Source organism: Diadema setosum, chromosome 21 (assembly GCF_964275005.1).
Source record: "Diadema setosum chromosome 21, eeDiaSeto1, whole genome shotgun sequence".
Classification (NCBI taxonomy): domain Eukaryota; kingdom Metazoa; phylum Echinodermata; class Echinoidea; order Diadematoida; family Diadematidae; genus Diadema; species Diadema setosum.
Genome location: NC_092705.1, coordinates 9108500 through 9180588, shown reverse-complemented (window position 1 = coordinate 9180588; position 72089 = coordinate 9108500). Strand labels below are relative to the sequence as shown.

At 38.4% G+C, this 72089-nt stretch overlaps 5 protein-coding genes across 5 annotated transcripts in view; 4 read left to right on the top strand and 1 right to left on the bottom strand.

Annotated features, from left to right (window-relative positions):
* Positions 1-14267, top strand: part of LOC140244902 (uncharacterized) — a 107719-nt gene extending 93452 nt beyond the window's left edge. The window contains exons 38-45 of the mRNA XM_072324510.1: positions 772-935; positions 2717-2901; positions 6253-6411; positions 7721-7885; positions 8921-8977; positions 9670-9883; positions 10557-10711; positions 11500-14267. Of these exons, the coding sequence (XP_072180611.1) occupies positions 772-935; positions 2717-2901; positions 6253-6411; positions 7721-7885; positions 8921-8977; positions 9670-9883; positions 10557-10711; positions 11500-11600 (1200 nt within the window). The 3' untranslated portion in view covers positions 11601-14267. The remainder of the gene's footprint in view (positions 1-771; positions 936-2716; positions 2902-6252; positions 6412-7720; positions 7886-8920; positions 8978-9669; positions 9884-10556; positions 10712-11499) is intronic.
* Positions 14268-17011: 2744 nt separating this feature from the next.
* On the top strand, positions 17012-19663 carry LOC140244251 (uncharacterized). The gene is made up of 2 exons (XM_072323887.1): positions 17012-17116; positions 18357-19663. The coding sequence occupies exon 2, from the start codon at positions 18363-18365 to the stop codon at positions 19371-19373; it is 1011 nt and encodes a 336-aa protein (XP_072179988.1). The 5' UTR covers positions 17012-17116; positions 18357-18362; the 3' UTR covers positions 19374-19663.
* Positions 19664-23127: 3464 nt separating this feature from the next.
* On the bottom strand, positions 23128-35439 carry LOC140244203 (uncharacterized protein CXorf58-like). Its single transcript, XM_072323834.1, has 10 exons — positions 34876-35439; positions 33429-33566; positions 32772-32871; positions 32160-32254; positions 31628-31739; positions 30953-31084; positions 29926-30001; positions 28604-28757; positions 27307-27454; positions 23128-25376 (listed from the first exon to the last, which is right to left on the bottom strand). The coding sequence occupies exons 2-10, from the start codon at positions 33563-33565 to the stop codon at positions 25134-25136; spliced, it is 1197 nt and encodes a 398-aa protein (XP_072179935.1). The 5' UTR covers position 33566; positions 34876-35439; the 3' UTR covers positions 23128-25133.
* On the top strand, positions 35317-41120 carry LOC140244901 (intraflagellar transport protein 80 homolog). Its single transcript, XM_072324509.1, has 3 exons — positions 35317-35407; positions 39896-40114; positions 40924-41120. The coding sequence occupies exons 1-3, from the start codon at positions 35317-35319 to the stop codon at positions 41118-41120; spliced, it is 507 nt and encodes a 168-aa protein (XP_072180610.1).
* A 539-nt stretch (positions 41121-41659) lies between these two features.
* LOC140244247 (intraflagellar transport protein 80 homolog) lies at positions 41660-59019 on the top strand. Its single transcript, XM_072323881.1, has 14 exons — positions 41660-41767; positions 42268-42495; positions 43778-43902; positions 44110-44283; positions 44835-44909; positions 46783-46831; positions 47911-48087; positions 49349-49484; positions 51282-51423; positions 52085-52256; positions 53337-53426; positions 54035-54207; positions 54833-54956; positions 55800-59019. Exons 1-14 carry the CDS (start codon positions 41675-41677, stop codon positions 55878-55880), a joined length of 1839 nt encoding a protein of 612 aa, XP_072179982.1. The 5' UTR covers positions 41660-41674; the 3' UTR covers positions 55881-59019.
* Positions 59020-72089: the final 13070 nt, after the last annotated feature.

Here is a 72089-nt window from a genome sequence, read left to right as displayed (position 1 = left end):
TTAGTAGTGATATCATTCCCCTTGGTGTCTGAAAAAAAGGCAAGGCAAATACTCATTCATTATGTGTGAAATGTGAAAATATGTTGAACTTTCTTTGTAATTTCTTTATATCATTTTCTGTGCATGATGCCACACAGTTTTGCAGTCTTCTCATCCAGCAATGGCTGTACCAGAACTATAACAATGCATAACTTTTCGAAATTTTTGGATTTTCCGCAAACCAAAATTTGCCGATGTGTTCTACTAATGATGCTGCATTCGGGCCCTCAAATTCACATATATATTTGGATTTCATACCCCTTTAATGTGTGGATCATATGTGATCCGACACCACAAAAGCCTGATAAAGTCATTAAACATTCATTTCCTGGGTTTAAATACATTTCCAGTTCTCCAATTCCCAGCTCTCCAATGCTTCCTTGCTTATCAGAAAAAAAAAAAATCACCAAAGTGGTAAAGAATTTCTGATACTAGATAAATCCAGTTTTACCAACTTAAACGGGCAGAAGTTACTTCTAAGGATAATAGAATATGACACTTAAGAAAAATATCAAATTTGATATTCATGCATGCACATGATCAGAGAGCACTAGTGCCTAAAGCTATTGTGTGCTTACTCCTTGTTCAGCATCATCCAATTCAAGGTTTTTGAAATATTTGCATATCTATTTACGAGATCTGCGAATGAGCTATTTGACTGTGTCGTCGCACGTGTCAGAGATGGTCGCTGTGCTCATCGTCCTGTGAATCTTCTTATTGTCATCCAAACAGAAACTGTGCCTGAACGATTCTACGAATAGGTGTGACTTGTCGGGCACCATGGTGGACTGTCCCCAAAACCCCGATGATGATGGCCCGCCAAGGCGCAGAAAAAGAAGGAGCAGTGATTCTGCCACATCTGTGGTCTCGATCTCTGTTGTCATGACGACAAGGAGGTAGGGTTCCTTATGTTTGTTTGCTTGTGTGTGTGTGTGTGTGTGTGTGTGTGTGTGTGATTGTGTCTATGTCTGTGTGTCTGTATTTTGAGTTTTGCCCTTTTTAAAATTTCTCTACACCCATGGTAATGAAGGCAAAATCTTTTTTTTTTTCTTTTTTCTTTTTTTTTTCTTCTTTTTTTTTTTTTGGGGGGGGGGGGATAATTTCAGCAGGTTGACTGTAGGCCTATATCTTGTCTTGTCTGGATTGGTATTCATTGTGGTTGTACTGCCGTACAATAGTTCATAGAAAGGGGAAGTACAAGACAAATGAACTAGTCTGATTAGGGAGGTGGAAATTCATCTTCTCTACTCAGAGTTGAAGATAACGTGTCATAAATGTCTCAAAGTATTTGACATTATTTCACTGATCTGTGTGCAAGGGTGTTTATTGTCGATTCAATATCCTGATTTCGTACATACTTGGCAGTCTTGTATAAAGTACTGTAAAACGAGGAATTTTCGCGTGCACTTTAATTTCGCGAATTTCGCGAGCGCCAAGATTCGCGAAATTAAAATGCACGCGAAAGTTCTTGTTTACACTATATGCATTGAACGCCAGTGGCACTTCGCGAAAATTTCATGCCACGAAAAAGGCTGTCAGCTCCAATTCGCGAAAATTTCATTCCGCGAATATATCATGTTTTACAGTAGTCAGATGTCAGGATGCAAGGATGAGTTAAGGTGTAATGGCACTGTTTTGGCAATGGCTGGATTGATTTTCATTCATTCATTCATATTTTCTTTTTTTTTTTTCAATCCTGTGAATTAGAGCTAAGATGTTATATTTTAAGACCCTGAAGTAGCAGTTGGACAGTTTAATCACATTGGGTGTTACCAATGCGAAAAATCTGATTGTAATTTTTTGGGGGGACATACTGTACTGTGAAAGTAATACTACATTACACTCATGTTACAGAGATGATTATTTCAGAATTTGATGCTACGCTATGACTAGGTGATTTACCAACATACTTCTGGTCATAAGTTTTCTGGATTTGTTCTGGTACACTCACTAGCAATCTCTTGACATTGTGTCTCTCATTGTTAAAAGGAAACCAAAGCCCAAAATACAAATGTGGATTGAGTGAAAGCAGCAATATCTGTAGAACACATCAGTGAAATTTGGAGAAAAATCGGAAATCCATTTAAAAGTTATCATCTCTGGATAAGAAGACTCTAAATTTGAAAACGTCACTGTGGACAACAATGAATGCAATATAAAGAAAATGCAATATTTATTCAATTCTGTAGCATAATGAAAGAGAGCCTGCCTTAACTCTTTCAGAAAGCAGGGAGAATGTCATCACCCTTTAATATCATATTATGTTAGTAACAAGTCAATGGAATGTGCACTTTTTATGAAAAATGAACTTTTGTTGAATGCTCCTTATATTTTCTATATATTTTTGCTCATAATGACATCATGAAGTGCAGTAGTCTTCCATCCAGTGGTGATGACACACCAATTGTTTAGAAACTTGTAACTTTTGGGCAAATTGTCCAATTTTCCTCAAACTTTCCCTGATGTGTTTTGCCAATATTGCTGCATTCATTCAATTCAAACATATATCAAGGTGAAGTAGTCCTTCAACGGTGAATGTGCCTTCATCAAAAATTCATCATTTCTGAAGTGACTGACAAGGATTCCTGGTCAGTGAACTAGGGCCTCTTCTTATGATGATATGCATGACAATAAAATTTGTCAAGCTTATGGGATTTTTTTTCCCCATTCATTGTAGGACGGACTCAACACCCCCGGCGTTCTTCAGCAGCTTTAACTCGAGCGTTGCCAATTTGTGGAGTGAGGAAAATGTGTCGCTCTCCCTCCCCGACCTGACGGCAATTCTCGATCCCAGCAGCTCCGGTCTGAGCAGCTTCGAACCCATGTGCAATCCTCAAATGATATCTGTCGACTTGATGTGTTGTAAGTCGCAGAAAAAACCCCCCATGCTTGCTGTTTGGCCAAAATGCGTAGTGATTACAGTGAAGTGCGATATTGCAAGTCACAAAAATTAATACAGTTGAACCTCTATTATCCGGCCTCCCTTTATCCGGATCTCTCTATTATCCGGACGCAGTCTCGCCGTGATTTTTTTTAATAATTACGGGAAGAAAGGGGGATTCCCAACTCCTTGAGAACTCCTACCCAAACACACATGAATTACATATTACTTCCAATATGATTATCATACATTGCATCAAATTTCCTTCCAAATTGCTTACCTTCAGACATTTCAACATCCCGAAACATCCCCAAATGTAACAATGAAAATGTTGCAGTATACACATTACTACATGTGGTACTACAATGGGCTACATCAGTACATGTGTATGTATATGTACATGTATAAAGCATTGAGTCTCCCGTATCCGGCCAAATCCCTTATCCGGATGAGCCCCGGTCCCGACTTGTACGGATACGAGAGGTTCAACTGTATCACTATATTAATGTGAGATTATTGATATTGATGTTGATGTTGCTGATGAAAACCTTAATCATCATTGTTTAGACAATGAAACATTTATGAACAATCACCATACTCTATTCTACTTCTTATTCATTCCCATATCAGTATTAAATATGACATGTACAAAGGTGATTGTTATCAGATCAGTATTGAGCATTTGTGACCCGCGGCAACGGTTTCAGGCAAAAGTCGCAAGACTGAACAAATTCCCTCCTAGGTGGGGTACAAAGATTTTGACCATTATTTTTGTCGATTTGGGTTTTTTGCAGAAATCAAATCTTTGATATGTTTTCTATATCTACACTAAATTTCATAGCATAAGACTACGGTTTTCCATCGAAAATGGAATTTTAAACACCCTATGTTGGATGGCACTCATCAGTTTCGAGCTTCTTTTGAACGCCGCGCCAATATGTCCAGTGTTGCTGCGGCGCAGGGCCTTGCATGGGATTGGCTGGTGCATCGCACACTAGTTTGGCTTTCGGAGACACCAGTTGCAGCGTTTCGGGGATGCTTTGTCCGCACGTGCATGATTACATGCTCCATTGTTCTTGCTAAAATAGATACGCTCGCTCTGTAGTGCGTGCTCTTCGTTTGGCTTTCTATCCGAGCTATTCTACCGTAATGTTCGACAACGGAAGTAAAACAAAAAGGGAACAGCAGCGCTAACTTCCAAGGTGTAAAAAGATACATGGGGAACATGGTTTAATCACATCAGAGTCGCAAATCACAACACAAATCTTTCAACATGCTATCGGAAACTCACCTGTCACTTGCAGTATGACATGATCGTGTGAAAAGAACACTGACATTATTCTCAAACTTGTCTACATTAATATAAATATCATGAAAGCAGGTTGACTCGAAGGACGGTAGATGACAGGAAAGGAGCGGTCACATATGACCAATATTAAGATACTACAAGTTAAGATTTCAAGAATGTTTGTTTGTTTGTTTAAATATAATGAACACCACCAAACAAAGCAACACATGCTCGGCTTGTAGAAATAAAAAAAAAGAGGGAACTTGACCCTTGCCAGCTCTAACAATTTTCTGCCTTCGAAAGGGTCCCCAATGATAAAGACAAATCAACCACAATGAAAACGCGATTTGTAAATGTGCGGATTCACCACCCGCTCCTGTTACATGCACACGGGCATAGCGTGTGTAGATGCCATTGAGTAAAGCATACACCTTATAGACACATACCCGTACACCATCATATCAAGCTTGCAATTGTTGTATGCGCCATCTTGAAAGACGTACTGGTAAACAAATCTGAGCGAAACGCACTGGTTTTCGGCTCCTTACGCTGAGTTCCGAGGAAGGTGCCCGGGAAATTTGATTCTCTCAGTGAGCCAATCAGAAGGCACTGTGGTTGCTAGAGGCGGAGCTTAATATCGATTGGCACCATTGTACGGATGGATGATTCTCACCTCGCATCGCCGCTCGGACATTGTCTTTGAGAAACAGGCGAATCTTCAAAGCCCGTTTTCTCGCAATTTTGACAGGCTATCAACTTAAAAAGTGCATGCATTATATTTCGCTTTCTTTGCCCATTTATGGTGCCGAAGAATACAAGTGTTTTATATCAATGCAAAGCTTAGGAAATGGGCAATCTGATTCAGTGAAAAAAGAATTTTCAAAATTCCCGGCTTTTGCCTGAAACCGTTGTCGCCGGTCACATTTGTCGATTAAGATTGTACCATTGAACAGACTGTATGATTGAGGATACATTCTAGGGATTGCTTGAAAATTTTTAACTTGCATGTCAGCTGGTGGGAGATCATTATCTTTGCAAAGCATAAACTGAGATATTCATACTGTCTTTGCCATGAGCCAATAAATGCTGAAAATTGTGCTCCATCTATTGGGGATTCTGCCATGGTATATGATTATATAATTTTCATTGCATGATTTTACCTTTTTTTTTTGGTCATTTTGCATGCATTCAAAAAGATATTGAATATTTGGATACTAATTACTCATTAATTAAGACAGCCCCTGCCCCTTTAATCTTAAGTGTATGTATTAGTACTTTAAATTCCCAGACAAATGATACAGCTAGTCTCACATAGAGTTGGTCCTATATTGATTATAAACACATCTGTTTGTTAGTGGATGTGTTGCAATCACAGAAAGTTCATATCTGCCTTAGATGTACATGTGTACACGTACACATAGTGTAAGAAGTGATATCAGTCCCAGACCGAGGCCTGAGAACTAAGACTAGACACCCATTGCCTCCTCTCTCAATTCAGGCTGTAAAACACTGCAGAGCAAAAAAAAACAAAACAAAACAAAACAAAAACAAAACATAGCAAAGCAAAAACACCACCACCATTACCAACAACAACCACAACAAACAGCAAAAAACAACAAACAGCCAGCAAAAAACAACAAACAGCCAGCAAAAAACAACAAACAGCCAGAAAAAGCAAAAACAAAACAAATAACATTTTGGACTCGCACTCAATAAAAAGAAAAAAAAAAGTATATTAACCCATTGATGACGGTTTGATTTTGCTACAACACGCATTTCCCATTGACCCTTGCCCGAGTATACTCCGGACTCATCCTCAACATGTTAAAAAGATAAGTGTCTTTAGACACAAAAATCATGTTGTTGTTTATTTCAAACAAGAAAATTGCACTTGCTAATCATATTAAATAAAATTATGATAGTTATATAAAAATTCAATTCAAAAAGCATATTTTCTTGCACATTTGGTATAACAAAAACATACCAAATGTCATGAAAAATGTACAAATCGGCAACTCTGCCAAATTCCTCCCACGTCACGCAGTGAGCTGCCCTCCGGGGACGTACCAGACTGACCCGCTTAACTGCAGGCCGTGCAGCAAGGGGACTTACCAGGATCTGCCTGGTCAGACCAAGTGTAAACTCTGCGGGACTGGCAACTCAACCAGAGCATCAGGCGCCTTCTCGGCTGACCAATGCCAAGGTAATTCTCCATCAGCAATAAGCAAGACAACAGCAGTGGATACACTCCTGAAAAAGACTCTTCCAAGTTTTCAAGTCTTGCTTGAAAACATGATATTGCATAACCTGGCCTGTTCATGCTCTCTTTTGAAAGAAAAAAAAATTATTCATATTTTGGGACTACAAACTGGTATGCATTAAGTGAAAAGAAAGTTTACCATTTCCTGGTAGTTTTTACATAAGTTATGCTCAAAATGTTGTTCATTATTTATTTTTGATGAATTATTCAGTTGACGTGCATATTGAATATGAATGCACTCTCACACCTGTATTTGAACTGTAGATGTTGCCATATGCAAAGACTCTGGCTCTCCGTCTTATGGTGGGAGAGCTCCTACAAGTCTTACTCCAAAGCCATTTTCTCAAAATCTCCTCCCATCCTGCCTGAGTTTTGAATTTCTCAAGCTTTGCTTCGATGTAAATTGTATGAAAAATCTATGATTGTTTTTCTTTCTAATTGCGAGAAGCTACATAATTATAGAGGTATGACTTTTCACAAAAAAAGTGACAGAAACTTAGAATTTAACCTGTAGATCCAGCAGGGAACACCACTTAATAGGCAATCACCACGTTAAATGCAAGCGAGCTACATGTGACAGGAATGAAATCTTGAGAAACGCTTTCATTGTACCATGGCATTTGGCGATTTATCGATTGGTTTTGGCAGGTTTGTATGTTTGAGCAGAATATGGGAACTTGGCACGTCGTCGGCTGAGCCAGGCGTGCGAACGTGCACGTGGCACATGGCTATTTGTATATACTGAATTCATAACTTATGATCTATGTGTTACTTTACATTGTCATGCATGGATGTTGTAAACACAACACTGTATGATTTGTGTGAAAACTTAATAGATCGAAAATGCTTGGGCTGTTGGTGAATTAATGAAGAAAACAATAATGAATCACACATTTCATCACTACAAAACAGATACCGGTTGCAGCAAATGTTAGAAAAAAAAAATCTAAAAAGAATTCAGAGAGATTGTTTTGCCACTGGACTTAACTCTTTTCAGTGGGCCCTCTGTTTTTTTCCACACAGTGCATATTGACAATTATTTCACTTTTGATACCTTAGCACCCATTGCAATGCATCGTTACTGTAAGTTGACAGTTATTGTTGTTTTCTTTTTACAAATTTACATGCATTATTTCTGTCACTGAAGAAAGTGAGATTTACCTTTATGTATCATATTACTGTGGAAAATGAAATAAATTTGGACTTGAACTCTTAAACTGTTCTCTCCCTATCTTTGTATGACTGCATGAAGACATGTGCCAGCCAGGTACATATTCCTACCTTGGGCTCCAACCAGGCTGCTTAGCTTGTTCTGTTGGAACATACCAAGATCGGTCCGGGCAGAGAGGCTGTTCGCCATGTCGAGTGAACACTACGACAGCACGTGCAGGGTCAACGTCGTCATCGGACTGCATGGGTAAGTTGTATTTTTGAGGGTTTTTTTTGTGTGTGTGTCTGTGTTGAAGGCAAAGGTTTGGCTTTATGTGCAGTAACAACAGCAACAGCAAAAATGAGTGATTCAAAAGTCATGATCTTAAATGTGTACCAATACCCTGAATATAATATTTGCTATATTTGTGGAATATACTTAAACATGCCCTCTGCAAAATATATGAATTTCTTTGTTACTCCAATTCTTATTTATCAGAGTTTAGATGTTGATTTGGCAGATTATACAAAAACAAAAATGACTTGAAATAGATTTGACAATCACCTAATTCTTTCAATTGAAGATTGTCCTATTGATCTTTTTTTTTTTCTTCTAAATACGTCTCAAATGATAGTGATGTGCAATACGTGCGCGCAATCAGCTAACGACTCGACATGGAATCTCGATGTTATTCGTAAAAATGTACGCGTATAGCTAAAACGGGCACACATCAGTATTGGTGCTCGCGGAGCAGAACTTAAACACATGGGGTGCAAGTGCCAAATTGTTAAAGAGATATGATCTGATTTCAAAATGTGTATACTTACAGGGGCTATAACAGCTGAAGCATGGCTGATGTTTGTGTATTCTAGCTGTACACAAATTTGATTTCCAGGATACTGTTACACTTTAAATGGCATGTGTAAGTTGTTCGTGTTTAAAGGAAGGAAACATGGTAAAATGTTTTAATAGTTGTTGATCAGTCCATCATGAGTCTCCAGACCAATTGTCAAAATCATCTAAGCTTAGAAGTTATGAATGGATGCAGCCAAAGTTGTCAAAAATTAAACTTTGCATCTTTCGATAAACATTTCCTGAAATCAGTATGATGGCAATCAGCAATTATTTGTATACTGCGCCTCACTTCTGCACATTTAAAAGTAAATTATAGATAAAGAAGAGGAAAACAAAGAAATTAAAGGAAGGGAAGGAAATGTATGCAATACAAATTTATTATTAAAGGAATAATAAGGGGAAATCAGTCAAATTTTGATGTTCTACATATTTTTTTTTTTCAATCAGACCCAGCTGACATAGTGTCCACATTGTCCACATTGGCCACTGGAACCACAGCTCAAGGTAAGTTATTATTTTTTTTTTGTCAATAATTGTCATTATCTGGTAAATGTTCCAGCCTCTAGCTAACACCTCACTTAAGCAAGCGTTACTCCTCCAGAAATATGCTATTACAAACTACGTCTCTTCTTTTTCTTGCTTTTTCCTCCCCCCCCCCCCCCCCACACACACACTCTCTCTCTATCTATCTATCTATCAATCTATCTATCTATCTATATCTCTTTCATAACTAAAGGCTTTACTTCTGGTAGTTGGTGAAAAAATACGTAGAATAATAGATATATATAATTATTTAAGATATGTCATATACTCATGTCTGCACCCATTTGATGCAAATTGTGGGAAATAGAAGAGCATAGAAGAGACTTAAGCTAGCCCTCCATTAACTGAACAAGGTTTGATTCTAATGATAGATTTCCGTATGTCATGAATATATGTTATATCATGCTTTGATATATGATACTTTGATTGAAACTGATACATCGACCGTTATGTACTTAGTTATTTTTTTTTTTTTATATATATCCAAGCTGGGCATGAAGTATTATCATATTTTGTTATATTCTATGTATTTTCCATCCAGAAATACAAAAATGAGATTGAAATTGAAATTGAAATTGAATAAAAATCATTAAGTCTAGATCTTCATGTTTTAAGGATAGAATCATGTTTTCCTGATTGGTGACTGCCCACAGCTACCACTGCCACCCAGCCATCAGCCAGCGTCGCCAGGACAACCAAGCCCATCCCCACGGAGACAACGACAGGCAAGGCTGTTCCCGGCAAAGAGGGAGTCCACAAACGGAAAGGCGGCAGCGTGGGATTGATCGTGGGCATCTTGTTCGGGGTCATGGTCTTGGCAGCCATCATAGCCGTCATAGTTGTTGTCTGGCGCAGAAATTCAAGACAGTAAGAGCAATGAATGACGTTAATCGATTGTGCAACTGCATGCTGGAGTTTGTGAATGAATGCGGGAAGTATATGAAGTAGATATCAGGAATGGTTGTCACTTTAAACGTCACATTTATTCAATGAAAATTTAATTTATGCTCATGTAATGACAGGAATAGCTTGTTGCTTTTGTTGGGAACTCATACAAAACACAATCATCAGTTTAGCTCTAAAATTCAAATTCTTTGGCCGCCATCACTTGCACAGTCTTAATCCCTGTTCTTTATCCCGTTGAGGATGAGTTCCCAGTATACTCGGGAAAGCATCTATGGGAAATATGTGTTGTAGCAAAATCAGATCGTTAATGATTTACATTATCACAAGGAGCAATAACTCACTGAGACGATAACTCTGCGAGTCATTTACGTGGCAGATGTTTAGGTACTTTTTCTGATGCAATGTATAGCTCAGCACCAGATATTCTTCGACTAAGGTCTAATATTAAAGCTGTTCAAGTTGTTGATTTCAAGTTGATTTATTTCATTCCCAACAAATTGGTAGGGATACAATGAAATGTTTGCATGTACAAATAATGACTAAGGTCTAAGAGAAGACACCTGGAACATTCCAGCATTACTAGTGCCATATATCACTTCACGACTTTTTTCTCTTTCCACTCGAACATTGAAAGGATTCCCATGATGAAGCTGACCAACATCACCCTCTCGTCTCCCGAGGACTACGATAGCGACGACGATATCGCAGATGGCAGGTACCATCAGTTCCGCGAGACGGATGACTTTGACTTGGAGCGTGTCACCCTAGACCCAGAGGACCACTTACAAGGTATGGGTGTGGCCGCCCTCCCCCCTTCCTCCAGCCCCATCGAGTGTTTGATCTAAAACTCAATGACCCTCCTAAAGTGTGGCACCACATCACATTCAATGTGGCTTTAACTAATAGATTAACATCAATTAAACAGTGGCAGAATGGCAGCGGTTTCATTAAAATCTAAAAAGAATTCCACAAAATTTCATATTTTATGAAAAGTACACATCGATTTGACTTGTTACTAGCTGGCACATGTTAAGGGTAATATTGTTCCCCTTGCTTTCTAAAAGAGGTAAGTCAAGTGCGCTTTCATTTTGCTGGTAGTATGAAAATGTGTTGAATTCTGTTCATATTTTCTTCATATCGTTGTCCTGCAGTGACGTCACGAAGTGTGGTAGTCTTCTCATCCCGCGATGGCGGTACTGAAACTTTAAAAAGTCATAACTTTTCAACATATTGGCTAAATTTTCTCAAACTTTTACTGATGTCTTCTATTAATATTGCTGCATTCACTCAATTCTCACAAGTATTTGGGTGAACTTATCCTTTAAGCTGACAAGGCAGACAATGCACACAACCTTCAAAGGAAGAAAGGAAAAAGAACTGGTAAATGTAGCACGACTATCATCCTGTAAGGTCCAAAATGTGAATAAAAGATTTAATATGTTCTATCATATCTTGCTAACTGCCATTTTAAGAACTCACATACACTTTCTTCATCTTTGTTTCATCTCGTTGTCTCTCTGTCTCTCTGTATCCCTGTGAACTAAATTTTGCATTTTTCCCCACTTACCTCCCTCCAGCCAAGCGAAACAGTTTCAGCAATGCCCTATACGAGTCCATAGAGGATCCGAAACAGGACCAGGAATCCGGGCTAGTCCTAACCTCGTTTCAGGATTTGTGAGGCCAAGGAACTCTTTTTTCCTAGATATTGGAGCAGCAATGGTTTGCTCTACAATGTCTCTCATCTTTGTGTCAAAGACATCCATCTATGCAAGTATATGAAAGCTGTAGTTATGGATATGTTTGTTTGTTTTGTTTTAAACGTGTCGCTGATAAATTCGTGCCAGATTTTATTTGTAGACACTTTTACATCTTGCCATCTTGTATCACACACAAGTAGATTTGAATGGCTGGCATTTTGGGGGAGTAAATTGGATTTTTAGATTGCTTTTGATAGGTCCTCCCTGACTGACTAAGTAAATATGCGCAGTATATAATTGCAAGTTTTAAACGTTTCTAATTACTCTATTTTGAGGATGATTAGGACATGTAAATCAATTTTGAAGAACAAGAAAGTTTTACAAGTGTGATATTTGAAGCAAATGTTTTTGCTGATATCTTTTATCAATGTTTTGATGTCAGTTGAACAATGAGTTGAGGTTGTTTGATAAATTTTGACTCTTGTATCAAAGAAATAGACCTCAACAATCAAGCTGAGATTTCAAAATCAGTGATTTATAGGAAATATAGATTGAAATATGTAGATCAGTTTCTTTTCAGTAGGAAAATGTTTACAGGTAGGTAAATTTATAAGAAAATGCTGAAAGTTCTCTTAATATTCTCCTTATCATTTACAGTTTATTCATGTTTGATACTTCTTAGATTTTAAGTGGATTCCATGTCAAACTGTACATTGATGGTCAACATTTTCTACAATATTTTTTTAAAGGATCTTGACAAAATAACAACTATCATGCTACAGTACATCAATATCACTTATGGTAGCAATATCTAATTTCTTTTCTTTCTTTCGTTATTAAGTCAGTATAATTCTTTCATCTTTACGTGCCAACTTCTGACTTCCATGTGGACAGTGAGAACACAGTTTGGGAGGTGTGTCAGTATGTGGGAGCAGAAAATGATGTCTATTTGTGTGTAAAAAACTGACAATTTCTTGTCAACAAAGTGTCAAATACTGATACTCATCAGCTTTGCAATAGCCATGCAAACTGTACTGTGATGGGACTCCATACATTCTTTCATTTTTGGTGTATCATGTGATGTAAACTGCCTTCGTTTTATTGGGACTTTGGTATCAAACAAGAGCACCTCTAATCTGTAAAGTGTTAATATCATGGTGTAACATTTTCAGAACACTTATTTTACCTTGTATGCAGGATGATAATTATGTCTCTTGATATGGGACATGTAATGTTTCTAAGATATTCATGGATATATTGTATAGAATTCAGCAGACTGAAGGAGATATAATCAGTTTTGTAAACTGTAAATGGCCGCATTGCATACCATTTTTAGCCGTCATGAAATCTGTGTATATGAAGGTGTATTACACGCTTACAAAGTCTGCTGCTGGAGAGGTCCAGCTTTGCGCAGTACACCCAATTCACTGAGCCCAGTTTTTAGCCACATTTGAACTGTGCTGTTATGAATTCACAATTGCTCACATCAATCCCTGTGACAATTAAAGTTGACTAGAACTAACATTTTGTATTCCAAGCGATGTCAAAATTTGTCTTCCATGCATGCATGCAAATAAGTTCAGAGTGTATGTGTGTCTGCCAGTCATATTGTAGTGAGTGCAAATTTTGATGTAAGGTGAAGGCCCATGCATTACATTAGCATAGTATTTTAGTGACTCAGCCCTTTTAATGAAGGGTGGTCTTTTGTAATTGGAACCATAAGCTCTTACTCCCTAGTCCAGAGAGAATGATGGCAGTTGTATACCTATTGAGTTGAGTGCAAATTCATGTACATTCCATTGTCACTGCAATAATACATAAAAATGATGTGTTTAACAAGAGTATGCATTCATCTGTTGTTTCACTTTGTTTTAAAATACAAGAAAATGCTTTTTTTCTGCCATGTATATATATATAGAAAGAAGATCTGATTCATAAATTTGGTGCCAAGTTATGTATATATGTTAGATATATATATGTATGGCATCCAAGTCTGATCATGTTTATAAAGTACATGTATGTCTCATTTTACAACTTGAATGCTGTTGTAGCTTGAAGAGAATTTTCTCAATGTCCTGACATGTGATATATAAAATAGATTTATGTACAGTCTATGTACCTTCTTATCAAGCTTGAGATCGGCAATAAAAAAAATTTAATGTAATCAAGCTTCTTTTTTTTTTATTAGCCTTGAACATGTGACCATATGTCATCACTGAAGTAGTACTACTAGTTAGGTATAGTTATTGGTGTGATAAAGAAAGTTACTCTGATCAAAGTATCTGTGATTAACATTTTCTTTTGATGGTGATAATTAGGCACATTTGTCATAGTACTTATCAAGAGCTCTGTAGCATTGATGACAATAGTTTGGTGTTCATATAGTTTTTTTTTTTTATCAGCATGACTTGGTGCTAAAATTGTATTGCATCCTAGCTTAATATGCATAGCAATGAAGGACTTATGCAAATAAGTCAAGCTTCGAGCAAACTTTTGGAAAAAAAAAAACATTTTGCGTTCTTATGTGTTTAGAAGCATTAGATGCATTTTAAAATCTTGTACATGATGAGCTATTTTTGCATTCTGAGTCCAGATTAAATAAATTTCCCTTGTTCATATTGATATGAATATCATTCATAGGAAAAGTACACAGAGCTTGAAGTCTTTTTCATTCATTGCATAAGAAATTCATTTTTTAGACTATGTATGTGAGTATATGTGTATGACCTATAGGCCCTATATGACATATGGTAATCAGAGAGTTATTTACATGATATTTAATTTCATTTCGTACCATCAACACAGTTATATTTTTCCATAATTACATGAGCAAATTTATAATATGTCTAAACATGAAAACTGGATTTCTATTATTGTTGATGCTGCTATTGTTTTATAGCTTACTTTCACCACCATCCTGGAATCTCGGCCTTGCAAAGTAATGAAAATATTGCTGCTGCCTCGGTTGTACAGCATATACTTATCCTTCACAGGAGGCTGGAATTTTGTATTATATCAGCAAGGGAAATCAAGTGTTCGTGAGTGTCTAATACCACTTAAGAAATCATTCTGAAATACCAGTCTCACTTTGGTAGCAATTATATAAAAACCATTCAAACATAATAAGCATTAGGATTGTATAGGAGTAAGATGAATACCATCAGATTATAGACCATAAAATTAAAGGTGCATAGTCCCGGTAGTGTAGAGGGCGCTGTTGATGATACTGCTGATCACCGTTAGCGTTGATACGAAGATTGCCGAAGTTGAGCTGTCATCAAGAGTAAAGCGCGTAGGTGTTGCTAAGTAACGTGGCCATTGTTGTCTTCTCTGCGCATCACGCAGTCTGTAGTAATGCCAGGGTGCGTGCATATGTGTTTCTTATTATGAGATCACAAAAGAAGTTTGCTAAAGCTGTCCTCCCCTCAGCCGAATCATGAGCCGATCTGTGATCGGACCACTGGCTACAGTGGATCGGACTTCTTCGGACTCAGGGAAGTGGGCCACAGCGTAAGCGCTAAAGAGGAGTCGATAGTGTAGGTCTCTATAGGAAACTTGCGCCGTGCGCCCGCGTACGCATTTGACTAAAACACCGGGACCTTACACCTTTAAGTGGAAATTCCCCCCCCCCAAAAAAAAAAAAAGATTTGGAGAGTATTTTAGACATGCATGTGTGTGTGTGTGTGTGTGTGTGTGTGTGCGTGTTTCTAAGAGATGGGGCAAGGGAGGGGTGATGCAGAGGGAGATGTTGAGAGGGTAGGTTCTTGTTTTTGTTTTGTTTTTTAAATACATGTATATTTCTTTCCGTGTATATTTTAATATGTTGCATATTCATTAATTCCAGCCAGTTGCTTTCTGTGAAGCAAATGACAGACAAATTAGTTATTGTTATTGGCTTTCTTTTTTTGTGTGAACATGCTAATAAAAAAGGGTTCATTTACTTTTGTGTAATTGTATTGTTATGTAAATTGGATGAAATGAAAAAAAAAAAGAATCAGGAGGGGGGATAGATATAAAGAGAGAATCTGTTCAGTTCAGTTCAGTGCAGCTGACATTTATTTCCATTCGTCGACAAGACTGTAACAACATACTCAATGTATACATTACATAGGTCTAATGATCATTTTATCATTTGTAAAACATACATAATAAAAGTATCATAAAATATAACAACCTATACATACGATATTGTTAAACAACCAAGAATAGTAATACACACTTTGAAAGATTGACAGAATTAAGTAAATATAAGAATTGAAAAAAGGGGGCCCACTGAAAAGGAACGCTTGTAAAGACAAGGGTCACTTGAGAGTTATATGTGTGTTGATATCATTTGAAATCAAGTAATGTATACCGGGTTTAAGAATAAAAAGTTATTATTTACAGTAACTATTTTCAAGTACAAATAGAAAAAAAAAATACAGATTACAAATGAAAACACTGGCAGTTATAGTGTTACATTTAAGCTACAGACACTGTGGATTGAGCCATGTGTACCCAGATAGACAACTCAATAATACATACATACAATGTACATACAGACATACATACACACACACACATAAAACAAACACATTAATACATAATACACAACTATAGGGCAAAGACTCACACAAAGAAGAGAATACAATGATGTTACAAAGCAGCACAGAACAAGAAGAGAGAGAGAACAAACAGAGGAATAGATCTGTATGATTGTATTCTTGTACATGCCACTCTATTATCAGGACAGATGAGAACAGAAATATTACCACATAATTAATTCAATTATCCAATCCTATGTGCAGGAGTGATGTCGACGTCCCAACTGAAGTGACAATCAATTCACCAGAATTTTATACAAAACGAGTGCTCCTGCGTTTTGGATGATTCATGTTGGGAATGATTGTTGGACAATTTATTCTGTTATTAGTAGTTAGTTTAGTTTATCATTATTTTTTATTACATGTACCGGTATATGGAATAAAAATAAAAGAGAGAGAAGATATGAAAGCATATAGAAATCCGCAACAGACGACTTGGGCGTAGTGACAATCTTTGTAAATGAAAAAGTTCATAAAACATCTTTGACCATCATACATTGTGCCGACTGATGTTTTTGTTTTACGGTACACTGTAATATTATAATATTATCTGTTCCTTTCTTTGTCGAACCCCCCCCCCCCCCCAAAAAAAAAAAAAGAAAAAAAAAAGAAACCAAACCAAACCAAACCAAACCAAAACAAAACAAAACAAAACAAAACAAAACAAAACAAAACAAAACAAAACAAAAAACATGATTATGTGCTAGTAGTACTCAGTAGATAACACCCAAACACACACGCACACACACGTATCGGTACACATACAAAATGTGGTGGCGCCGCGCGCCGCCGCTAGATCGGCGGCCACTATCGTTGACGGCGCGCTGCTTGAATAAGCCAACAACAAACAGCCCAGCTCAGCAGCTCAACATATCGGACCTGCATCTTTTCTTCGTTGTATCGCCTAGACAAAAGTATGATGCATTTATGTTTGCCCACTTTGTATTTCCTGTTTTCCTTATAAAGTTAGAATTGTATTGCACTGTCTTTAATCAGCTGTTCACTGCTTGTTTTCTGTAGAACCCGACCCCGGGTATCACGTACAATGTATTTTACTTAGTCCCACATGTGTCAGAATATGTTTTCGATGAAGCCAAGGTCTACTGATTGATTTGGCTCAGCTCAGCCGCCTCAGTACTAGTACCTCTACAAATCCGACCACTGCCATTGCATGATTTGATTACTCATAAGTGTCCTTTTTGTGCGCAGTCAATTTTTGGCATGGGCAGTCAAATTTTGGTACAGGAAACTGATGATAAGTCTAAGCCACTGAAAAGCAAACAATGCACACTTTGGCTGTAGTGTAGATATTGCTGTATGGTTGTCAATACCATAATGCACATTGTTTCTTGTTTCTCTGTTTAAAAATGTGACCCTGCACCACAAAACCAACAAAAAGTCGCCAGACATGGATTTTTAGTTAAGGGCAGATTCTGAAAGAGCAGACTCTAAGCTTTAAAATGATGTATAACTCAATTCAAATGGACTCTTATAACCTATCTACAATACTGGAAAGAAAGCACACACTCTGGAAAAGTGTTAATTGAGAAAAGAGGCTCTGAAGTACAGCATCTATTCAAGCGCTTAAGCTTGAACCGAGCCATGCTAGCTGTGGGATGAAAGGGACAAAACACAGGATGTCAACCACCGGAGCACCAACAATGAAAAGATTATCAGATTAAGCTGAAATTGAGCATGTTCTTTCAACACATTCTGTCCATGATTAATGCCAACTTACAAAGCAGTAGCAATATCCTTTCAAAAGTTATTAGACTAGAAAGTGAAGAGTGTACAAACAATTTCAAGAAATGAAAAGGAGCCTCTAATACATACCTGATTATTCTATACTCTCCCCCAAAAAGGGGATGTAGAAAACCTGCTGAAAACACACTTTCCCATTCGAGTTATGATCCCAAACTAAAGAATAATGTAGAAGATAGCTCTTTCAGAAAATATGAACAACTCAAGATTGACATAGTGGACCCATTTCACCTGTTTTGAGTCCTCACGTAAAATCAAGGGGTGCGACTTTTTGTTCGTTTTGTGGTGCATGGTCACAAATGGGGGGGGGGGGGGCTCATATAACAGACACTAATGTAACAATTGGAGCAGTTTTACTCATTTTACATATTTGCTATTTCTGTTTCGAATAAGGAAGCTATGGCAGAACACCTCACAACCAATGCCAGCCAAGCATCAGACAGACATTGGGTTGAAGATCTTTTCCCACCGCATTTCACCGTAAAACTGTCAGACTTGACTGAGAAACCGAAGGCAGCAGATCAGGGGACCCTCGAGGCATGGAGGCTCTCGCAACAAGCGAAAATGAGGGACATCTATGAGGAGGTGAGAGCCAAGATGGAAGCCGAGGCTAAAATCCCCAAAGATAAAAACATCCAGGTGGGGGAGCCCATGAGTAAGACACAACACAATGTCCAACTTAAAGGTCAGGCAAGGAGGACTGTGGGGTCTTCCAAACCAGGGGTGCATAGAAATTCATCAGGGAACAAGGAAAACAGTGCAGATCCAGACGGAATGTGGACGTCAGACGAAATGGCCATTCTTCGCAAAGAATTCCAAGACAATAAGGAAGAAAGACGTATCATTGGTTTGGAGCTGAAGGCGCTGCGGAAAGAGTTCGGCGAGCTTGATGCGAAATTCAGAGAGCAGACGGCATTGTTGAATGCTAAACTGGTGGAACTGAAGCGAGCGCAGCAGGAGTGCAAGCGCTTGCGTGTGCAGCAGCAGTTCACGGCGAAGGAAGTCAAGCTTCTCGAGAGTAAGCTCGCCATGGCAGAAGATGACTACAGGGAAGTGGTGGAGCAGAGGCTATCGCTCAGGAGGGAAATCGCAGAGGCCCGGACGGACCGGGCGAGGGCGCAGCAGGATGCCAAGGAGCTGCGGATTAAACTGGCGGAGGCGGAGACGGGGTATCGCCTGGAGATGCTGGAAAGGGAGGAGACAATACGCCTGGAGTACGAGTCTCAGGTAGCTGGCCTCTACCGGGAGCTGGCAGAGGCACGTACCGAACTGGACAGGGAGCAAAGTGAGCACAGGCGGGCCAAGAAAGCTCTGGACCATCTCCGCGTACATTTTGCCCAGGTGGCCAGCAGTCAGGAGCATGTACCACAGTCGGACTCTGATGCCTTGATGAATTTGCAAACATTTTAATCTTTGGGATTAAGCCATCAGCATGGTTTGAGTCAGTAAATGTGTGTTCAGTAATTATGTGTAAGTGATGCCTACCTCTCCACCCCACCCCCCCCCCAAAAAAAAAAAAATGATAATGTAGCAATCTTTTCTGAATGGAAATCTGAATGTGCTGCCAAAAATCATGTTAAAGGTGTAATCCAGTAATATCATTGGCCCCTCTTGAGGTTGCTCTAATCTCCACTGCCTTGATTTCATGAGGTTCTTACACCTTCCACCTCATTGAATTACACCATATACGCCATAATTATACGTTTAGTAAGCCTATTTTTTTTACAAATTTGGACTTCCTGACAATTTCGTGAGTGATGAAATGTGATAATGTGGAGAACAGTACTGTAAAACGAGGAATGTTCGCATGCATTTGTGACCTGCTACAACAAAAGGATCTGATAGTCTGGGGAGGACAATTTTCTGAAAATGGCATGAAATAATTCCCTTACTCTTCTACTTTAATTTCATATATAACACATCTCATAAAAGTACTCGGTTGCGGAGCTATCGATGATTTTATTAGCGCATGTGGTTGAGGAAATCAGTTTCGAGAAAAACACTTTCAAAGTTTTCCTCCCGACGCTATCACGATCAAGGGGAGGTGAGACACTTTTCACCGCTTGACAATAGAAGGCATGATCCTAGCAACCTCCGTGATGTTCATTCAAGCTTAGCGCTAGCAATCTACACACGGCCAATCAGTAATCAGGATGCCACGCACTGACCAATAAGATCACTCCCTCGTTGCCAGGGGCGGAGTCTAGCTGCGGCGCTAAATCCAAATCTTCGGACACGTTTCTGTTACGTTGAAAGTCAGAAAATCAAGGCCCAGAAAAACGCTGATTTCTTGCCTTTCCTTTGATCATTTAGCTTTGAAATTTCGGCAGTTGATAGACAAAACATTAGACTACAAAATTATGCCAAAAACAGAAATCCGATTGTTTTGACCAGTTTTGATGATGTGACTTCAAACTCGTTTTTCTCGGCTCAGCCGTCAGCGACTTTAGGATCCTTTTGTTGTAGCGGGTCACATTTTAATTTCGCGAATTTCGCGAAATTTCTTGTCTACACAATATGCATTGAACGCCAGTGGCAATTCATGAAAATTTCATGCCACGAAAAGGGCCGTTGGCTCCAATTCGTGAAAATTTCATGCTGCGAATATATCATGTTTTACAGTAATGCACAGTAGAATGAACACATACACATCACATTCATGTCATGACACGAGTTAATAATTTATCTTGTCAAATTTGCAAATACCTATGCATATGTAACACTTGACTCACGAAATTCAGGAAAATAAACACCTTGTGAAATATATGGTGTATATTGTATCTGTCTTGATGCTGGTCAGCGTACAACACTCCGACCCCATGATGATTGCCAGATTTCATTGGCCTCTTCCTGAGGGGGAGCAGTTATTGGTTGCTTTACTGCCTGAAAACACGGTGAAGCATCAAGTAAGAATGTGATGCCACACTCCAGTGAGCAACTTGGTACCCTCTGTTTGTATCCAGGATGATGGCATTTAGCACTCATCTGGTACAACTCGGGCAGTATAGCTAATATCAAAGCAAATTGTATGTTCTACATATGCTTGTATTACCATATTGTTGGCTGAGAACCAAAAGGCAGTTATTGCAATATTTGAAGATATTGTTAAATTATTGGTATTGCACTTATTTCTACATTATTATGGTGTCATTTGAATTATTTTCATGTTCAGTAAAATTTCGAAAATCCAAATGGCAAACCATAAGGGCACTATTTTACCCGATATTTGGAATAATGCTCATAAATTTACACACTTTTGATTGAATAAAGTTTTTATTTAATGAAAATTGTTTCATTTTTATTTACACTCCAATCTTTTATAGAATGTGATAGTGCCCTTTTGGTTCTCAGCCGATGATATATGGATTTACAGTTCATCTGTGCCAAAATTTCAAATTGTTATGCATTGTATTCTCAAATGAATTAATTGTTGAAACTTGCAAGGTGGAATTTTGTCAGTTGTCATCAAAATGCATAAACTATGTTCTTGTGAACCATGTTGTGTAGGTGCAAATGAAAAAGCTGTAAATTGGAAGGCAAATTTAAAGAGAGGAGTGAATACAAGGTCCAATGTTCAACACATGATTTTTCAAGTCTGTTTAAACATGTGCTGACCATAATACTGAATTTGCTTTTGCCGTTTTCAGCGTAGCATTTTTTTTTTCCCTCTTAAGCTGTTGCATTTGGCATCGGTATATGTATGTCTATTCCAATTACACAGAGAGTGAATGCATGGTATACGTACCCAATCCATATGTTGGAGTCAGCATGACAAATAGCAGATACATGTATCATAGTTCCCAATAATCTTTGTAGGAATTCAAGGTTTTCCCTTCAGGTTGGTCTCGATTTACCTGAAAAAAAAATGCCTTTATTTGTTTACAGCATGTGCTGGGTATATATTCAAATAAATATGGGTTTATTTGAATTTAATGAGATTCCGTGTGAATTGCAAACCGTATATTAGATTTTATTACCAAGCAGGAACAAAACTATTCACATCAAAAGGTACACTGCACAGCCAGTGTTACATGTACTTTTTTGCTTCCCGGGCTATTACGGGAGATGTGTGTGCAAAAGTTGTCACGTGGTTGTGAATCATGTATTTGGAATTGAGTGTCCCCCCCCCCCCCCCCCCAACACACACAAAAAAAATAAAAGATTTTACCGTCTCGTAAAAAACAAAGCAGTAGTGAAGGAAAATACAGCTTTACTGGTGAAATCATTTGGTACCAATAACATCTTATGTGTTATTCCAAAATAAGCTGGCTATTTATGCATCATAGACATGTGTGGAAAAAAAGTTGCACATGTACTGGGAAAGGCTTCTTGCAATACTGATAATGAAATCTTGTATGGTTGTTCAGTAGCCCAATAGGTTTGCCCATTTCTCTTCAAGGAAATACTGAATGCTCCATTCTTCCAGCAAATCAACTCTCCCAACTGCAGCTTAGGACAGGTAGCTTTTATTACAGTGGTTGGATGGTGTAGTTTTGGTTTTGGTCCTGATAAAAGGTGGGTCCTTCCTTTTATTAGGACCACTTTGTTTTTGGATATCTCAGCCATTTCAAACTGATTTTCATCAAATAAACTTTGGATTCCTCTTACAATTGCTCTTTTATATCTCATTTGTGGTTTTGAATATCAGTTTTGAAATGGCTGAGATATCAAAAAATAAAGTGGTCTGAATAGAAGTTGGGTCCCACCTTTTATTAGGACCACAACCAAAACTATACTAACTGTCCTTTAATTTCTTTTTTTTTGGTCTTCTTCTTCTTTCCAGACCTAAACTGATGCTCTGAGTTGCAAGGAATGTTGTATGAAATGTTGAGGTGTCTCCCCTGTATGGCATATCGTAGACAACGTTCCAGTTGCTCATTTTTCTTTGTTCTTTTTAACTACATATATCACTCCCTTCTCACTCTCCTTTCCCTCTGCCCAACCCCCCCCCCCCCCTACCCACAAAAAAGGAATAACAAATCTGTAATCCACATTCATACACGCACACTCAGTTGTACATGCTATAATACTGATCCAATACCAACATAACTTACATCTGTATTTCCTATTAACATTGGATTAATTTCAAATGAATTTCAACATGCTCACACATACTGTAGTCCCATGCATCCTGTTCTGGATTTTGGCACAAGCAGGGTTGTTGTGTAATATCATAAACTCACACACACATGCACTAATGTACACTATTAAAGAAATATGTGTCATTCCTGGAAGCCAGGGCAAAATTTAAAGTCACAGTGATCCTTCAGTTGCATCTCAGTATAATATATATTGTTTTTATTTTCATAGCAAACCATATATTCAAACAAGTACAAATACTGTGTCACCTTATTTACAGCATAAATGTCCAGAAAATATAAATTTAAAAGAGAAATAAGTACAATAAAGAGTACATATGCATTTGATCCAAATTATTGGCAAGGAGGGAGAGAATTATGCTAGAAACACCGGCTTGCTGTTGTGCGTTCGCTGTGTTCACCTGCAATGCATGAATCAAAGATTTGCTAGTCACATATTATTTCACACACAATAATGATAAACATGATGTTTGGTAGATTGATCTTGTCTTCTTATCAAATGTGCATTCAAACTTAAATGTCTTTCAGCAAAACAAATCTAGATAGTTAATGTAGAGCGCATCTAAGTAAATTCATACTGCTAAGAAATATTTTTTAGGCGCAAACGGACAAGAGTCTCCAGCAGATCAGAGCGAAGTTGCACACACATTGCAGTCATTACCATTTTGAATTTTGGTTTGTTTCATATGGTGTCTATAGGATATTCAAGGCATAAACGTTAATCCACTATGCCTGTTTGCAATTATGCTTGTCTGGTGCAAATGTGTTGTATCTTTAACTGTATTCTGGATAGAATAAGAATAGGAATAATTATTAGCAAAATAATATATGATTACAACACCACTGCCTAGTGAAGCTGTACATGGGTACTAACTACTATATTGCAAATGTAAGATATGGCAGGACATTTTGGTAGAAAATGATGCACTATATTACATCAAATCACACTCGTCTACATTGGATATGCATGTACCTAGAAGCTATTTTAGAATGCTTCGATACACTAAACAATGATGGCAGCAATGAGTCACAAATTGATTGCAAACCATTTTGTGTGTCAATGTGCAGACGGGTGCATCTCATATTGTGTGTTTATGTGTGCATGGGCAGATGTGCGCATCTCCATGGGGGAAAAATCATTAGCAGAGAGAAGAAATAAAAGCCAACTCCATGTATTTCTTCTTTTCTGTAGTTACACTTGGCACACTTCTATGTAAATTCATGTACACACCTTCTTACAACCAAAATAATGTGTAAAGATTCATGAAAAACACTTAAACTTCTAATGAGCCATTAACTTAAAGTACACAGGTTCTCATTCAATGCATTTGTATTTTAACAAGGTTACTTTGTTCTGCTTCCTGCTCACACTACTTATTTTTCATTTACAACTGGATCGACAGCAATTTCTGAACATATTTTCATCACGGAATGCAGTACTATTTCAAGAATGATTACCAGCCTTCATCTATTACAGCAATGGATGATGATGTTGACTCTTATTTTGGCTGAAACGTTGATTCACACGAGTCCAAAATTACTGTCATAAATCATTATGAATCAAAGAAAACCTTAAACTTTTCATGATTTTCTGTTGTTCTGTGCTTTTTTCCTGCTGTTCCATGTTAAATAGACTCATTCCTCCTCCCTATGTTGTTTCAGGCACGATGGAATTCAAACAAATGCACTTTGCTGGCGACAAGACTTGATACAGTAATGTGTGGTTGGTGAAGCCGTCTTTCTACTCTTCTTTACATCATAACAGGAAATTATAGTTTGTATTACGGTACTGTAAAAGCCGTTATTTTGGCATAGATATTTTTGCAAATGAGGAGGTCACAGACATTTTCGTGAGATGTTGTTTTCACGACTTGACACCGAGGCTATTGTCAATGCACTTATGCCTGTCCATTCACTCCGCATTAAACCCTCATGAAGATAACAGCTTTTACAGTATCACTGACGGCTCTGACCAGCATCCACGTCTAATCAGCACTCGGATCGGCACTCCAGAAGAATGTCTGCATTTTGCATTGCTGCTGGAGTATTAGCTGATGCAGCCACGGTGCCATCAGGATGGCGTTGTGAGACCAAGATCCTCAACGGACAAGTTTTGAGTCCAGGTGTACAGCTTGTCTGCTTCATCCTCCCAGCCATCGCCATCGTCATCGTCCCCGACGTCGCCCCCCTGGTGAAAGTCAGAGGCGTTCCGTCCATCGTTGTGCCGGTGCGGACTGATGCTTGACGTGCGGCGGTTTTCGGCGTCACCGTGCCTGTCGGAGATCACAGTGTTTTGCGGGGCCAGCATGGATTCCTGGATAAACAACATTATGTCAAACCAAGTAATGGCACATGACTTGAGCATATCTTAATGCCTTTATGTAAAAGTGGATGATATCAAATAGAAAGATATTGTTGGACAAACCTCTCCACTGTCATCACTAACAATAATATTTTGAAGTGTCACAGGTAGTCATCAAGATATGACTTCTGAGTGTGATTTAAAACAGTACTTTTTCTGCAAATAAACTCAAGCAACATAAAAAGAAAGCACTTTCAATGCTAAACTTAATTATCAATAGCTCTTGGAATGTCTAATGACAGCATCAAGAAACTTTCTACCATGCCCAGGTTCGTAATTGCAGTGTATTTAATAGTCATGCTAATACCAGCAGGGCACTCTTTCTGATTTTATAAAGGTAATCAAATTTGGTTTGACAGAGGTAATAAGAGTGACCTGTGTGAGTTTCATTCACAGCACTTATATATTATTTTTATCTCTCAGTGTGTTTCATCAAATTGTGGAAGAAAATGTAGCAGTGTAACAGATAATAATAGCCTGCTCGTGACATTCCTACTTTGGCTGCAATTTCACACAGTAGCAATAGGAAATCATACTTTTCAATGTACCCTGTATGTTTCATGTCTATGCAAAGAGAGAGGGTACCTTACACAATCCATGATGGCAATTGCAGGACTAGACTACTGAAAAAACGGGGAGGGGAACCATTTATATTTCATGTCTATGCAAACATAGAGGGTACATTTACCTTACACAATCCTTGAGGGCAATTGCAGGAGTAGACTACTGAAAAAAAGGGGAGGGGAAACCTTTTTCCATTTTCAGAGCTGCTGAGTCTCCCTGATTTTGCAGGAGGCCCCCTGAAAACTTCAAAACTTCAATATCTCTTCATGTCCTGAGAAGATCAAATGAAAATCTTCCTGATGTGGGAACTATTTTGTTAAATAGGTGCGGTCACATGCTAAACTATGCACAGCTTCACTACCCGGTACAGTTGAACCTCTATTATCCGGCCTCCCTTTATCCGGATCTCTCTATTATCCGGACGCAATCTCGCCGTGATTTTTTTATCGTTTTTTAAAGAATTACGGGAGGAAAGGGGGATTCCCAACTCCTTGAGAACTCCTACACAAACACACATGAATTACATATACTTGATACATTTCTTAATAATTATTTAGGTAAATCATCCCAAGAATTTATAAAAGAAAATGATTTCAATCTTGCAAACACGAACATCTATTTTGGGGTCTGTTACTGAGTGTAACAATGAAAAGGTTGCGGTATACACATTACTACATGTGGTACTACAATGGGCTACATCAGTACATGTGTATGTATATGTACATGTATAAAGCATTGAGTCTCCCGTATCCGGCCAAATCCCTTATCCGGATGAGCCTCGGTCCCGACTTGTCCGGATACGAGAGGTTCAACTGTATTTTGCTTTGTGAAGTTTGGGCAGTGTGACCGCAAACTTCTTGAGAAGTTACCAGTAAAACTTCTTGCATACACTTGGGAAGTTTCTCACTTCTTGCAAAACTATGCAAAGTTTTGTGCAGTGTGACCATGTGCAGCTGAAACTTCAAAGAGTTTGTGAAGCATAATATATCCATTTGTGTTGTTTACACACATTGTGTATTCTTTTGTACGCTGCTGTGCGCTTGCAATTCATTTTTTTCCTAAGAGACACCGGAAGTACAAGCAGTTTCCTATCACTGAAACTGCACTTTATTTTGTCTTTAGCGTATCCGCGTGCTAAAACTTCTGGAAGTTATCAGGAAGCAAACTATGAGTAGTTTCGCATAATGTGACCGCAGCTCTTGAGATGTACATGTAACACTTGGGTACTTCCCTGATGCCACGCTAGAATCACTCTGGTTTTGATAAGGGAATGTTGGCAACTTTGCATTCAAAACACAATATTTAGAGCAAAACTCACATCCGTTGGGGACATGTACAGTTTTCTCATGCGCGATGCCCTCTGTCTGGCCTGCCTTGACCGCCTGGACGTAACCCCAGGGCTACTGGTCGGGGTGGCATGGGACGACGTGAGGGCACCAGGGGGAATGGATGGCAGGAACGGTGTCCTAAAATCGAAAACAGCGAAGGAAAAGTTTGCTTTATTGAATGGAAGGGACTTAATTGACATCGACATCAAAGCAAAATAACATATTTTACATTGTTTTTGTCATGAGAGAAAAATCAGTTGTGTGAATTGAGAGGTTACGTAAATCATGTACAGTATCACAAAGAAGCAATTCATAGCACTATCTAGTTTGTATTCAGAGGTCCACATACTAAGTAGATTTGGCAAGATTTACTAGGCCGGTTTTGGCTAGTCATGCCAACAAGACCACTTCAATTGTGTCATTAAAGTAAAAAGACACTAACACGTTCATTGCAACTGATTGACAAATTGCCCTACATCGACGTAAATAAGCACTGAATTGATCAGTGTTTTAGTAGTAGCCATGATAAAAAATCATGGGCTTACATACTCGAGCAGGATTCGAACCTACGACCTCCTGATCACCGTCGATTTACGTCGATGTAGGGCAATTTGTCAATCAGTTGCAATGAAAACATCTCGACGGAAGAATTTCATAAATTTGAATAACAAAGCAGTACCCGCTGCATGCTATAAGGATTAGAACCAACACTTGCTGTCGGGCGAAAGCTCGGTGGTCTAGTGGAGATGACGCCTGTTCGGTGATCAGGAGGTCGTAGGTTCGAATCCTGCTCGAGTATGTAAGCCCATGATTTTTTATCATGGCTACTACTAAAACACTGATCAATTCAGTGCTTATTTACGTCGATGTAGGGCAATTTGTCAATCAGTTGCAATGAAAACATCTCGACGGAAGAATTTCATAAATTTGAATAACACGTTCATGTTGACATAACAAATGATTTGTCACACATGCTAAAATGCTTGATGTGTCATTCAAATCAGAATAAACAGAAGAAAAATATGGTGCTCTAAAATCAAATATGTCTGTGTAAAACAGTGATATTGGTTGTAGACCTATCCACTATCCAACCCGGTAGAAAATCCACCATTTCTGCAGTGTCCCAAGTGCACACGTGTGTGCTAGGACACTGCAGTAATGGTGGATTTTGACGCCAGGTTAGACTGATTCTTCTCCGTATAGTATTAAAATTCAGACACCTTCTTGACCGAGCCAGTGTGTATATAGGCATGACTGGGTACTCGATCACAAGGAAAATTATATCACCTTAGTTTTGAGATGAGTTTGATGTGTTTCAGCTGCATCTCCTGCGTAATTGGACGTGCTGTGAGGACTGGGATCTCGGGCCGCAGGCGGTCCGACGGGGAGCCTCTACTCAGGTAGTCAATGATGTCGTATAGGATGGTGGTCCTTGGAAGAACTGGGAACGATTTATAGCACACATCAAAGAAAGTGACAAAATTACATGGAATATGAACGAATACAATAACAGAGACAGAACAAAAAGTATTTCATATTTGTACGAAAAATAATATATTTGTATTTAATATAAAGTTAGCTCTATATTCCAGTTAGCATATGAAAACGTATTTCTGCTTTCCTCTGACTACACATAATGTTCCTCTTCAAAATTTACCCATAATTGTGCAATTAATGATATCATCTTTGTGCATCAAAACCTAATGCTGCTCGCTAACTTCAACCTGTCGCAATTTGCCAAGGTAAGGCTGCAGGAGATATGAACTATAAATAGCCCTCTGTTATGCATACATCATATAATCATCCTTCACTTTGTTTCAACTCCTTTCTGTGTCTGAGCTAGTCATGACAAGAGTAATTAGAACATCCACTGAATGTGATTAATACCCCCAACAAAACCTGTGTGAGTTAGCTCATTCCATAATATTTTTGCATGTTTTTTGTTGAAAAAAAAACACCTATGAGGCTACTGCGTAGATGGCCATTCAAAAATAATTTCTCCATCAAAAAGGTATTTTCTACAATTAACTGTAATAATCATGGAAACATTTGGAGAAAACCTTTGTTGCCACAACAATCATCACCATCATTCTGATGAGATTTCACCATGAAATGACAAAATCCAGAATTTTCAAAGTTCACCCCTGATAAAAAGCAACAGAATGTGTTAAATAGACACTAAAATTACAAATGCAAATCTGCAGGCATAATCATACACATACCAGTACATAATTATATACTGTGCGCTGATTATGTACACTTTTGCTCAAATACATGTACCACTAATTCATGTCTTATTTTCATGGAAAAATGCAGAAATGAAATCAAACTGAAACTGAAATATAGGCATTTATGTATTGAGAGGTTTACAAGTAGATGACATGAAGAAAGGGGGGAAAATCAACAAAGAAGCACCAGAAACAACAGAACAAAGAGAGAGAATATGGCAGACGTATGAAATCTGAAGGGACAAAGGGTGTAGTACTTCAAATCTACCATCATTACCTTTCAAATAGTGGAAACATCGGTGATACTAAGAGCAAAACAATTATGCACTTATGAAATGCAACCAGCGCTTGCTAGAAATGTATTCTCGTTCATTTCATTACCATTTAAATCCAGTCTCCTCCAGAGGTTTTCCCTTCCTCCCATGTACGCTGGCATCTCATCAAGGTTGCTGAGATACTAGAGAAAGGGGAATATGGAGGAATGTGTGTTTGTAATTGAGAACTGCAAAGAGTGAGAAAACATTTGATGTAGCATTGAAAAAAACAACAACAACAACAACAACCAAACAATGTTCTATTGAGATTATCAATATTTCTTGGAGTCCATGTCTAACTGGCAGTTCAGTGTCCAGAGTTGTATTCAGAGATCGATTTCCAGATTTCTGCTTCATTGGAAAATTCTTCATGCTCCTATACTATAAAGATCAACACTGTAATTTCTCATGACAAATAGTATTTCCAGGCACATAACCACTTTAATATCAAATACAACAGCAATAACAAATATTGACCAATACATTCTCTCTTTTGACGAAAATAAACTATCAAATGTTTATATGAAATAATATAAATTATGGGAAGCACAAACTGATCCTATAACAGAGAACAGCTGATGTATTCTTTTTTATTGCTCCTGATTTTCAACCTATTTATTTACCAAACTTTTGTTTGTGTTTACATTTATTGTACTGCTTTGTTGGATATTTCCACACATCCTTTTTTTTTGGGGGGGGGGGGGGAGAGGGGGGAGGTAATACTTAAGTAAAACTACACTGCATTGTAATACAGTGGGACATTATTGTGAAGAAGTTGGCTACAGTGTATAACAAAAGCATCTTTAACAAAAACAAGGTGATTTTGCAGTTCTACAGTACATTGTAGCTCTTTATATTTCTTTGTGTTTGTACCCTACCACAATGAGAAACCTGATATTACAAGTTAATTGTCAGGATTGTTACAGCAAGGTTCTCAAGAATTATATTTGTCAGGAATATTCTACATTTGATAGTTTTATGAAACAACAACAACAAAACAATAACAAAAAATACCCCCCAAAAAAAAAAAAAATAAAAAAAAATACCCAGTCTTGATAACAAATGAAACAAACGCGAACAATGCCGATCGCTACCTGCATGTAGTCCTTCACCGTCGTTACATCCACTTCGTCAGTGATCTTATCCCTTTCGTACTGGCAGGTATCGGCGATCATCTGGTCATAGAACTTCCGGTTGCCCATCTCCTTACAGGCATCAGAGGCAGCCTGAAACAAAGGGGGTAGGACAAAATCTCTTCTGTGGTAGATGTCCATGCTTAATAGCTCAGCAGTTCTTGATTTCTAGAGGGCCGATTGAGTGAAAACGCTGGCTCATCATGAACATACATGGTGTCCCATACAGTGGTACTGAGGTACTTGTGATTACTTTCATTAGATTGCAAACTAGAAAAAAAATATAATAACTTTTGAATCTTGACTTTCTTCTACATGACTGGAATATGCCCTGAAATTCTTGCAATCCGTGATGTTCCATGAATATCATTTATCCCCTAACAACATTGGACCCATCTGGATTTGTCCTTTTCAGCTTTATAGTCACAGGTGCAGTGTGTAGTTTGAACAAAACAACTGTTTCTGCACACATTATCACATCCCTGTGTGTTGTTTATTCTTTCCATAGTCCCAACCACAATTCTAGGCAGGGAACACAAAAATAATCCACTGTCATCGATCACGAACTGCCGAGCAAACAGGCTGACAAGATCACCATGCTCATTGTAAGATCCTAGAGGTCAGGGGTCAATTTACCTCTGAGGCTGGCTTGATGACCTTCTTTCCACTGAGATACTTGAGGCCCCGCCCCTCTGTGTGTGTGTAGATCTTGAAGAGGATGACTGGGGGGAACTCTGAACCAGCAAACCTACATGAAGAAGAATTCAAGTTTTGTTTGATTTTATGTCATATACAAACAACCGCTTCATCTTTTATGAACATATAAAATAAATGTTATGTTACTGTCAACTCATGCATTCACAAAGATTTCTTGCATGACCAATTTTTCTGCAACCTCAACATGCGACTTGTACCAAACATTTACTGATTCATCATAATGAAAAAGTTCAAGAATCACAAAGGAAAATGAGTGAATGTTTGGAAACTTAAAACAGTAGATATTAATGTGATTATAACTACTGTATCAATTAGTCAGCATTTGATCTATTTCTCACACTCTTTGTATGGACCATGCACTATAATGGTGAATTGGGCAGCATAGTCCCACACATCAACATCAACATCAACGTCGGCAGGGTGGTGGCCATGCTTCATCTGACAAACACACCTGAATCGGACCCTTGCTTTCATGCTTTTGTCCTTAAGCAGCTCTGCCTCGGTTGGGCAAATCTTCCGCAGGATTTCAAAGGTCATGGAGTGCTCCTGCAGAAAAGACATAAAACATATTTGAGAGGCTTCTGGAGGTTAAGAATGCATAGAGCTTTGATATCAAAGATGCAATGAAATAGAGCTGCACAATATTCATTCTTTGAAAATATGAATGTCAAATCTTCCATGCCCACGAGACTCCGTGAACAAGAGGAATTCCTTCCAAACACTTGCTCTTGTAGAAACACTGTAGTTAACATGAGTGACAGCAATCAGCATTGTTTTAATTTTGCATTAATTTCAACAAATATGCCATTTTAAATGTTTAATGATATTATGATGCTAATGAAAACTGCGGCTGTATGTTAAGTTATCATACACACATTATCCTAGTCTCTTTCATTTGTCTCCAGGTTTAATCATGTTCTTTCCTCTGAAATGCCATACATCACTGATCAGTAAATGATAGAACACATACTGTGGAAAATGGAATGCAATTGTTTCGTGTGGGTTTTTTTTCCACCTCCCCCACCCCCTTCCCAATTCTCCAATTCAAGGGAAAGAAACTTACTGCAGCACAAATGGCATGCTTGAGAAGGCGGAACATCTGTTTGTCTCTGTATGCGCACCAGCTTCGCTCTATGGCTCTTGCTGCCAGGAGATGGGTCATTCTATGTAGAAAAACAAAACAAAACAAAACAAAACAAAATATTCCAATTGTGAATGGATGTTGGTTGATTGAAGACAATTTTACATTTTCAGAGAAAGAGAGAAAATAAGGTTAAACATACAAGTTCACACTTTAACGATGTTGATAAAAAAATAATTTAACAAGCAGTTTCAACTTTTTCCTTTTGATGTGTGTTAGTCTCGATAATGATACATTAAATTCAACTATACTAAGATACTATAACACAGCATGTATCTGCATTATCACAGGTTTTGTCACCACTCCATTCACTGTCATTCATTTCATCAGTGGATGCAGTGTGTGTAGTGACATCTCCTCCTCCATGAATTTGGTACACAGTAGAGACACATCCATATAATGAGAGGTGGCATATTTCATGTCTAGGCCCCACCTACAACGTGTATAATCATAATTATCACGACCAACAATGAACATTACATAGCGATGCACTTGAGATCAAAACAAGAATGGCCCAAGTAATGAATGCTCGCTGAAAATACAGATCTCAGGCTCTATTATAGGTCTACTTTCACTTACTGCTTGTCTCGCTGCTGGACAGGCTGCGCCTTCTTCCCATGCCGTCTGCCTTCTGCTGAACCCACAATGCTTCCGCTGTGCTGACTTGGCAGGGTGACATTGATGGTGGACCTGCTGGAACTTCGTGCAGCATCCATTCTGGAAAGCAATAATTTTTTAAGAGGAGAGTTGACAAACAAACCCACAATTTATACATACAACTGTAAATGTCTACATATAGGCCTACAGTTTGTACCTGCTTACGTTATGTTCTGGCTCCACAACAATGTAATATCTATGATAACTGCTCATCCATTATCATTATTATTATTATTTTTTTTTTTGGCTTTATTATTGAATGTTCATTCTTCAAAGCACGAATGGTTACGCTTGGGAAGGTTTGTTGACTGTGAAGTGATGTCTTTGATAGTTATCATGTCTTGTTACTTGCCCATGTATGACGATGTGATGTAATGCCAATTAACCTTTCTCTTGGGTCTAAAGTTCGTAGGCCGAGTTGACATATAGAAACAATTCAATTGGTTAAAGGACAAGTTCACCTTCATAGACATGTGAGTTGAGTGAATGCAGTAATATTAGTAGAACACATTGGTGAGAGTTTGAGCAAAATCGGACAATCCGTTAAAAAGTAATGAATTTTTGAAGTTTCTGCTCAGTCACGGCTGGATGAAGAGACTACTATAGCTTGTGATGTCACTTGAGTACAACGATATAAAAAAAGAATAAAGAAAATTCAACATATTTCCATTTTTCTCGCATAACAAAAGAACACTCGACTTCTCTCTTTCAGAAGGCAGGGGGAATTATATTACCCTTAACATACGTCAGTAGCAAGTCGAAGAAATGTGCACTTTATTCAAAAAGTAAAGTTTTGTGAAATTCTCTTCTTATCTTCCTTATATAGTTGTACGCATGTGACATCATACACTGTAGTAGTCTTCTCTTCCAGCAGTGACTGCGCAGATACTTACACCTGTAAAATATTTGTAACTTTTGAACAGATTGTCCAATTTTCCTCAAACTTTCACTGATGTGTTCTACTAATATTGCTGCATTCTCTCAATCCTTATGTAGATCTACGGATTATGAAGGTGGACTTGTCCTTTAATACTGACATTACTACAGAGCAGTGGTGGATCCAGGTGGGGGTGTGGGTGCACCCCCCCCCCCATCTTTGTTAAAACAAGAGGAATAAAAAGAAAAAATGGAGAGGGCGCATGCACCCCCCTTTTTAATTTTGCATTGTAAAGCAAGGCGTGCCCCGTGGGCCCCCCCCCCCCCTTTTACAGAATTCCTGGATCCGCCCCTGCAGAGAAAGAGAGAGAGAGATTAGTGGACGGTCAGAAAGAGAAAAACAGTGTGAAGTTAAGATGCTGGACTATCTTTTACACAGGTTAAAAAAAAGACTCGTTTTACTAGTCATTAACAATAACAGTGTCAGTGTTACCTTCTTATCTTGGTCTCGTGTGCTGCGCGTATGCGTTGTCTTGTGGTTTGAATCTCTGCTCTATCGCCTTTATTTTCACGTGTAATAGAGTCTAACGTTAGTGTCTCAATCGTGAGTGATATAAGAGCTCTACGCCATTAAAACCAAAACAACAACAACAACATCGAAGACGAGACCGACTGCACGTGCACCTCGTAGACCTAGATCCAGCTCTAGATACTACTAGTATTCAGGGTAAGTTTAAATTACACTCCCGTCTTCAGTCTCAGCCGGCAGCCGTCAGGGCAGGGCATGTTCACCAAAAAAGGTCCAAGGATTCCAGCATCCAGACCACCAGGCAGGATCAGCAGATCGCTCGTCTATCAAATGGCTAGCATTTAAACTCGTTTCCGTTGACTTCCGTTGTTACACTACTTACAGGATAACATTTTTCACGTCAGGATGAATCTATTTCTGTTACGGATAGGCGCCTACATCTGGATCTTGTCAGTTGTGTCGCACACGGACGAGGCAATTCCTGCGAGAGGTGTCGGTAACATCACACACAGCCGTAGTGTCGCGAGGAGTTACCGGTAGATGTCCCATCCGTGATCCCACGATAGAGCTGCTTAGATCACAGCGCTCTAGAATGATGTGGGTTGTTTATGTGCTGTCAATGGTGTCCACTGGTTGGCAAGCTTTGCGCTCGTTCAAGCAAATGTAGATTAAAAGAAAAAAATATGAGATTTTTTCTTTATTGTGCGTTATTCATTCGTCAAACATAATAATGAAAATAATTTCATAATTTAAAATGGTATATAATTTGGGATTTTTATTGAAATTACCTTAAATACATTGACAAATTAGCAATCATTTTATACTGCGCATGCTCCGATTATACATTCCTAGATTCGCAGAGCTTCTTTCGTTTCTGGGGACGCCCGTGAGCGCTTCTAAGGTAGAGATTTCTATCATATCTTCAGTTCAAATGATATTCGAATAAGATATCGGTACAGTTCGTTAATTCCTGTTATGCAGCCAGTTTTGGTGTGCACTCCTCTATCCAGTTAGAAAATCAAATGTGGGACAGAAGCTGTATTCGTTGTGAAATTTATATTGCTTGGTCCCATATATGTGTATATATGTAATGATGTGCTAGCAGACAGTGAAGTGCACTAGTTCAGGCTCAGCTCACAGTCAATTGCTCACTGACACTGTCACTGACATTGATGACACTGGGAATAATTGGGACTGGGTAGCGTTACTGAGCGATATATTAATATATTGTTCTCTTTCAAAGAAGTGCACATATACACATGTCATCATTTTTAAACCCTAGACTTGACCTCTTAGTCTTGTTTCTACGAGGACTTCTAGACCTAGGGCCTAGACTAAACTCCTACCCCCGGCCTAACTAACCTGTAGGCTGTAGTAGTGTTAGTGTTAGCCCGACCAGACGCTGTTACGTGTTAGTACGCTGAGCGAATACAGCGACTGGGCTGTGTATAGTTAACTCCTAACGTATGTTACCTGTAGACTTATTGCTAGACCAGCTAGAGTAAATATACCGTTTGCGGCAGTTTAAGCATTGTAAAGAGTTTTTCCAACTTGTAAACAAATCAGGCAAATTATTTTCAACCATTTCATATATCATAGACAAGATTATTCATTAACGCAATTGTTTTCATGACAGAAATTTACCACTGACCAACGCAGTTTTCATGATTTACCATGGCAAAACCCGGCACAATTTTCGCCGATAAGGGCGATATGCGACGTAGTATTTCTGCTTGCGGCACGATGTACAATCCCTATGCAATACGCGCGTGCTCCGCGATCTTTAGCTGAACGCCTTCACATGTCTCGCGAACATTGCGTAAGCGCCAATTCCCATTGCGAAAGCACGTGAAAATAGCGTGCGCACATGCATTGCCCGCAAACAAGATCGCACTTCTGGCGGTGTTGTTGATGTCTTTCTCGTGTTTTTCTCATTTTTTTCGATGGTAACATCCACTTTCTGAAAAAAAATGGCGGCCCACATCGGCTCGCGAAAATTCTATTTTACGTGAGGATATGTTTTCAAAATCCATGAACATCGAGAAAACGAAAAAAAAAATCCAGTTTCTTGGACCATTGTTTCTTAACTGTTATGTTAAGAAGTACCGGAAATTTCATTTTGGATGCGATATGTTGTCATTTAGGTGAGAAAATTTCACTTTCGTCAGAGATCGTGCCCATTTTATCGGTTGGTTTTTGTTGATTGCTAGTGTGTTAGTATATGTGTAGTGTGCATGTAACAGTGCAATGCTGTGTTTAGCTGTATATTACCGTGTATTTTGTACCTGCCGCGAACGGCTGCACGGCCGCTTACTGACGCAGTTACTCTAATTAATTTTATTAAATTGAAGTAAATTTGTTCATGATTTAATTTGGCTGACTTCCAGTTGTATGGCACAGAATTCAATCTTTAAAGCAATGTACATGATTCGGAAACCTTTTACTGTCTCTGTCAAACCATTACTGATGTCTTGGACATTTAGGCTTGTCATCACTTTCAAGTCCTCAAAATTATGGGTTCTCACATCAGTATTATCAGTATCACATCAAAATCAGTGGTGTTACAGTGATTCACTGGATTGTGCACGTTGTTGTGCCACGGTAGTGGGCAATAGAGACTAGAGTTGATTGTTTGATCTGAATGTAGTGAGCCCTTGGCCTATCTAGTGATAACAACAAGTTTTTCTGCTGTGTCATTAAAAAGATATAGTTTCATCTTTCCATTAGTGTATCTTGTTTTGGTGCTTGTAATATAGACCCTAGGCCTACACAATAGCACTCTACAGTAGCACAGAGCAGTGCAGTTAAGGTTTTTGTTTAACGTAAATCAAAAATGATTGTGATAGTTTGTACTTTGTGATGTGTTGGGTGTGTGTGCATCCCTTAAACAAGTGTTAACCTTTACTTGTATCCTCTTTCTTTCCTCCCAATTTTCTTTATTTCTTTTTCAATGTTATTTTCTTCTTGTCTGTTCTTCATTTCCTTCCATCTGTCTCTCCTGACATCTGCATTTTCTTTCTCTCCTCTCCTATCTTTTTCTTCTCACATCCTAATTATTAATAAGTATATTTTGTCTTCCCTTTTCAAAACTTCATTTTTTTCCTTCTCTATTCATCTCTTCTTTCCTTATATTTCAATCCATCTCTCTTTCTCTTTTCCTTTCTTTTTTAATCTATCTCTGATTTTTTTTTCTTTCCTCCTTTCTTTTGGAAACCATTTGTCTCTTCTTCCCTTCCTTCCTATAATGTTCTTTTCCTTTTAATTTTAGGGCTATTTTCTATCCTAATTTTTGTTTAATCTTTAATTTTTGTCTTTTTCGTGCTATATGTTTGTATTCATTTATTTTCTTTTTGCCCCTTTTCCTCTCCTTTCTCTTTAGCGCTTTCCCCATCTTTAAATTTTCTCTCCTCTTTGTCTCTCTTCTCTCACCCACCTCCCCACTTTTTCTCTTGAATTTCTAATCTTCCGAATATTATTATTCACTACTTTTCAAGATTGACGTAAAAACATTTTTCCCATTCTTATTTTATTCAAACACACACATAACACAGAACAACAACAAACTTCAATCAACTGCTTCATATTAAACAACCATTAACCACAAGACTTGGTACAAGCTGAGGGAAGGGGAAAAACAAGTACTAGCTGAAGTTCAAGTATAAGTTTTAAAGATACAGTAGAAAACTACACTTGTAGCTGTGCCCTCTATGGGATCGCTGCATTCAGATCAAACGATCAACCACATTGCACGCTGCTGTGAGAACATGTACCATTGATTTTGAGGATTTCAAGTTACGACAATCCCAGGGAGATTAAAAAAAAAAAAAAAAAAAAAAAGATTTTCAATATTATTTTCAATATTGCTTTGAACTACAAATTGAATTCAACATCATAAAACTGAAATTTAGGCATCTTGTGCGAAACTGCAGTAGTAGTAGTAGCAATAGTAATAGTAGTTGTAGTAGTAGTAGGCCAGGGCTCAGGGGAGTGAGAGTGCAAATGATTGGTTATCAAAGGTATCTATTACGCTGCTTATAGCTGAGGGCAAATGATATTTTATTATTTAACTGCCCTGTTCAACCAACATTGATACATGTACTACTGACAAGACATGCCTGGGCCATGCTGAGTAAAGAAAAAAAGATACCTTCCAATATTTTGGATTTCTCCTGTGTGCTTTTAATCTCTGCAGTTACATTATTGCTTCCACTCCCAGTGAAGCCATCGAACTGATGAGTACAACTTCAGACGACAGAGGAGCAGCTGGCGCAGTGACTATTCTCAGCTGTTGAAACACCTGATCGTGAATGGGAAGGGGAAACAAGCCATTATGAGACTCAAGACCTCCCTTCCAAAGGAACCAAAACATATCCTTGATCTGGTTTCATTATATAATACAAGTACAATATTGTAGTTAGATCTTGCAGTTTTCTCAAACTATTTATCATTACTGTTTCCAAGATTTGCAGACAGTGAAGAGCAACAATTTTTCCAAGTCAAGCTTCTTAAAGCCCTGAATGTGCTAGAGTGAAAGAAAGAATGATGGATGAAATGGATGAAAGCAAAATTTAACATTCATCTGCAGATGGCATTTATCACAAATATTTGACGTACATGCCAAATTTCAAGTTAATCTTCTGTGTAGGTTTTCAGTGAGAAATCATGGTACTCCTTGAAATTTCTTTGTAGAATTTCTCCTCTTGAATGTTCATTTTGGGGTTTGTTTAATTTTTGGAAAACCATGTTTTTTTTATATATTATATATACATATATACATATATATATATATATATATATATATATATATATATATATATATATATATATACATATATATATATATATATATATATATAGTAATCAGTGACTTCAGTTGTCAACCATGAAAGAACAACAATAATGATTAAAAAAAAAAGATTACATTTCCAGCAGTTTTGTTTACCAGTAAACACTTTATAGGCCCTTGACTGCATTGCACATTCAGAGCTTGTGAGCTGCGTAGCATGGACGACATCGGAGGAGCTGTACTCGTGCAGCGACGATCACCAGATCCTGCGCTGGAACCTCCTGTCCGATGAGACGAGCAGCCTGGCCAAGCTCCCCAACGACATCTATGCCACAGATATTCACTTCTTTCCCAGGGGCCTGGGAGGAAAGGGAAAACAGTCACAGTCCGACGTGTTTGTACTCACATCCACTGATGGTAGGTTTTATCTGAGTGTCTTCTTGTTTTATCTCCTTGCTTTTTAGGCATTTTTTAATTCCCCCAAGGTGGTTTATGTTATTGTGTCAACTCAATTCATCTTCAGTTTCTCTTTGTTAACATGACCGAATGATTTTCTATATTGCAAATATCCATGAGAAAAATGTTCAACCCGTTTTGATAAACATAGATGTTAATACATTTGGATTAACAGTAATTCTTGTGTTACTTTTTCCCCATTAAACTTTTTTTTTTCTGCAAAACGTGTACACTTTGTTATTACAAATGCTTTATGGAGTTAGAAACTGTGATGATCCAACTCTGCAGGACCCTATTATGTCAATAACAAGCTATGTTCAAAGCTCTCTACAAAGTGACTGTGAATAGTTCATTTCATGTAGACTGAAATCTGAGATGCTGATACGTTACTTTGTAAGCCAACTTTTCAACTGAACTAATTAGTGGAAAACACTATCAGTACATCCCTTTCTTATATTGAAGACTGATGCATGTAGACTCTCAACTTTTATGCTCTGGCAGTTACAAAGAGCTGTGCAAATGGCTGTCATGGCTGGGAAAAGATATGTGTATAATGCCACCAACATGTTGTTTTCAGTATTTTTACTATTATTATTACAGTTTTTAGTTCACTAAATTCCTACAAGGAATGGGGTGGTACAACTCATGTTTCCCTCTGGCACACATACAGCCTCAAATCTTTGTCAAAGTGGACAAGGCGTTGACCCTCTCACTATGATATGGAAACAGAAATGCTGAAGCAGGACTTCCCTCGTTCTCTTCCCCAACAGGAAAGTACCACCTCATCTCAAAATCCGGTCGTGTGGAGAAATCGGTCGACGCCCACCGAGGGGCGGTGCTGTCGGGGAGGTGGAGTTACGATGGCACTGCCATGGCGACAGCGGGAGAAGACGGACAGGTCAAAATCTGGTCTAGGAGTGGCATGCTTCGATCCACACTAGCACAGACAGGTCAATCTTGTTCATAAAAAGAATTTCATGGATTACATTTGATGATGATTTTGTCAATGATAGTTAGTAAGATTTATAATGAGGATCATTTTTCTTCTACACCCTTTTCCTCTGAGGTTAGTTGATACTCAGATTTTATCAATATGAACTTGTCATTTTATACCAATGTTACTGAGTTACCTATCAAGTGATATATTATATTCCATTTTTTTGTTCAGCTTCTTTTTTGTATAAAAACTATACTTAAGGTTTCAAGTGTGTTAAAGGTATTTCTAACACAAACTGTTCCAATGTGTTTCAAGATTTTTGAGCAAATGTGTTACATTGATTTGAAATCACAGAAATTGTTTCAGTATTTAGAAACAGTGACAGTGGAAGACAAGTACCAAAAACTAGAAACTGTAGTTTCACGTAACTTGTTTGGTAACTGAAGATCGTAACTGATGTACATGCTTGACAGAAAATCATATCTTCTTATGTCTTTAGAGACCTTGTGTTTTATATGGGGTTCATGTCTAAAAGAGTGAATTTTCACTGTTTGATCTGACCAACAGGCTCACCGGTTTACTCGATGTGCTGGTCACCCGACTCAGACCAAGTCCTCATCACCAATGGCAGGCAGCTCATTATCAAATCACTCCAGGCCAACGCCAAACCACTGCAGGTAATGAGCGACAGGGTTATGGCAGCAGGAAATATCTACCTTTGTCATACCTGACTTTGTTAAAAGTGTGTGAGATATATGCAACAATCCATGTATGGCGTTAACAGTGAATTTAGGGCTCACGAAGATGCAGTTCTGTTTTGGTATTCCAAATTGCTGGAACTCTGATCTCCTGTATCATCACACCTTAAGGTTAAAGCCACAGAGGCATATTAGTTGATCAGCATTTCATTAAAGAAGAATCATACATGTGCAATCCCAACATGAGAGAAAATTTAAAAGATGCAAAATATTAATGTGAAAAAAGAAAAACATGGGTACCTATCCAAGGTGAACGAAAATGTTTCTCTATGCATCTTTCTGATTGTGTAATTAAATCTTTCAAAATATATGAAGCTGTATAGGAAGAGAGGAGTATTTTGTAAATGTGTTGGCTATAAGTTGTTTTCCATCATAATATATTATATAAACTGGGTTCTCTCTTTGTCTTTGTGCCTCAGTGGAAGGCCCACGATGGTGTCATTCTCAAGGTGGACTGGAATCCAGTCAACAATCTGATCCTCTCTGGGGGCGAGGACTGCCGCTACAGGGTCTGGGACTCCTACGGCCGCCAGCTCTTCAGCTCCCAGCCCCACGACTACCCCATCGTCTCTGTGGCCTGGGCGCCGGACGGAGAGCTCTTCGCTGTCGGCTCCTTCAACACGCTGAGGCTGTGTGATAAAAGTGGGGTGAGTCTGTACCCTAACCCTTACAACGCTTATTTGGTGCACCATGCTGTACTCAGGGGTACCATCATGCCCCTGGTTATCTTGTGTTTGTAAGATGTATGGTTACACACTACCATCATGGCGGCAAAACGTTAGCGCTAGGTGATAATGATCCTAGTACCAAGTTAGCCATGTTATGACATTTTTACCATCATTTTAATAACATTTTTTTCAAAGCATGTTATTACTGTATTTTTCTGTAATTCTGTAATGTATTTTCTGTAATTCAGAATGAGATCATTTTAATCCTATGATTACTTATTTTACATTTTTCTTGGTCTGGTATAATGCATAGAGCAGTGCTGCTGTCTGTATGTGACACTGAGATCACTGATGTAGTGTGTGTGATGAGTGCTCATTGCTGCAGCAAGATTTTCTTTCATAAAATGAGATCACTGATGTAGTGTGTGTGATGAGTGCTCATTGCTGCAGCAAGATTTTCTTTCATAAAACACTAAAGATTTTTCCCATTTTTCTGATAACCCAGGGTACAGCAGTGAAAAATGAATGAATAATTCAATGAAATGGCAGATTTCTGTTGGGTACCCTGGGGTACCAAAAACCGCATCGTTTGTTAGAGCAGTAGTACCAGTGCTTGCTGTGGATAAGAAAAGGCAGATCTATACATACAAGCATACAGTCTTTCTGTATCATAAAACACCTGAACAGAATCTTACTCCCTGATTGGTCAACCCCGCATCACATGATATTTGCTCAAAAGAAGGCATTGCACGAGAGTGCAAATGTTGTTATTCAAATTTGAATAGGGCACCAACCAAGGTGGCGGCACCGTGGTAGCATTGTTAAGATCCTTGTCTTTGAAAAAGAGGTCCCGAGTTTGGGTCCTGCCAAGTGCTTTAACAGGCCTGCATCATTAGACAAAATGTTTTACGCAAGATGTCCCTCTCAACCCAGGGGTAATAATGGGTACCTGGTAATGCTGAAGTAGAGTATTTGTAATGGCAGGACCTTCTAGAAAAGCAATGCTAGCACGGAAGAGTGTACCGTGGGTAAATAAGACCGTATCATCATTGCTCCCATTAAATACTTTTATATTCCAGAGGATCATCTTCAGCCTCACAGTTTCCTGTTTGCCTTGTCCCGAGAAACAGTCTTTATTTTCACACCTTTGGCTTTGACCACACCTCTAACAGTCCAAATTGCTATCATTTTTAATATGCATTTGCCTAGTAATATTTATTCTCTCCATTATTGTTATTTTTTCCTGATCTGATTCATGCAGTGGTCCTATGCCCTGGAGAAGCCCAACACAGGTAGCATCTTCCACATAGGCTGGAGTGGGGATGGCACACAGCTGGCAGGGGCCTGTGGGAATGGCCACGTCATCTTTTCTCATATTATTGAGAGGTGAGATGAATGTGTTAAACTAACAATTTTACTTGCATTGGTATGTTTGTTTTTATCTCTGCCAAGGAGGTTACATTTTTGCCAGTGTTGGTTTGTTTGTCTGTCTCTTTGCAACATAACCCAAGAAATTTTGAACGAATATGCTGCTCCTATCTTACTTGTGCTGCTCTTAACTATCTCGCTCGTTTCGTCTTCCTTGCAAACTAGGAGGCTAGAATGGAAGAACTTTGAAGTCGTTGTGTCCTCCCGCAAGTCCATCAGCGTCCGCAACGTCACCAACGACGCCAAGGAGAAGCTGGAGTTTCGAGACCGCATCATCAAGACGGCTCTTGCCTACCAGCATCTGGTGGTTGCCACGGCTTCTCAGTGTTATGTATACAGGTGACTAGCATCCATTACAAATCAATATCCTGTGACTTTGACCACTGGAAATGTCAAATGGGAAAACGTTGTTGACTTTGCAGTGTAGTGAAGCATATTTTTTTAACCGGTTAGAGATCAAAGGTACACCATATTGGCAAAATTGCCTTCTCTTTCATTACATTGGGACTAGTAAAGCACCAACAAAGTGTAGGAGAAACTATTTAATAGATCTTGATTTTTCTGCAACAGAGCTCAGTCCTTACAGTCCATACACCAATATTTGGCAAGAATGTTCGTAACAGAAGAGACTACTTTTCTATCTTTCATTCCACATCCTCATTTAAATGTTCTGGTGGAAAACGGGTCAGATAATTGAAAAAATCCAAATAACTGTATTATTCTCTGAAAAAAAAAAATACATTGTTCTGTCTGGAAATCTATTAGACCATTAATAAAATAGATTTTGTGAAGTATTATATCAATCATTCCCTTTTGCTGTTGTAATACCAATCTTTGAAACTTATGTACATTGCTTCATCACTCTTTGTCTTCATCTGTACCTTCCCCAGCACCAAAAATTGGAACACTCCAATGATCTTTGACCTGAAAGAAGGCACTGTCACCTTGATTGTCCAAGCAGAGAAGTAAGTCTTAAAAAAAGGTTTTTCTTTTCTTTTGTTTCCTGTTTGTTTTGTTGTCGTGTTTTTTTTTTACTTTTCTTTTATTTGCATCCATAGCCATCACATTTTTTTTTATGCCTCCGCCACGAAGTGGTGCCGGAGGCATTATGTTTTCGGGTTGTCCGTCCGTCCGTCCGTCCGTCCGTCCGTCCGTCCGTCCTTCCGTGCTAACGAGAGTATGCTTGTGTGGCTAGGAGAACAATAGTGCACAATAGATGGCCTTTATTCCGTCAGGCTTGTGTGGCTAAAATTTTTGCTTGTGTGTCTATTTTAACAAAAGGGAGAACAAAGGGGTAGACACACAAGCATATCACCGTGTTAACCCGTTGAGGTATCCTAATGAAACTTGGCATGTATGTGTATTAGGGGGTGAAGTTGTGCCTATCAACTTTTGGGTGCACATGCTCAAGGTCAAAGGTCAAAAGGTCAAGGTCAAATACATAAAATTTTACTATTTCCACCATATCTATTGACTGCCTGAAGATATTTTCTTGAAACTTAGTGTATACATGTATTACCCAATTAAGATTCTCTGGTGAAAGTTTGGGTCATGAGGTCAAAGGTCAAAAGGTCAGGGTCAAATACATAAAATTTCACTATTTCCACCATATCTATTGAATGCCTGAAGATATTTTCTTGAAACTTAGTGTATACATGTATTACCCAATTAAGATTCACTGGTGAAAGTTTAGGTCATGAGGTCAAAGGTCAAAGGTCAAAAGGTCAAGTAAAAAAATATTAAAACTTTTTTTTTTTTTCCATACCTTGGAAAATTGTTCAAGGTATCTTCATGGAACATAGTATATACATATACTGACTGGAAGTGATTATCTAGAGAATGTAGGGTTCATGGGGTCAAAGGTCAGGGGTCAAAGGTCAAGTGCAACACTTCAAAATTTTACTATTTCCCTCCTATCATGCAATGCCAGCAGGGTTATTTTTTTTACACTTGGTGTATGCATACATGTGTAACCTAATAGAAATTCTCTGGAAAGTTTTTTTTTTTCTTCTTTTTTTGCCTCAAAGGTTAAAAGGTCAAAGATCAAGTGAAAGTGCTGAACTAACTTTTTCCTCCATATCTTGGAAGTGGCTCAAGTTATCTTGAAACTTAGTACATATTATGCATGTTCTACCTGAAAGTGATTATCTTTTGAATTTTAGGGTCAAGGGCCAGATGAAAATGATAACAATTTACTATTCAATTCAGAAATTGCACTTTTTCTCCACACCTGTACCTTGAAAATTACTCAATGCCTAAATGTATGAATGGGTCAAAGTCGAGTTAAAGTCCTTAAATCCCTAGATACATGCTCTCCTATTCATCCAATTAAACCTAGGTCAAGGAAGGTGAACATTCAACACATTTGTGACAAACTTGTCATTTCAATATTTTGCCAATTTTGTGAAAATGTAATCACACATTGTCCACATGTACTATCTAGACCTATTGGGAAAAATCATGCATTATGGCGGAGGCATACCAGTCGCCAAAGCGACATTTCTAGTTTCAAATAATTGATAAGATGCAAATAACGAATTATGATCGTCTTCCAGAGCTTTTCAAAATGTACAGTGTTGCCTGTGATTTTTGCAGCACTATATTGATTACATTTGCTTAATCTGAATGTGTCTATAATACACAGAAATGGGGGTCTGCTAAACATGTATTATTGATATTGGAATCCCATAGTGAGACATATTACAGACATGCCTCATTTGAGTGGTCAGAATGCTAAAAGTGATTTCCTTCAGTTACCTCCAGCCTAGTAATGCAAAGTCTGTTTTTGTAGATGGCTTCAACAATGATGTGTATGATTATTCTTTGTTTCTCTACCAGGCACTTTGGCATTGTGGACGCTGCTGGTCTTCATTTGTATACTTATGAGGTATGAATGATTGCTGTGCGGAAAAAAAAAAGAATTATCTCTCTTTGGGATATTCTGCATGGCTCGTACACCTCATGTAGCCTGGCAACAGGGCAATGGGACTGGGGCGCTCGAGAAATGGTGTGTTTTGAAGCGAAGGATGTTGTGGAAAACATATCACAGATTTTTTGTGGGGGTCAAAAAGTAGCTGATAATGAACAGTTTGGTGTTCACTTTCTTATCGTAGGGAGACTTATAGATGTCTGTGAAAGTCAAATAGTGGAAAATTCATGAAACTTTCTCAATGTTTTTAATGACATTTTGTAAACAGATTGATCTGAATATTCAAATAGGCCACTGCAATGCCCAATATCAGCTACATGCCTGTACATGTACAGTATGTTACAACAGAAAGTGAGAATGCTGATACAGAGGAGGCTTCTGGCCCAGTGGTGAAACTGCAGTGGATCATCTTGCTGTTGCCAACTTACCGTAAAAATAGATCGGTGATCCCAAAAGGGAAGCTGTTATTGCAAAAATTAATCGCAAGATGTCTGTGCTAAAAATAGATCGGTGATCCCAAAAGGGAAGCTGTTATTGCAAAAATTAATCGCAAGATGTCTGTGCATGTTTTAGGGCCATGTTACATTTTCTTTTGCCAAGATGGCTGCATTGCATACACTTTGTGCGTGCAGATTTGGCAATGTTGTAGACCTGTCATAAAAGATGTCAAACACAGAGTTTGAAGTTGATTACATCGGAATATTGTGGAAGTCAAAACTTCTGCACAGTTGACTCTTCAGGGTCAGCTAGTTTCAGTGAACTTGTTTATGTTTATACCCCCACCCACACATAGTTTTTACATAAGAGTATTTCTGAACATGTTTTCATATTTCCAAAAATGTATTCACACATTGTTCAACTGTGCTAGGGCAGAAGAATGCATTTTCCCCCCTGTATCACATAGTATTCCACATGTTTAGTAATGCAGTGCACTGTCCATGAGATAAATGCGCCAGTGTAAATACTCTTACTCATGTGCTATGTTGTTTCAATGCACCGAATACTATGCAATACTCATATATTTCATCTGCTCGTAGGGTCGTCTCATCTCTTCGCCAAAGTTCGCGGGCATGCGGCCGGACACCCTCAGCCAGCAGACGCTGTCCATCAGCGCCGACACCGTGGCGATCCGCGACAAGACCGATGAGAAGCTCGTGCACCTCTTCGATGCCACTACAGGCAAGCCACTTGAGAGCAAACCACTGGCCCACAAGGTAATACCTAGTGTCTCCTACAGATTAGTGGCAACCTATTTATGGCTTGTATGGTAAAGTCCCTAAGATTAGGTCTGGTTATACCCCCGCCAAACGAAGTTTGAAGGGGGTATATAGGAATCAGCGGACGGTCGGGCGGGCGGTCGGGCGGTCGGTCCGTTGCAAATCTTGCGTCGCGAACTACTTCCTCAGTTTTCAACCGATTCCCATAAAACTTGGCACAGATGTGTGCCTTGGGTTGTAGATGTGCAAGACATATTTTTTGACAGTACCCAAAAGTACGTTGCCATAGTAACGGCATATTATGGGCAAAAATGGGTACAAATCTTGCGTCGCGAACTCCTCCCACAGTTTTTGATCAATTTTTATGAAATTAGGTACAGATGTTCATCTGAATATGTTAATGTGCAAGACACATATTTCCGCAGTGGCAAAAAGTGCGTTGCCATGGTAACGGCATGTTATTGGTAAAATATAGGGCAAAATGCTTCATGGCAAAACTGCTTCATCAGTGTTCTTCCAATTCTCATGGAATTCATATTGAATGTTTGTCTTAGGATATAGGTCAGCATGACACATTTCTTGACAGTGACAAAAAGTATGTTGCCATGGTAACAGCTCACATATTATGAGCCAAAATGATGGAAAATTTTGTGTTGCAAACTACTTCCTCAGTTTTTGCCCAATTTCCATGAAACTTGGTACAGATGTGTGCCTTTGGTTGTAGATGTGCAAGAGGCATTTTTCGACAGTTCCCGAAAGTACGTTGCCATGGTAACGGCATATTAATGGCAGAAGATCAAGGAAAGATCTTGCGGATTTAACTACTTCCTCAGTTTTTCGACCAAAGCTTATGAAATGTTGTTTGGCAGGGGTATAACCAGTAGCTGTAGCGACATTTCTAATTTTTTTTTTTGTTTTTTTTTTGTTCTAATACCAAAAGCATTTATTGTCATTCTGTCAGCTTGACATGATTTTGTTCCTAAGTATGCAGCAAAAAAATAAATAGTAAATAAAAAAATAAAAAATAAATAAATAAAAGGGTTAAAGGAATGAGGGAACTTGTGCTTTGTGATGGACAGAGAACAATCTACCCAGAAGTATATATGTACAAGCTTTCAAAGTGTTTCAAAGACTTTGTAGGCCTGTATTTGAAAATGTGTCATTCTGATTTAGATTTAGAACAAAGTAATTGTGAATTGAAAGACTGGCATTCATAAACTTTTTACCCACATTTATTATTTTTGCTCCTGACACTCAGCTGGAGGTAATGGAGATTGCCCTTGACCAGCAAGGCCCAGCAGCTGACCGTCACCTCGCCATTGTGGACAAGAATCGTGACCTCTACCTTTCCACTGTCCGCAATTTTGGCAAGCCACCAAAGATTATCAAGCTCGGTATGTGGCAGCTTCGACGATCTTGTAATTCTCTTGTGTTTGACAAAGAGAAATATTGAAGATGTATCATGTAAGAAAAGAGTAGGAAAAAAAAGGAGAATGCCTATTTTTATGCCTCCGCCACGAAGTGGTGCCGGAGGCATTATGTTTTCGGGTTGTCCGTCCGTCCGTCCGTCCGTCCGTACGTCCGTACGTCTGTACGTCCGTACGTCCGTACGTACGTCCGTCCGCATTCGTTTACGCGATAACTTAAGTAATATTGACTGGAATTTTACCAAACTTGGTCCAAGTATAAAGTATGATTGGGCAATTAATTGATTAGATTTTGGGTGAAATCGGCCAAAGGTCAAAGGTCAAAGGTCAAGGTCAAATCATTAAATTGTATCTGTTTATGCGATAACTCAAGACTGGATTCAGCAAATTTCACCAAAATTTGTCTGGGGATGATGTATGATGGGACAATTACTTGATTAGGTTTTGAGTGAAATTGGACAGAGGTCAAAGGTCAAAGATCAAGGTCAAATCCTAAAATTTATCTGTTTACGTGATAACTCTAAACTGGATGAAGCAGCTTTCACCAAACTTGGTCCAAGGATGATGTATGATGGGGCAATCAGTTGAGCAGATTTTAGTGACATTGGCAAGAGGTCAAAGGTCATAAGGTCAAGGTCAAATGCTAAAAACGTTGCTATTTCCCCCATATCCATGCAATGCCCGAAGGTATTATCTTGAAACTTATTGTAGACATGTACTACTGCATAAAGATTCTCCAGAGAGAGTTTCATGTCATAAAGTCAAAGGTCAAAAGGTCAAAGGTTAGGTGAATATGTTACAATTTCACTTTTCTTGCAAATGGTTCAATGTATCTTCATGGAACTTGGTACATACACATGTACTGACTGGCAGGGATTTTCTAGGGAATGGGTCACTAGTCAGGGGGTCAAAGGTCAAGGTCAACTCCTCAAAATTGTACTATTTCCCTCATATACTAGTATATGCAATGCTTACATTATTATTTTTAAAACTAAAACTTGATATATACATGTATTCCCTAATGGAGATTCTCTGAGAAATTTCCAGCCAGAAGGTCAAAGGTTAAGGGTCAAAGGTCAGGTTTAAATGCAAATATGTATATATTTTATACTGTAATTACACTCTTTCTTCATACCTTGAAAATTACTCAATGCATAAACTTATAAAAGGGTAGGTCAGAAGTCAAGTAAAAGTTCTCAATTCCCCAAATACAGGTACCTGCACTCTTAGACAATTATAGCAAACCTAGTTCAAGGAAAGTGAACATTCAAGATATTTCTGACAAACCTGTCATTTCAATATTTTGTCAGTTTTGTGAAACTGTCATAACACATTGTGAAGACATTGTACCATACACCTATTGGGAGAATCATGCATTATGGCGGAGGCATCAGTCGCCATAGCGACATTTCTAGTTTATTACAGAGCTGGCAAGTCTCCCTGATTCTGCAGGCAGCTTCCTGAAAGCTTCTGATATTTCTTCTTGGAGCAAAAAAAGCTGCTGAAAACTGCTTATCCAATAGTGGCGAGCCAGTGGAGTAAAATAGAGTCAAAACGGGCAGAGCTTTCGACCCCGGTTGATAGGGTATTCCTTTGATACGTACTTCAGAGAGGAAAGTTGATTATGGAAATACTATGACGACCACAATTGGTGCAATTAAAGGCCCCTTTAACCTCACTAGACTCTGTCTGGTGTCATCATTGAAGTTTTGAGCTATGTTTATATCTGCGGAGTAATCACGAACCGCATGTTTCTCTCCTCAGGTAACATGGTCACAAGTTTAGCCTGGAACGACACAAACAATATACTGGCGGCTCTTCAGGATAGCAAGTTCACGGTGTGGTACTACCCCAACGCTGTCTACGTTGACAAGGACCAGCTGCCAGTATTCGTCAAGGATGCAAGGTTGGTGTTCCTTCCCTACATACATCTTGCGAAAGAACGAGCAAGCCTCCAAACAAACAGATTCCAAGTTCATCTCGTATGAAGTGAATGTATGTACAGGTGAAGCCTGTTGTAATGAGATACTCGGGATAGTGAACATTTCCTTGTTATGATGAGATATGGTTGGTTCTGTGTTCATTATAACAGGATTCTTGTAGACATGTAATTGCTTCACCATCAATCCTTGTCCCATTTCTTCCTGTCTTCCTTGCGTTCCCTCTATCTTGCTGTCCCGTGCTCTGTCTCTTTTGCTTTTCTAAAACTCCTCACATTTCTATCCCCCCCCCCCCCCCTTTCTTCGGTATTCTCGAGTTTACTTTCTGTTTATCTGTATCTGTTTCTTGGCCTTTAGTTTGTCGTTCTTGTTCTCTATCAGCTCCTTATTTTATGACCTCTTTCTTCAGCTTCTTATTTTGTTGTCTCTTTCTCACATACACAATTCAGTTCACTCATTCCTATTACATTCTTTTATTTTGGGCTGCCATATCTCATTTCTGCTTATATTCATCAGTGTCCAATGTAATTTCATATTCTACCATTAATTCACTCTATTTTGGAAGTGGCTATAAGTCATTGGCTGGCTTAATTTTGGTCATCATTTCCCTTTGATCGCTTACTGCAGCGAGTTTGGCAAGAATCCACAGATTGTGGATTTCCTCGGCACCCATGTGACCATCAGGAGAGCGGACGGCGCCCTCGTCGGTACCAGTGTGTCCCCTTACCCTGGGGCACTCCACGAGCTGGTCGGGAGCAGCCGCTGGGAGGATGCGGTCCGCCTCTGCAGGTTTGTCAAGGTAAGATCTGATTGGATGACTCGAAGGTGACCATTGTGACCTGAATTGACCTGAATTGACCTGATCAGAGAGGTGACTAGATATTAAAAAGGATTGACTAGTCATGGTGATCATGTGATATTTTTGGTCAGAGAGTGTGGAGAAAATGATAGTAAAACCATGTGGTCAACCTTTAGGACTTCCGTATCGCCGTGCAGAGGGGGCAAGTGTGCCTATCCATGTTGTATTTTCATAAGCAATGGCATTAACAGTGATAGACATGATAATTGCAGTTGTTGTAATGTCTTTGGTGCTTGGAATTAAAATATTGCTACTTTTTGTTTTGCAAGAAAAAATGTCAAAATATTGGATAACGAAACTCACACTTGCACATCTTTCGTAAGCAAAACTGATGACATTATACTGAATTATATTGCTACCAGTGGTTTATTTCGTGGATGGAAGCGCTACTTTGGTCAGGATGAATTCTTTCTTTGATATTGTAATTCCCACTAGGGATAATTTTGCCATCAATATCGGGTCTCCCAGATGACATTTTGCTGTGAGTCAAGAAGAAATTGTAACATTGATGGAGTGATTAGCAGGGGCGGATCCAGGAATTCCGTAAAGAGGGGGCGTGTTTACAAAATTAAAGGGGGGCGCACGCACCCCTCCCCCATTTTTTCCTTTTTATTTCTTTTGTTTCAACAAAAAATAAAGGGGGGGCGTGCGCCGGTTGCGGTCCTCCCTGGATCCGCCCCTGGATTAGGGAGTTAAGAAAGACAATATGACCCAATGAAGCTCAGCAGTGACAACAGCAAATATCGCTATAATTTTTGAAGTTCTTCTTTAGCTGATTAGAAGTACACCTAAGAAAAAATAAATGACGGTTTCTTTGTCCGTAAGTAGCACCATTTGTGGAAAGCATCTTAGGTTGTTTACAAGAATTAAAATCTCTTAACTCAGACTGCAAATATACTCTGAGGAAAAGACAAAGGATTATGAATAAATGGGAATGATATTGCATTTTACTAATGCTCAATTCATTTTATGTCTTCTGGTTTCATTTCCTACTTTTCCTGCTATCCTTAAATCCATCAGGATACTGCCCTCTGGGGTTGCCTTGCCACAATGGCCGCCTACGCCAAGGAACTTGGCACAGCAGAGATTGCATATGCTGCCCTCAACGCCGTAAGTATAGCCTTTTTTCCAGCAGATACAAGGGAAACTTTATGTGCTGCTCAATCTGTTGACATGCATAATGTGAAACAGCATGGTAAAATTGAAGTAGAAAACAGATCTTGGTGAATTATTAAATGCTGAAACAGTAGAAATGTATCCCTCTACTCTGCATATAAATACCATTTAGGTTGATACAGTAGTGGAGAGAAACATGGATATTTAAGGAGGAGGATGTGGGGAGAGAAAACCATGGGAATTGTCCCCACAAACCATAATTATCTCATATTTGAGACTGTTACCACATATCTCTGAAGGGAGTATCTGGATATGTCACAGGGCAATCGCTTTGAAGCCACCACGCCGCCATCTTACCATGGACATTGCCCATACACTTGTGTGCGGAGCTCATGACATCACATGATCTTGGTGACAGTCTCTGCTTGGAGATGCGTGCAAATCCCCATAGAGTGTGCCTGGTAAGATGGCAGCGTGGCGGCTTCACTTGTTTGTTCAGCATGAATGGGCCAGTGAGATATCCAGATACGTCCTTTAGAGATCAGTGACTGTTACTCATTCGTGACCGTCGAACTCTGACCTTTGACTTCCTGCTGCCGCAGGTCGACAAAGTGCAGTACATCCTGCACATCAAGGAGTTGCCAGTGAAGGAGGCGCGCAACGCTGAGATGGCACTCTTCTGCGGCAACGCCCAGGACGCCGAGGGGATCCTACTGCAGGCCAACCTCACTTTCCGTGCCATCATGATGAACATTGAGTTGTACAACTGGGACAGGTGAGGGCAGTGTTCATGGATTCTTTCTCTCCATCTCTGTCACTTTCTCTCTTCTTTTTCTTAAAGATAAAAACAAACATATTGAAGCAGAACAATTCAAGGAAATTTTTTTTCTTTTAAAGGTAGTAGATATGACTATGGTCTTCAAGATATTAACTAAATAAATCAATATAGTCGCAGAATTCAGAAAACTGTGACAAGAAAGGTGTTTTTCATTTGGACAGAGAGCAGACAAATTGTAGAAAACTCATTTCTCATATCTTCTCCTCTCTTCTTAATAATCTCTTGCTTTCAAGAAAGGTGTTTGTTGTTGTGTTTCTTTTTCTCCTCAGTTTCTCCTTCTCTTTCTGTAAAGTCAGGACCTTTGTGGCAAGTTTTAAAGAGGAAAGTTTATTGAATCTCCTGTGGTCATATTTCCTTTGCTCAGTTTTTCAACAGACCTTTAATGAATTAAACATTCCTAATATTCTGCTTCCAATTTTGAGGGATATAGCTGCAGGACAGTCCTAGAAATCCATCATTTTACAATGAATAAGTAGAGTTTTTTAACCGTTGAGAAAATATATCTTGTGCTCGGTTCTCATGTATATCCAAATGTGATCTTGTTGTGGTGTTTCGTAAACAGAGCGCTGGAGTTGGCAGTGAAGTACAAGACACATGTTGACACTGTCCTGGGCTTCAGGCAACAGTTTTTGGACAGCTTTGAGAAGAAAGAGACCAGCAAGAGATTCCTGCAGTACTCACAAGGGGTGAGTTTGTACTCCGTTTGTTTGTTTCATTTTTTCCATCTGAGAAGATGGCTGGATAGCCAATATTCAGCTGCACTAGCTGGTCTTCCGGTGGGTCCAGTTAGGATGTGAGACGGACCACCACACCAGGTTATGCACCGTGCTCTTTGCAATGAACGAATGAAGCAGGATCTTTTACGTGCATGATCTCTGATACCGGTGTGACCTGGTGACATTGACTGACTAGGGGAATGACCCCAAGCAATCACCATCTGTAAATGATCATCATGATTTGGGATTGGTTTAGTTTAGTTGGTTTGTTTTTAATTCAATTCAATTCAATTCAATTCAATACATTTATTCATTTCTGATATTTCTGATAAAACAATACAACAGTATTGAATTTTACAATACTGTACAAAAAAAGATAATCGGTCATTTACATGTATCTGTGAAAATTTAAAAAGAGAACTTGAATAAAGCCAGAAAGTCCTTGTAAAGTAAGTTCCCTTCTATATGAGTATGCACAAAATGATTGACTAAAGTGCAAAGTGTAGACATGGACAGAAAACAAACAAAACAAAACTAAACTACAGTAAATTAAACTAAACAAAACCTAAGACAATTGATATGATGGATGGACTCTGTGTGATTTGCTAAAAGGTGTATTTTCAAAAATTTTTTAAATGAAGACAGGCTATTGCGGGAACAAATATCTGTAGGAATTGAATACCAGATTAATGGAAATTGATGATGTATGGAATTTTGAACCAGATTTGTTTTTACTACCCACATGTGGATTTCGTGTGTTGTATTTATGAATTTCATTTGTTTTCTTTTCATCTTTTTGCCCTCTGTCTTCAGGTGGAAGTAGACTGGGAGAACATCCAAGCTAAAATTGATGCAGAGTACCAGAAGGAGAGAGAAAGGGGCGGGGCTAGATAGAGGAAAGAGAAAACAGTGAAGTCCCAGCAAATCCAACCCTGACCTCTGGCGACCTCTCTGCCTTGGTGGTGCCCAGTGCAACCTGCCCTACCGGTCCACCACCAAAGGGGCCAGCATTTGGAGAAAGTCCCAGTGTAAAAAAATTCCCTGGTATGGACGGAAAGATAGAAATCAGTGATGCAAAGAACTTCACTGGAGTCAAGAGGTCAGAGGTCACATTGTACACGTATACTCTCACTGCTAAAATATTTCCTTACTCCCACCAATTACTAGGTCTAAAAGGGTATCCTAGCCTCACTTATATCCAAGGGTTATAAAACGCAGTCACTATTTCTATTCTCATTAGCTCTTTGGAATTACGGTAATTACTCCGTCTGATGGTCCAGGACTGTGAAGCCCTGTCCTGTTGGAGGAATATAGTTTGCAGGTGTCCAATGTGGTTTATTAATTTGTGACAAGCATTGCCATGGACGCCCAAGAGAAAGAGAGGGTAAGGCTTGTCCAGGGCGTAGAGTTAGCATAGGGCCAGGAATTATTGAAAGCAGTCCTGTGATTGGCCAAATCAAAGCGTCTCAAAAAGCCGCGACTCTTGCATCCACATTATCGTGTACTTCACTACTTGTTGCACCAAACACTGTTCATCATGATCCATCCAGCCACACGTCAACCAGGGCGGGCATTTCATGATGTGTTTTGCCCGATGTTCTGCTCGACAAATTTGTCCAACAAAATTTGCTCTCAGCCAATCAGATGCAAGGATTTCCTTAGCTTATAACAGTTTGTCCAAAAAAAAAAAAAAAATCTGACTAAACACTTCATGAAGTCCACCCAGTTGTCTACATGGCTAACAGACTGACATTCCAAACTAATTGCTTTCCATAGCAAAATCCCCTCCGTCACCACTTCTTATGATGATTTATTCTGTCCCTGTGTTGTATCGCTGGATGTTTGACTGATGAGATACAGGCTGAATGTGTAGGAGTACAATTCCCTTCTAGCACAATTCCTGCCAGTAGAGGGCAGCATACCATAATTGTGCATAAAACTAGTTGAAAAGTGATAGACCACATACTTGGAAGATATTACACTGATTGTTCTCTGGATACAGGATCTATTCATTATGATAAGTGAAAAATGAGTATCACCTTGTTTGAGGCCTTCTCATGTTCCGTGTTTATTTTTGCTTTAATATGAAGTTATTGATATTTGTAAGAAAATGGAGATCTTGATGTTTGGCAGGTCATGGCTAGTACACTCAGCCTAATAAGTTTATAATGATCTCACATTGAAAGACAGGATATTATTTTCATGGGACCAGTGTGTATTTTAATGTTTGTGCGCTTATGTGCTTGTGGCAACAGGCTGAAGCACCATTTGCAAGCCCTATCAATTTTCTCACATTTGAAATGAATTTGACATTTGCATGGTGGGGGGTATTCAAACTGCAGAATTGAATGTTGGTCGCATTGTTTAGTATTACAATAATTGAGTGTTCTTTGTATTTTCTCATATTTTCTTACATGGTCAAAGGTTTCATCCAGTGGCTTTAGAATGGCTTGATTATGTCATTAGGCAAGATGAATGGACATTGATAGTATTGTATATGCCATATACTTTGCGAGGTTTTTACTTTTCAGATATTTCACGAGTCGGATTGTATTTGCAGATCTGACAACACACAAAAATATTCATTCTTATGCCAATATGAATGCGGCAAGCATGCAGATATTTCATGATTTATTTATTGTCCTCGATGATTGCAAAATTGTGGGGAAGTACATCACCCAATGAATCATAAATCTGCAATATCTGACCATGACTCTCTGACTCTTCTGTAATTAGGACATGTATCTTGATACAAATGTATCTGTAAGATCTCCCTTATATTAAATATCATATATCATTTTGACCGTATTGTTGATACTGATATTTTTTTTGAGGGTATGTAAAGACAGCATATGTTAGACTCAAATGCAAGATTTAATTTGTTTTGTTTTTATCCGCAAAGCCAGTTGACTCGACAGACACTCAACTAGAAATACAGGAAATGTATCAAATGTCTTCACCTCTTCTTCGTATCTTGTGATACAAGATATTTTAATCCTCAACTACGTCTGACATGCAAGATAGATTTTAAATCTGGCAGTGTGAGAGCAGGGAGGTGATACAAGAGCAAGCTAGATCTTCCCACTCAGTGTATACCTGGGTGTAGTTATCCTCTTGCAAACCTTAGGCAGTTTCGATGAACAGCACTTAATTGTTAAATCAGAGCATGTAGTATTTTAAACTACTGCTTTACTAGCATGCCATAGATGAAATGCAGGATTTGTTTGTTTGAGCCGTGTGTTTTTATTTGTTTTTTAATGCAGTTGAATATGAACAGGGGAAACATCTCCCCTAAAACACTAACTTTCACAAGTTCCCACTGTAATGAGTACAGGGGCCTGTTTCATAAAGAGTTGCGATTGATCTTATGCTCAATTTAATTTAGCATAACTCGGTGAATCAAGAGTAAGTTCAATATTGAGCAGAAGTCCTGTTTCATAAAGACACTTTTGCTTGATTTCAAGAAAAATTTCAGTAGATTGAGTGTTACTTGCGATCAATCGCAAAGTTGCTTATGAAACACAAGTTGCGATTGATTGCAACTTACGCTCAATCTGTATGAAACAGGCCCCAGGTTATTTCATCACTTTCACTTATGGGGGAAAGTAATGTTTGGATTCATTCATGGCAGAGATACTTCCTTTTAGCATCAAGGAAAATTGGGGTTTCCCCACAAACATCAACATCACGTTATAACAACATACTTTGTGTTGTGGTCCTTAGAATTTATGATTCATCATTTAGCAGCAGAAACTAAAGTTGTCAGATGCTGCAGTAACCAAATTTAGTTTAAACTTAAGTGTACTTCAAAATTGTACATTCTTTATAGTCTCTTTCAATTCAATATTTTCTTAAACTGCCTTGAATCTGTCCATGTAAAAAAAATAATGATAATGTAAGTATTTCTGTAAAATGTACTACAAAAAAGGGTAATGAATTGTATATAATGTAGCCAGCTTGAGTGTATTGATCCACGTGTGTATAATAATGATGTACAGAATAAAGACTATTTGTCTTTTTAAATGACATTAAATCAGTGTGAGCTTCTTATTGTCTTGTATTGTTTCATAAACGTGGCATCAGCATCATATTTATATTACCTATGTCATCTTGGCAAATTTTGGCTATGTGCTTTCGTATTTATCTGCAGGAAAGCTTTAGAATCTTACCAGTGCTTTCTCAAACACTGCAGTTGACCTTGTCAGTGCTTTCTATGAAAGGAGTTGGAAATTCGTGGGAATATTTCCTCTCTTTTTTTTTTTTTTTAAGGGTTAATGTAAGCACTCATTGCTAAGAATTGTATACATGCGTTTTCACTGTGGAGGTATCTGTTACATGATTGGAAACGAGATATGTGTTTTGATGAAGTGGTTTAAGACATCGTGACTGCATTGGTAATAGCAACTGATACATGTACTGACCTCAGTGGTGATGGTGACAGTGATGATGATGCTGATGATAAAGATACTGAAGAAATTGTTGATGGTGTTTGTGAGGGAGATGATGGTTGGTATTGGTGTTGGCAATTATCGTGAGTTATGATTAACATGATGATGATGATTAGAAATACATGTCTGATTGTAATATAATTGTAATAATGATGATTGTTAAAGTGTTTATGATGATATGAAGGTAATAACGATGATGACAGTGTCAGTAATGACAATTATGAATGTCATCAAGATTATAACAATGTCATATTTTAGTGAAGCGGTTAACAAGCTTTAATCGGAAAAGAAAAACTGACAAACGTTAGTCTTCATCATATTATTTTACATGGTCATAGTCTTATTTCTGATATATTTCACTTTCATATATGAGAATTAGTATTCTTTAGATTGAAATAAGACTCTCGATGCGTAAAGATTGAACAAGAATGTAGCAATGGCTTTGATATAACGAAGTCTGAATTAATTTAGTCATAAATGACTAAAATAAGCTATTTTATGTTGTAACAACCCTTGCTGTATAAAGTGAAAAATTGAAAGGACAGTTATACCAATCAAGTACTGTATTTTACCATCTTTAAAATGGCACCTCTTAATTTTGACAGCTTTTTTTTTTTTTTTAATTGGAGTTTGGACGGAGCTGGTCAAAATGATAAATATGCACAACATCGGAAAATTGCTCATTTGAGAGAGAAACTAAAATTGTGGAAGCTTCTCAAATGTGTTCCCAATATCAAGATCAGGTACATAGTAAGCAACTAAAGAATCCTTTGGAAATTCTGTAAACAAAACAAGCAATTTTATGCTATAAACAACAAAAGATATTGAAAATTACATAAGAACTACATGTAGCTACAGCTTCAAACCACAGAAATTGGTTTCTAAGAACTAATGGAATATATATTATGTGAATAACTGTAATCAGGATATATCTAAATAAAAATTACTAGAAACTATGTAATATTTATATTGATACTTTTGGTAACCACAATAGAATTAATTGTTACGATATCGATAACATCTGAGCAATCACATATAAGCAAAGTGAACCTAAAGTCTAAATTCTTTTTGCAAGAAAACCGAACCGGAATATGCAACCCGGAGTGTTGATGACTCAGTTCGGAAGAGGATGAAACATGCACAATTCAGTTCAATTCTATCTTTATTTCCGATTCGATATATAAATACAAAAATACATGTGAATATGAGCAAATTAAGTACAAAAGTGTAAATATAAAACAATGAAGACATTGACTAAACAACGTGGGATTATGAAAAAGGAAAAAAAAAAAACGACATGGGGAAGACAACAAAGGTACATAAAGAACACAGGCTTGATATAATTATTCTGTGTGTGTAGTTGATCGGAAATGGTGTGTGCGTAGAAAGCCAGAATAGGCTTGTTATATTGCAAAACCCCGCGATCTTATTATAATCATTATAAATGATGATTTAAAAAAACAACAACAACCCGATATATGCCATATTATTCATGATCAATATATTATATGTACTTTGAACACAATAATACAAAATTAAAAGGAGATCCACATATTTTACTTATATTCAAAGTGAGCTTATTGTACCTGAACCAATTACACACTTGAGAAAAATTTCTGTTTAAAAATAACACAAAATATTGACATCATTATGGTAGACAAGAAGTGAGGTGTCATCTGCATATAAATGAAATGAAATAAGATCTATGGCATGAGTTGAGTACAGTGTTTATTCTGTTCATTCATGTCTGTTTTCTTGTCGTCGATAACTCTCAATCTACGGTAGATAACTTATCAGGCCAAGAGTTTAATGGCCACTACGGAGAGAACTGATTCGCAACTCGCACGAGTCGTGTTTTTAGCTCTGACGGCCATAGACAAACAGTGCAGTCGAGGTTAAAATGGTCAGGGTCAAAGGGACCGACTTTACCCATTGTGTGTCATCTATCACAATCGTCATCTACGAAGGAGTTCTTTATTCCGGCGACAATGGCTTTAATGCAAAGATGTCAATAAAATATACGGATGGCAGATTCTGTATGTTGTTGAGGTTTATATAACCATGTACATGTTTATATCTTTCAATTCACTATTCATTAAAAAAGTGGAGACGATTGTCTAATATCTTTAAAAGGAAATAGCTTCAAAATTGTGGACAATTTGTTTGAATAACGTCTTTTGATCGAGACTTGTTGTATGTAGATTCCATGTATAAACATTCGTAATAAAAATACTCCAGTGAAGAATTTACGCATAAGATCGATTTTTACATCAAATTACAGTTTGGATATAGATATCTTTTGTTTGCAGAAATTGTCTTTTTGAAGACTAGAGCACATAAGAATCAAGTGATTAGCTCATTTGATTTTTAGTTAATTTCATTCTACTTTTCGAAGTTGCAATATAGTAACAAGATAACGAGTATAATACTTGTCACGAAGCAAAATAAAGCATACCTATGTCCTTATAGGCAATCAAATAAATGAAAAAAAAAAACACGCACACACACAATTGGTCAATACATGAGACAGATTCAAGAACAAAATGTAGGAAGACCGGGAGAAACAGTGAGAGAGAGAGAGATAGATATAATATATATATAATTATATATGTATATATATATATATATATATATATATATATATATATATATATATATATATATACGTAGAGAAAGATGAAGAGGGAACTTGATCTCGGAGCAAGGTCTTGACAACGATTTGGTCTATATCATAATAATCTCATCCCACGTTCATAATGTCCACATTGCAATAATGGACCAAGAGTGCCATTATAATGGCTCGGGTATGTAAGATCTGCACTTGGCATTTGAAAATAGTGTTTCTGGGACACGAAAAGGAGCTACATTATAAGGTGTGCAAACAGGAATAAAAGTCTGCCAAGTGCTGCAGCGCGTGCGCCCGAAGCATAAGTAATATCCACCCACGAAGAGCAGACAAGCTTTCCGAGTTAAATTAGAGAGACAAACGAACAGCACACAAACACACACACACACGAATACACACACACACACACGCACGCACACACACACACACACGCACACACACACACACTCACACACACAGATGTCCCAAGTAATTATAACGACGGATTATGAGAGCTACCTTTTTCGGAGCGCAAGGGATGAAGAGGGTACACTTGTTCCCGGATTAGTGCATATTGGGTGGAATATTAATGCGCATCACTTAACCATTTTGTGTACTTTTGGTGCCGATTGACACAGACAATCCCATATTACTGTCCAAAGTCCCTGGAACAGAAAAGGTTAAGCATTAGGTATCTTATTCCGCGACTTTATCATCTCAGGGTGTGATGATGAAGTGGAAGTGAAGAATATATGGACAAGAATGGAGGTGGTGCATGGTATTTATAGAGATGATAATATTCGGTAACGAAGAAGTTAATGGTTGGAATGGATAGCTAATTAAGAGATTACGCGGATTATGAAAAGGGATTGCAATTAATTGCTTCGACTGCAGGAAGCAAAAACAAAATCAAAGTACAACAAACAGAAAGAGGTGAGGTTCATAATGGATATGACTATAGATGAAACGCGTAAGCTTAAATGATTGACAACAAACAAACGAAAAGAAACATTCTCGAAAATTCTACCAAACATGGAGACCGAAATTATCGGTAGTCTGTTTTTATATCTTAATTGTTTGTTTGCTTGTTTGTTTGTGTGCCTGTGTGTGCATCATTCTTCTTTCTTTCTTTTTTTTTAATGACGTGTGTATGTGCATGTGTTGATCAGCTGTGGGTATACGTCTGTGTGTGCGTGCGTGTGTGTGGGGGAGTGAGTATATTACGTAGGAGATGTGAGTTGCTGTGAGCAGCAAGCATAACCACGACAACATCACAGGCGGCGAATTTTACTATTTTTTAAGCATTTCTGATAGAGTTTGCATATGCGTTCAAAAGATTACAAATTCTTGTGTGAAAACTTTTCAAATATTCCACCAAAAGTATGCACCAGAAGTTCAATTCTAAAAAAAAAGTAAAAGCTCTCTCGTAAGAGAGAGGAGGGAGGGTACACCTTCCCACCGCTCCCCCCCCCCCTTCCTAGCCAACTCCATAAACTTTAGGGGCCCTACACAATTAAAACGCACACGCAGGTCAAAAGGTGACAATTACCACGATCTATAAGTCATTCACATTGTCCTTGAATATCATTCTTTTTAAAACCTAGTTTTAATTGAAAATTTTGCAAATTGTCCATCAAAAGTGTGCACCAGATTGTTGAATTTCGATTCTAAAATTGCAACAGTTCCCTCGTAGGGCAGAAGATAAACCTGTCCCACGCCCTCCCCTTGCTCGGTCGCTGCGCTCCCTCCCATGCGTGGCGTCATTTTTCATAATCATTTCGCATTCGGTGATTTGCTCCTCCCCCCTCGTTACATGAAGTCACCGCCATTGCATTCTTCTAAGTGTTTGTGTCTTAGGTTTGTGTCAATTATTTACCCTTCATGCATGTTTCATCCATGTCATACATTCACAAACACTTCCCCTCCTCTGTTTTGCTCTGTTTCTTTCTTTTTCTTCCTGCAGTCGAATCATATACATTGCGATCACTTTTTATAAGCTGCCTAATCTCTATTATCTCTCATCCATTCCAAAACTTCGTCATTACCCTTACTCTTTCATTCTCTTCTTTTCTTCCACTCGTCTTTTTTAGCTATCTTACATCTTCTCTCCATCTCCCTCTCTCTCCTCGTACCACTTTAGATTTTGCCCCTTTTCCTTCCTTTAAATCTCAATCTCTGTCTCTGCGATGGGTCTGTCGGTCTCTCTCTCTCTCCTTCTTCAAATCTGAACTCATTATGATGCTTCCCGACGTTATCTCCTCCCGCTCTCAAATTTCCTAAACTCCCCCTTTGTCTGGTTCCAAACGGCGTGTAACGCCACTATACGTACCATCTCTCATTTTAGTTTGGAATGTGAACAGTGCGGCGAATGTCAACTTTGCCCATTGCGGCGGGGCATGCTTGGTACATTTCATGTGTAATTTACTTTCTAAGAACGTGACATTTACCGCATATTTTCCTCGAGGAGCAGCTGGGGAGGGGATGTTTTGAATTTTAGTTTGGGCGTAGCGCTGTGAAAGAGGGCTCTGGCTACCGAAAGTAATGAAGAGAATGCGCATAGCCTCACATACACCAAATATGCAACCCCGACCCTCCGACCCACCCCCCAGACCCCTCCGCTCCGCTCCGCTCGTTTCGCGTTTTTAATTTCGTCTTGATTTTCAGAGACTCGTTCGGCATTTGATTTGATGTGGCAGACAGTGGGCCTCGTCGTCATAAATCACCGCCTGTGACTAACAAAAACAAAGCAGAAATATTGTGACAGCGATGTGTCCGCGATGACAACAAATACTAAAATCATTGAGAATTCATCATGATTAAAGAAAACATAGTTGAATTATCGACAGCTATGCAACTGCCACCCTGACATAAAACAAAGAATTGTCGACATTTTGTATGTTTCTTTGCGCATTCTTGCAAAGCTGTTAAGATAGATTGTTGCAAATCTTTTGTTATGGAAATATAAAACTTCCACATATTTTAATACCAGTGCCAACCATTTTGCAATAAACAAAGGTAACTTTAATCCATTCATTGATGAAGGGTACTGAAGTCGCATACAGTTGCAATTAATATAGGGGCCTAACATTTTCCAACGATCACAAACAACTGCATTCCAGGAGAGTACAAAGCACTCTGCAGCAACTTCAGCACATGCAATTATTCAAAATCTATCAAATAAAAAACAAACAAACAACAAACCAACCAAACAGACAAACAACCTAGCAAACAGTAAGCAAACAAACAACGACAATACACCCCCCCCCCCCCCAAAAAAAAAAAAAGAAAAAAAGAAAAAATAGAAACAATCAATGGAATGTGTAGCCGTGCACCGGCTATGTGCTGTAAATAATGTTCGGGACCATGCAGTAAACAAGAGATACGAAAAGGTTAGTAATTCTGAGAGTTCTTTTATTTCATTTTTTTTTTTTTTATTATTGATCATAATTTCGTTTGGGAATAAACAAATCTTCGGAATAACGAACCTTATCACATTTGCGGATAAGCGAAGCTTCATAATAACGAACTTTATTTCATTATCGGATTAACAAACCTTCGGAATAGCGAACCTTCGGGACAAAGGCACAAAATTAATGTTCGGATAACGAACCTGATTTAATTTTCGGATGAAAGAAAATCTATAATGAATTATATAGGAAATTTATATGTGTTTCAGATTAACGAACCTTATTGCATTTTCGGAAAAACGAACCTTCGGAATAACGAGCATCACCCGTGATGGACGTAAGATAAAAACGGTACACTGACGATGACTGAAAGTGAACGGAACGGTGACGCGACATTTGCTCCGGTTTAATTTTCTCCTTAGGGTTAATGTTAGGGTTGTGATGTTTTTAGGTTTAGTTTGATGCCAGGATTAGGATTAGGGTTGGGGTCATGATCATGGGTTGAATTTACGTTTGACCTAGCGTGCAGATACTTAATGGGAGCATGGACCTATTTGTAAGTCCATGATGGGATCAGTCAAGAATTGTCCCAGGAGCAAATGTCATGTAACCGAATGGAACACACACAAGTTGTTACATCAGAAGAGTGGCATACATGTATTTACGAATGTAATTTTAGACCCTGGGGTTGGAACATTCTATAATTGTGATAACAGAATTCAACATATTTTGTTGCATCACATAGGTTTACCAAAGTACTCTAAGAAAAAAAAAAAATCTGCTGAGCCTAGAGACCGCAAATGACCGGGACCTAATCTGTTTCTACTGATTTGTTTGCTTGAATTTGTAATCATAGACACGAAAATCTTGTCACTCAGGACAAAGACAACAAAATGTTCCATTATTACTATCATACAATCATGTTAATGCAATCATGTTAATGTATTCGCTGACTCGTATTGGACTAATCTATAAGATGTCAAACCATCACTATGCTATCAAAGAGACAAAGGTGCGTGACGTTGTAACTTTTTCACAACTGACATAGAAGACGTTATTTTATGCACATTTCGTGGTCAACTTAGCATCACGTGAGCATGAAGTATGTCATCAGCCGAACAACACCTGGATATAGAGTGTTACCAAACAAAGAGAAGAATGTAGTACAGCTGCAAAGAACAAAAGGACACCTGATCGAGTGAAAGTACAAAAAGGCAAAACATGCATCGTAAAGTCAAAGCACGAAATTTCCAACAGGATCAACTGAATTCCACAGATTGCAGATAAATAAAATGAACGAATCAGGAATGAAGAATGTCATACACCTGACGAACAGCTGCAAAGAACAAAGGACACCTGATCGAGTGAAAGTACAAAAAGGCAAAACAAGCATCGTAAAGTAAAAGCATGAGACACGATAAACTGAATTCCACAGATTGAAAAAAAAAAACCCAAAATGAACGAATCAACTAAAAACATAATTCTGAGCAACAGCGACAACACAATTATCATCATCGACAACAAATCAACCAAATTCCCTTTCCTTTAACCAAACCGTCTTTGTGTTTGATGCGGTAATATCAGTGTTTAATTCGCTTCAAAGATACTGCTTTACATTATGTATACACCGTGTATCTGTGCATGCACTTGCAATCCAAATAAGCGAGGAAATAAGAATCTTGTCTCATGGATTGAGAATGAATTCCTATGTTCTTTTTTTTTTTCCAGCGTGTATCGTTGAATGGTGGGATTCGGTCTTACTGAGCTCACATATAAATATTCTCAAAATGCCGAAAAGGTTATGTATTTAGATTTCTTGATCCTCCGACTTTTGAAATCAGACGTTCCACCAGAATCCCTTCGAACTTTTCATAATGGAAAATATCCAATTTGAGTGCGTTCGGCATTGCCGCTTTGAAGGGCATACTTGTGCAGCTTTTGTTGTCAGGAGTTTGTTTGTTTGCTTGTTCATTTCCATCTGAGAAGATGGCTGGGTAGCCCATATTCAGCTTAGTTAAGCTGGTCTTCCATGGGGTCCAGTTGGATGTGAGATGGGACCACTTCACCGGGTTAAACACCCTGCTCTGTGCGATGACTGAATGAAGTGGGATCTTTTACGTGCATGAGTTGTTACTCTCTCATACACGGGACCTCCATTTTATGTCCTATCCGAGGGACAGAGTGTTTTGCCTCTTGCTAGAGGGGACGGTATGCTTTACACACAACATTGCTCAGTCCAGACTCGGGTTCGAACCCGGGCCGCGTGATCGTGAGGCAGACGCGCTACCGACTGAGCCAACTCACCACCAAGGCGGAATAACGTTTGCTACAAAGGAAGACACAGATTTTGAAGATGATAATAAATCAGTCCGTTTACGACGGGGGCAGACGATAGGACAGGCACGGCTGAGCTGAGCTTGTGTAGTTTACCAGCCTAAAAGTGCGTCAGGGAAACAATCAGCATGTTTTCAGAATCCACTTCAAGTTGTTATCAAAATTTACCCCCCCCCCCACACAAAAAAAGTCCCTTGCTTTCTTTTTTTTTTTTTAAATTCATGCCTGTATGAAAAAATCTCCGATTTTGTCATTTTATATGAAAGTTAGAATATTATTGAAGTCACACATTGCCTGCCATAATTTCTGGTCGATCTTAACATTTTCGATCGACTTAATTTCTTTGTGAAACTTTCTAAAGAATAAAGCGCACCAAATGCCAACAGAGAAATTCCTTGATGCTAAACTTGTGAATACTTTATCGTGCTCATGGTAAAAAACTATCATGACCTTTGTTCCCTGCTGCCAAAGTACAGTACATTATTACTTAGAGTGAATGCATATTTCCTTTCTTCTTTTTTTTTTTGTTTGTTAAACAGACCATTAGATACATGGATTGTATATTCAAATCTTATGTAGGTCCCTATATTATTGTAACAATATACACATTATACGTATCAATGAGGGCATTATTAAGAATTAACCTCACAAGGTATCTCAATTTTCATTTCCAGTCTTTAATGAAACAAGGTGCTTTTCTATGTGATATTATGTTAAATGAAATTTATTCTATTATATTTATGGTTGTAATATTCAAGTATACTGTTTGGGAATGAAAAAAAAAAAGGAATGAACTGATCTGAACTGAACATTCTATAACACGACTGAGGCAATAGCTTAGGGTGTGTTTAAACTATTTCAAAGATACCGAGGGTAACTATACTATCCTATAATGCCTGAACAAAAAAAAAAAAAAAAAATGTGTATCATTTGCCTTATAAAATGACGAAACAGATCTTTATCTATTAGCTCTCTCATCGTGAGTAAATAATAATAAAAAAAAAAATGAAATCTCGCCCGGTCTCCATCGTGACATGAATGTGCTAGCAATGTCTTTTCATTATTAAAGTAGGCCCTACTTTTTTTTAAAATATTAATTAAAATATAATTGGAGATAATTAGAATGTACAAGCAAAGTTACAATTTACACGAGAAAATAGATTATTAGTCACAAGTATATCGCTCTCAACGCTCTGAACGTACGTGAAATTTGTTATGAATAAATGAATAACATAAAATGTAACTTGAGGTATGTTGTTGAGTTGTATTTTTAGTCAGACACACGCAGCCTTTATTAACAGTGTTCAGTAAGGCTTTTCACCAACAGCTGTTCGGGCACGTAATTTCTGGATTTGCAATTTTTCATAGAATATGTGCTATCTATAATGCTATCTAGTACTGTACCCAAAAGGTGTAATACCATAGGCCTTATAGAAGACTAGGCTACTTTGATTACGTTGAACAAAATAAATTGTTAACGTTTCGCATAGAGCATTCAATAATGTACGTTCTACTAAATGCAATGTACTTCAAAAAAAAACTGAACATATTATGGATGTTTACCAATTGCTTCACCGAAAGTGTGGATTTCTTTCTCTTTCTGAGTGCATGGGCCTGATTTTATAGGTAAAGCTCAACCAGTGACCAAGTCAGCACCCTATATACCTGCTAGTCAGAGAACGCTGTAAACCACTCAGGTAATCCTTAATTCCATCAAGATGTAATCGATTTACATTGTGCACATGTGGAAAATAAGTGTAAAAGTGTCCATGCATATAGCACCCCTCCCCCCCCCCCCCCTCCATATGAGATCTGGCAGCAAGCGGCGTCATAATGGAAGACACAATTATATTGTACAAGTGACCATCTCATCACCCCCAACTGCGTCCGGGTCCGTTTCATGAAGTCATCTCATAAAAGTCTTTACATAAATCTCAGAATGGCCAAAATCGCTCATAGGCAGCTATATGAGACTTTCAAATCCATTTCATGAAGTCTCGCACTCTTTTGTGTCTTATGAGCGAAAAGTCTCCCATAAGACTTTGATGAAGCAGACCCCACTGGTACGATAGTCGTGAACGAATGTAAATTTATGAGAACGTTCCATCATAGTTACGAATCAAACAAAGTCATGTCATAAAACTTCAGCAGTCCAATTTCAACTGACCAGTGTGTCACGTGATCGTCTCCAGATGGTCATCGGTCGTTACTTGACCGGTAATGGCCATCGAAATTTGCTTTATGTTGTGTTGTCCTAGACCTCTCCTTCTCGCTTTTCTCCATCTCCATCCTCTCTCTCTTTCTTTCTACCCTTCTCTTCATCTGTTTGGTCTTGTCTATCTTTCTTTCTGTCTATATCCATATTTACCAATATATGAAATAAACATATGTAAACATTATGAAAATCATCTTTCAAACGGTTCCATGACATTCACTCCTGCGACAATTGCACCCATGAAAACATCTCCACGCTAAGCCAAACATAGATTTCACCCACAAACATAACCCTAATCCTAATCCTCACATCAAACTAGACGAAAAACCCCATCACAATTCCCTAACCCTAACCCTAAATCCTTGAAGAAAATAAAACCATATTGTCGCAGGAACAAAATGTCGTATTACCCTTTCAAACATAATATGATAAGTAAGTCTACTAGTTAATGAATAAATCAAAGATAAGCTTATAAAATTATCAAATGCTATCAAGCTGTTATTTTACTCTAACACTCAAATACAATTGTATGATTTACAAAGGCATATGCTGTCTATCATGTCCATATTATTTATGTGAAAATTTGTAGATTGTAACAGGAACATAATCATTACATTTGCATTTATTAGAACAACGAGTAGTACGAGGCACGTGCCCTTGAGTCAGTGTTTGGGAATGAAGTCAGGGTCAAAGCGAATAATCGCGGACCGTTATAGCAGCGCAGACTACCAACTAATCTTGAAGCGAGCGAGCGCCAGCTGTAACACATCTCCTATACGGCGATGTCAACAACTGGGCTCCTCACGAAGAGGACTGGTTCGCGTTCCACTGCCTTGCTCAAACATCCGCTACAAAAACTTTTGCTTAGATGCTGCTAAATACCGCGTTTGTATCCATCGTAGTATTGCTGATTAGGCGACTGTCACAGCTATTCCCTTCTGTAGGTGTTGTAGGTCATTCTTGCATCTGATCGGGTGTTAATCTTAAGCAGATTAAGTATTTGTGAGACTCGTCAAGTTAAGAATTAGCCGGGAGAGCAGGTGGATTTGCCCACGCAAGTTGCTCCCCTTACTCCAAGAGACTGTCGGCGTGGGAGCTGAGAGGTCAACCGCAAGCACGGGTGAAGAAGAGGAGGAGGACACGTCCGCACCTTGCATTCAACCCGGTAAGAAGCAGACAGATTCTGGCAAATTTCCTTCTTTTCACATTTCCCGTCATAATAACCCCTGCGATCTGATTACAGCAAATCGCATTTGTACAACCGTTCCATTGTGATTGTTTGCAACATGCTTTTATCCCTGCTCAGGGATGTATGATGATGCGCAAACCACCGTGACCAGAGTACATGCTATGACGATGAGGTGGGGAGAAAGTGGCTCACGTTTCTCGATCTGCGTTCAATCGCACGTGGGCAATTTGGGAATGTTTGCATCGGAAATCAGTATCATTTTTGGGGCGAATGGTTCAACTTCAAACACCTTATATATACGCCTACCCCATCATTCCTTTGACTTTTGGATTGTCTTCATTTACCATGTTTATACCGAAGACAGCAAACAGCACTGTTCTGCTAAAATAAAAATGATGGCATGAAAAATCTAGGTTATTAAGTAGAATTACATCTGCAATGTCTTTGATCACATTGATATTCTCTCTGGCAATTTGTAAGATTATGCCACTCTGCTGTGAATATATGAACTTAGATGGCCCATATTCACGAAGGTGGTTTAAATCGCAACGATGGTGTACATGTAAATTTTAGATTTATTCCATGGACTAAAACAAGCATAAAATAGGCTTATTATATCTTTCCCATGCTGTACACATATCAAGGTACAGTTATTTGATGTCTGTTCGTGTATGCAAGGAGGTTTAAGAGATGGAGTTCCAACTGGCTGTAATTATTCAAACAGTTGTCACTTTTCTATTGATGTACAAAAGAATTCCACAGGTGCATCTGTGCCTTTGGTGGCGGGGTTTGATGCCGCCGTCTTGCTGAGCAATCTGAAGATTCATTTTGAAAGTGAACTTAATGTTGGCTATATTTTGCTTGTTTATCTATTAAATGAAACGAAATCTCACTTAATGATAAAG

Excerpts from the sequence above, each read along its gene's own strand:
- LOC140244901 (XM_072324509.1), top strand. The coding sequence starts at position 35,317 with ATGAATCTATTTCTGTTACGGATAGGCGCCTACATCTGGATCTTGTCA. Across the intron at positions 35,408-39,895 it reads AATTCCTGCGAGAGGTGTCG|AGCTTGTGAGCTGCGTAGCA; the intron begins GTAACATCACAC and ends TTGCACATTCAG. Across the intron at positions 40,115-40,923 it reads TGTACTCACATCCACTGATG|GAAAGTACCACCTCATCTCA; the intron begins GTAGGTTTTATC and ends CTTCCCCAACAG.
- LOC140244203 (XM_072323834.1), bottom strand. The coding sequence starts at position 33,565 with ATGGATGCTGCACGAAGTTCCAGCAGGTCCACCATCAATGTCACCCTG. Across the intron at positions 32,872-33,428 it reads GTCCAGCAGCGAGACAAGCA|AATGACCCATCTCCTGGCAG; the intron begins GTAAGTGAAAGT and ends TTTTCTACATAG. Across the intron at positions 30,002-30,952 it reads CGGTGAAGGACTACATGCAG|TATCTCAGCAACCTTGATGA; the intron begins GTAGCGATCGGC and ends CCCTTTCTCTAG.
- LOC140244247 (XM_072323881.1), top strand. The coding sequence starts at position 41,675 with ATGTGCTGGTCACCCGACTCAGACCAAGTCCTCATCACCAATGGCAGG. Across the intron at positions 48,088-49,348 it reads GCAAACCACTGGCCCACAAG|CTGGAGGTAATGGAGATTGC; the intron begins GTAATACCTAGT and ends CCTGACACTCAG. Across the intron at positions 49,485-51,281 it reads ACCAAAGATTATCAAGCTCG|GTAACATGGTCACAAGTTTA; the intron begins GTATGTGGCAGC and ends TTCTCTCCTCAG.
- LOC140244251 (XM_072323887.1), top strand. The coding sequence starts at position 18,363 with ATGGCAGAACACCTCACAACCAATGCCAGCCAAGCATCAGACAGACAT.